The sequence below is a fragment of the Eucalyptus grandis genome, chromosome 10 (assembly GCF_016545825.1).
Source record: "Eucalyptus grandis isolate ANBG69807.140 chromosome 10, ASM1654582v1, whole genome shotgun sequence".
Lineage (NCBI taxonomy): Eukaryota > Viridiplantae > Streptophyta > Magnoliopsida > Myrtales > Myrtaceae > Eucalyptus > Eucalyptus grandis.
In genome coordinates, this window is record NC_052621.1 from 18,018,707 (window position 1) to 18,090,795 (window position 72,089).

General features: G+C 39.4%; 2 protein-coding genes and 1 long non-coding RNA gene across 3 annotated transcripts; 2 read left to right on the forward strand and 1 right to left on the reverse strand.

Annotated features, from left to right (window-relative positions):
• Nucleotides 1-10,145: 10,145 nt before the first annotated feature.
• LOC120288950 lies at nt 10,146-11,975 on the reverse strand. Its single transcript, XR_005546868.1, has 3 exons — nt 11,913-11,975; nt 10,880-10,953; nt 10,146-10,529 (listed from the first exon to the last, which is right to left on the reverse strand). It is a non-coding gene; the product is annotated as an uncharacterized LOC120288950 (long non-coding RNA).
• Nucleotides 11,976-12,879: 904 nt separating this feature from the next.
• LOC104423674 (receptor-like protein kinase FERONIA) lies at nt 12,880-25,127 on the forward strand. Its single transcript, XM_039302859.1, has 2 exons — nt 12,880-13,206; nt 22,836-25,127. The coding sequence occupies exons 1-2, from the start codon at nt 12,880-12,882 to the stop codon at nt 25,125-25,127; spliced, it is 2,619 nt and encodes an 872-aa protein (XP_039158793.1).
• Nucleotides 25,128-43,959: 18,832 nt separating this feature from the next.
• On the forward strand, nt 43,960-50,970 carry LOC104423675 (receptor-like protein kinase FERONIA). Its single transcript, XM_039302860.1, has 3 exons — nt 43,960-44,010; nt 44,116-44,196; nt 48,108-50,970. The coding sequence occupies exons 1-3, from the start codon at nt 43,960-43,962 to the stop codon at nt 50,796-50,798; spliced, it is 2,823 nt and encodes a 940-aa protein (XP_039158794.1). The 3' UTR covers nt 50,799-50,970.
• The last annotated feature ends 21,119 nt before the right edge of the window (nt 50,971-72,089 follow it).

Consider the following 72,089-nt stretch of genomic DNA (forward strand, 5'->3'; position numbering starts at 1 on the left):
TCAAAAGTCACCCGGTATGTGTTTTTTATATTATTATTTTCTTTTAACATGCGGAAGCGTAATCAAACATTTACTAGTATTCCTTTTAACAATTAAAGGTCTTACAAGTATAATCAACAAGTATAATCAACATACTTATACCTCTTTTATTTATATCACATTTGAGTTCACAATTTTATTACTTTACAAGCAAAAAACAAAAGTCTAGGTGGAGGTGAAAATACTTATCTTTGTATTATATTATACTTCTAAAAGTCTATTTATATAAATGTCCAGACTAAAATCACGAGTTGATAACTTCTCTGTTTGCTGCGTTTCCATCATCAAGATCAAAGCCTCTCAACAGATTGATTAACTCACCTTCAAGGTCCTGGTATTAGGAAACGAACTGAAAAAGAACCTACTTTGTGAAACCTCCTACATCAACCCACACAATACAACTATACTTGATATATATTATTCTAGATTCTGGTTTAAGCACATTTCATAAAGACCTTCATAACTCATAGAGACTATAGCATAAAGGTTGAAGGGTGTCCATTCTACATGTTTGAAAAATAAAATGAATGAGCCAAAACTCAATGAATGAAATTTCTAGTTTTAAGTTAAAAGAAATCTCTTACTACTTCATCTGGTATACACAAAGTGAATGCATAATCATCCGATAAGTGTGATAAAAAGGTAAGCATACTCTACATTTCCCATTTTCATTTATCATAGAAATTATTAATCAACAATACGTCCATCCAGACTCATGCATATGCATACCATGTTTCATACAAACAAACAAACAATATAAATAATGTTTGGTTCTACACATAACAATGCATTTTATTTATTAATATTTCCTCTCAAACTTTCCTGAGCATTCCAGTCACTGGGGCATCTCAATTTCGAGGCATCCTGAAAACTTCTACCACAATGTATTACCACCATAGGGGCGTCTCGACTCTCGAGACATCCCGAAACATTCTCCGAAGCATCCCAACCATTGGGACATTCCAACCATTGGGACATCCCATAAACTACTACCATGGGGCATCGTCACGCACCACTATATAAGTGACAGAATCACATTAATATCATTTAAAGTCATAATATATGTATACTTACAAGCATATCACACATATCTCAACTCAATTTAATACATTGGCCAAATAATTGTATATGAAATAACATATAGTCATACTCTAGTCGTTAAAGTCTAGAGATCCAAATGAGTACATTCTGAGTCTAGACATTGAGCAGGATCCGAACGAATAAATATATTCTAGACGTAAAGTTTGAACATGTAAATGGGTACATTCGAAGTTAGAACAACAAGTACATTCTAGTTGTAAAGTCTGAACAATCAAAATGGCAAATTCTAGCTTAATAGAAGCTTCTAGAACAAAAGAACATATCCAATATTAAATAGATTTACAAATTAACAGACTCAACAATGGATAGAATCAACAAATAAACAGATTCAACAAGGAATAGATTTATATTTAGTAAAGTCTATATGAACCGGTAGATAGATTTATTAATAAACAAATTCACAAGTTGGTAGATTCAACAAAAAATAGATTCATGCTCAGTAAAGTCTATCTAAACCAATAAATAAATTTATCAACAATCATATTCACAAGCTAGCAGATTCAACAAAGAATAGATTTATACTCAGTAAAGTCTGTTTGAACCAATAAACAGATTTATGAAAAAACAGATTTACAAGTTGGTAGATTCAACAAGTGAACAAATTCACAAATGAATAGATTCAACCAAATTAGTAGATTCATAAATGGACAGATTCTGTCATAAAACATTCTAGCAGAACAAGTAAAATGAATAGATTTTGACTAGTAAAATTCTAGTAGAACAAAGTAGAGTGAATAAACAATAGATCATCAAGACAAATATGATAAAACGAACCGCTTCTGACTATGCAAAATGAAACAAAACGAAGAAGAATGAACGTGCAATGGGTCATCAAGATAAATATAGCAGAATGACCAAATTCTGACTACCTAGAATGAAGTAGAAAGAAGCAAAATGAACATGCAATGGGTCATCAAGATAAATATGGTAGAACAACGAAATTTTGACTACCTAGAATGAAGCAGGAAGAAGCAAAACGAACTTGCAATGAGTCATCAAGAGGAATATGGTAGAACGATTGGATTCTAATTATCTAAAATGAAGCAGAAAGAGATAGAACGAACATGCAATGAGTCATAAAGATAAATGTGGCAAAACAGCCAAATTCCGACTTCTTAGAACGAAGTAGAAAGAAATAAAATGAACATGTAAGATGTCACCGATGTTATTTAACAACTGCCATACCCATCCATACACATCAAAGTTTCACCATTTCAATCAACTAACCAAGTTATGTTTTAAGGACATTTGGCCAACTTAATATCTAGAAACTTTACTTATATCTAGCGAACGCAAACCACAAGCCATCAATTGCCTTCACCACCTTAGTAGCTCGTAAATATGAAGTTTTTTCTCTATATTCTTGGATTGAAAAGTGATATCTAGCACATGCAAGTTTCTGTTTGGATTTTAGAGAAGTAAAAGGGGGCTCTACGGCAAGATAAAAGGAGCTTTATCAAAATAAACTAAGATAATTTGATGTTTTTCATTGTTAGGTGTAACTATGCATGCTAATCACCAACTTGATGTGGCATAAATGCAAGACGGAGTTCTTGCACGTGGCCTAGGGAAATGTAAGAAGAAGTGAGTCAATTTGAAGTAAGCATCACTTATTCTAGGTGTCAAAATTAGTGTTAAAAAAATATTGTTTTTGAAGAAACAAATGGCCATGTAAGAGTTACCCACCCCGCTATGGGCGCATTGGTTCGGGCATTCCCCCTCTTTCGGTTGGGGGAGGTTCGAGTCACCACGGTTGCATTTGCGTGACAAGTACGACACCATGGGAGGTGGGTCCTTGTGCTAGCGTCGCCCGGGCTTACGTCGCCGATTGCCGGATGTACGACAGTTTTCGGGTCATCAAAAAAAAAAAAAGGCCATGCAAGAGTTCTTATAAAAACATGTGGCACTTATAATTTTAATTAATAAATTTTGTAAGATAAATATAACAAAGAGCAACTCCCTCAATATGCCAAATTGTGGCGAAATCGAGTGGCAATTCGTTCGATTATGATGAATCTTCACGATTTGCCTTGGTTTCTTGCGCCTCAATGCAGATTGGCGCCGGCTGTAGCAAAATGGGCTTGGCCGGGATCACTGGGAATTTATGAGACTGGTTCGCTTGTGGCCAGCTTCGGCACTATTTTACCCGAAATTTCAGCATTATCGAGTTGATTATTGAGACGCGCTTGTTAGCACTGCCAATGGATCTACCGAACTAGGATGCTTTTCCGCAATCCATGGAGGAGCAACCGGGAGCCACGCTACCAGCTCCGCTTTAACTCAAGAAAATCAGCTTTCTTACGATGATTTACCATGTTTCCCAAAGACATTCGGCATTAACAGTAGTACTTCAGCTTGACTTTAGAAAAATCAGCTTTCTTGCAACGATTTACCATGTTTCCTGAGAGGTTCAGGATGAGCAAAAGTGCAAAGAAGAAAGAAAAGAACAAATCAGAAAATTCACAAAAATATTTAAAATCATGTTATTTCAATTCAGTTTGTCAAGTCATATGGCCAGTCATGTTACTTAAGATGGTTAGAGATGACTAGATTGGTATGTCAACATTTTCAGATAAAATTAGCCGAAAAGAATATGTTGGAGTATTAAAAAAATAAATTGAATTGAAAAAGTTTAAGATTATATTGGAATTCATTGATTTAGAACTAAATCGATAATTTTGCCCATCTTATCTAATCTTTCCTTCCCTCGCTTTTTCTTAGCCCTTTCCTAAATCCCAATGATTAAAACAGGTTCATCTTTGAGAGTCTACTATCCATGTGAACTTCTATTCATGGATTCAATTGCGATCGTCTCAGACATTAAACGGTAAGATGAAGAACATGAAACCACCACTTCTCTTATTATTCCTCTTCATCTCCGTCCTGCTCGAAGCACTCATGGTCTCAGTCACCGGTGACAATGTTGGCGCATACTTGCCGGTTAATGATATCGCCGTCAACTGCAGCTCCCTCGTAGACCCGTTAAACGGGTGGGTCGGGTCGGGTTTGGGTCGGGTCATAAATGGTCCGACCCAAATCGACCCATTTAACCCGTTTATGACCCATTTATTACAGTGCAAAATTTTTAACCCATACCCGACCCGATCCGTAACCGACCCATACCCGACCCATTTAACGAAACCTAAAAAAGTTTATATATATATTTTTAAAATGATATTGCTAAAATGGTTTTATACAACACAAATTTAATGGATAATTTTTATAATTTTTAAAATAATTATTTTAAAAATCGAATTTTAATTATTTTTTTAAAAAATTAATTTTTAATTTTTTTATTTTTTAAAAATTATTTTTTAATTATTTTTATTTTTAAGAATATAATATTTAATTTTCTTTTTCTTTTTCTTTTTCTTTTTCTTCTTCTTCTTCGGTCACCCGCCGCCACGACGACAATGGCGGCCGGCCACAAAGCGAGCCTCAAGCTCGCCCGGCTCGCGACGCCCGAGCTTGAGTCTCGCCATTCGGCGAGCTCGAGCTCGCCCGACGCCGGTGAGCCGGAGTCTCGCCGGATCGGCGAGGCTCCCGATCCGGCGAGCTCGAGCTCGCCCCTCGCCGGATCCGCGAAGCTCGAGCCTCGCCGGACGTCGGTGAGGCCTCCGCCTCGCCAGATCCGGGCGAGCTCGAGGCTCGCCGGCGTCGGCGAGCTCGAGCTCGCCCTCGCCCGACGCCGGCGAGTTCGAGTCTCGCCAGATCGGCGAGGCTCGAGCCTCGCCCGACGCCGGCGAGTTCGAGTCTCGCCCAGACGGCGAGGCTCGAGCCTCGCCGGGCGTCGGCGAGGCCTCCGCCGCCGTATCCGGCAAGCTCGAGCTCGCCCGACGCCGCTCGCCGCCCGGCAAGGCGAGGCTCGCTGGCGGTCGCGCCATCGCCGTGCCGGCGACCGGAGGAAGAAGAAAGAAAAAAATAAGAAGAAAAAAAAATAAGAAATAAAAAAATAAAAATAATTATAATTTCGGTTTTTATAAAAAAAAAAAAATTGTAAAGCTAAAGAGAGGAGAGAGATGGTGGGATTTTAAGTGAAAATAAATAGGTTCATTTTTAATGGGTTGATAAATGGGTCATAAATGGGTCAACTCTCAAACCCATTTAAAACCTATATATCTTAGTATTGACCCATTAAAACTCATTATGAATGCTTTATGAAAGAAAGCTTGACCCATTAATGACCCATTTAATCATAAATTGGTCTATAAATGGGTTATGCAACCCATTTAACACCTCTACTCCCTCGGCAACTCCTCTTTGTCCAAGCAGACTTGGATCAGGGACACCGAGGATGGTTCGACCTACTTTCCAATCGATGAAACTCGTTCCTCTATCGTTGCAAGTGCAAACCGTTCATCTCCCCCTGTCCACAACCGCATCCCACACGACACTGCTCGTCTCTCCCGCTCAGAATTCGTCTACACCTTTCGCGTCACCATGGGACCCAAATTCGTTCGCCTCCACTTCCTCCCTTCGGATTACCTCAACTCCGTGACGATTCATTCTTCTCGGTCAAGGCTGCCGGCTACACTCAGCTCCGCAACTTCATCTGCAAAGAGTCCTGCTTAACCATCATAGCTGACCAGATATTGAACGTCACGTTTGCTCTCACTCCTGATAACCCAGACGTGTACGCTTTCGTGAATGGAATCGAAGTTGTTTCCAAAGTGTTACGATTTTGCGACGTCACCAAGTGCAAAACATCTTAAATTAACCAACTTTTATGACCGTTTGTCATGGAAAAGAAGAAATTGTCATAAGTTGAGGATTTCTTTACGGAGAGTAATGACGTTATGACAAGAGCAAAACGTCCAAAATTAGGATTTCAAATACAATTATTTACAAAGGGTTATGTTTGTTTGCCCCAAATAAGGATAAAATGTCATAATCTTGTATTTTTTTCCTTCAACTACAACGCTTTGCGAAAGTAACCATGAATAAAATGTTGCAAATTTTAAAATTTTTTTAATTACAATTATTTAAAAAATCTCAACATTCCATTGTAACCAAAAACTTAACATTGTGAATTAAATCCTTTCAAACTATGATGGCTTATAAAGGATTGCAACAATCAATGTAACTAACAATATAACCTCATAAAACTTTATTAAATTTGATTTTTACTATGCCATGATGTCAATATTCTATGGGTTTGGCACTCATTTGCTAGTGCTTAAAGTATTGTAAATTTTTTGACAAAAAAAAGAAAAAGTATCGTAAATTTCATTTTAGTATGTTGGATGTACATTTTCTAGTATCGGACATCTAACTTTCGACAGTTGGGATCCTTTCATCTTAATCTAATGGTTGACATTTATGGGGTACAGTATAAGATTAAAATCTTAGAAGTCTTTGACTAAGCATCAATGGATTTATCCGGTATACGACACATCAATAAAGCGTTTGATTATATTTCTGTTATATAAATAAATTTTCCTCCTTGAAAGGACAAAAGTTGAAAATGGAAGGACGCGATATAGAAAACACGGTTTGGTGGTGATCCCTTGAGAGAGAGAGAGCATTTGCATGGGACCTGGCAGTCGTACCGCTGACCTGACGTGACCTTCCTAAGGCAATTGAACCTTCCACGAAAAGCGCACCCGGAAGGGCACAAATCCCGTCCGCTGATTTTCTTGTGATCGGCGAGGGCTCTGGGTGCGTTTGTTCTGCATTTGGAAAGCCCATTGGGAAAATGCAAAGCAGTTTAGCCTAAAGGGTTTTGGAGGGAATGCAAAAACTGTTTGGTAAATTCTACTTTGAAAAGCAACTTTGAGATAAATGCTGTTTGGTAAAAAAACACATTTAGAAAGCCCATTTGGTGATTAATGTAATTTTTTTTATTTGTTTAAAATTAAGAAAATAATGTTTGTAACCTTTTTAATTTATATTTGATAACAATTTTAAAGATGTTGTGTAAACAATTTTATTAAAATTAAAATTCATTTTTTTTTTTACTAAAAGACATCAAATAGAAAAATTTACGTGCGCTATTTCTCAATTAAAATAAAAATACTTTAATTACAATAAAAACATGATAACATATGCTTTGAGGAAAGAGTTCATTATCCTTAAAAATTACAAATATCCTTAATTACTTCATAAATACATAGCTATTTGATCACGTAGACATCAAATAGAAAAAAATTTACGTGCGCTATTTCTCAATTGTGATAAAAATATTTTAATTACAATAAAAACATGATAACATATGCTTTGAGGAAAGAGTTCATTATCCTTAAAAATTACAAATATGCTTAATTACTTCATAAATGCATAGCTATTTGATCACGTAGACATCAAATAGAAAAATTTACGTGCGCTCTTTCTCAATTAAAATAAAAATACTTTAATTACAATAAAAACATGATAACATATGATTTGAGGAAAGAGTTCATTATCCTTAAAAATTACAAATATCCTTAATTACTTCATAAATGCATAGCTATTTGATCGCGTAGACATCAAATAGAAAAAAATTTACGTGCGCTCTTTCTCAATTAAAATAAAAATACTTTAATTACAATAAAAACATGATAACATATGCTTTGAGGAAAGAGTTCATTATCCTTAAAAATTACAAATATCCTTAATTACTTCATAAATGCATAGCTATTTGATCACGTAAACATGCCATATCAGATGCTACATCATCATTTGAAGCATTACCCTCCCCATTTATATTATCAGGATCAATTGTATATAAATTGGAATCCAAATCTACTCTAGCAAAATGTGTATCATTCAGGGCATTTCTTCGTATATAATTGTGCAAAGCCATCGTTGCTATCACAATTTTCACTTGCTTTGTATATGGATAACTTGGCATGCCCTTTAAAATTTTTCACTTCTTATTCAATACGCCAAAAGCTCGCTCAATTTCTGATCGTAGTGAGGAGTGAGCACGATTGAACACTTCTTTATAACCTGTCGGTTGAGGACCTTGTTGAAACTCAGGTAAATGATATCTAACTTCTTTATATGGCCCCAAATAAACTGTGGGATTTGGATATCTAGCATCGACCAAATAATATTTACCTACACAAAAAAAAAATTGTAAATTTAATCAACATATAACACATACGTATATTAATGCATAAAAACTATTAATTAACTAACCTTTTGGAGGATGAAGAAATTGTAAATCATGTCTCCTGATGGCTTCATAAAAGATACGAGTGTCATGAGCTGTTCCCTCCCAACCGGCCCACACGTAAGTAAATTCCATGTTAAAATTACACACTGCCATCACATTTTGCGTCGGTGTTCCTTTTCGACCAATAAAACGAAGCTGCTCACTCGTAGGTACCATCGCTGGAATATGAGTACCATCTATAGCTCCAATACAATCCTAAAACAAGAAGAAGAATATTATTTGATTTATATTTAATTCATATTTTGTATTGTATAATCATAACTTACCTTAAATTGTGGAAAAATCTTGTATTATTCCTGATCTTCTTTGGAACTTCCTTAAATTGTAGATCGGATGGTTGGATCAAGTTTGCTCCCATTTCACATACTTTATCCAAAACTAAGCTAAATAGCCTGGATATGGTTTCCCCAGAATGCTGAAAGCGCTCTTTTGCTAATCTATTACCTATATTATGTCCTAAAATATGAAGAAATAATCCTAACATTTCTACAACATCAATATTTCTAGTTCCTTTCAAACCACATCGTGTTACTAAATCATTCATTAAATTATTAAACACAATTCTATCCATTCTAAACATTTGATAAAACCTTTCTGGATTAGCATCTATATCCATCAACTCTCTCAACCATGCATTTCCAGTATATGATGAGGTCATGCACGGTATTTTTTCATCATATATTGACTGATAAACACTAACACCGCAAGTATGTGCAGCTACACAAAGTTGCCAATATTCTTCTTCCTCTTTTTCATGGTTTTCCTTTCAGAAGAGTCATCCATAACTGATCAAAGTAACAAAATAGAATTAGAATAAGATATATAATGAATTATTTAAATCATTCATCAACAAAAACACTTATCATATATATGTATGCAAACTCCATTCGATAAAAACACCAATTAAAAACAAGTCTGATAACGTAGCATAAATATGTCTCACCAACTAATACAAATAAGTAGTGCAAATATATATTAAATTACAATAACATTACACGTGAAAATATAAATAGCAAATATCCTAGTGAGCCCTACGTTGTGCGAACTTATACTTGAGCCACGTGACTTTTCTTGATCATCATCTAAGTTCATAAAGATTTGCCTATTATCTTTCCTTTCTGAAAAATAATCTAGTGCAAAAAAATATAACTCTTGATTTTGCTTTATCTCAGGTATAGCTTTCAACGTCTCCATGAGTTCCTTGTAAAGATCAACCTCTTTGGCATAACTTCTACTTTCAATAGCTGAACAAATCCTCTCCATTTGCGATGCTAGCTTATCAGCCGTACTTTTCTTTTGTTTCTTTCCTTGAGATTGTCTCACCGAACTCTGTGACGTTCTTTTATCACTTCGATGTTGGTCACTGCTCTTTCCACCTATATCGTCCTCTATATTATCATCAGTAAATCCTGCTCCAGCTGAACCACCAATGTCAAATTGTGTGACGACAACATCCTCATCAATATGTAAGCCTTGTGCAGGATTCCATGTGATGCTCCTAGTGGCAACAGTATCTCCAAACATTATATCCAATAAAGCTTGAAGATCTGGATGTATGCCTTTCATCCTAAAAGGTCTAATCTTAGGATTTTCCTATTGTAATAAACATTTTCATGAGTTTTATAGTAAAAAAATGAACTTAAAAAAAATTTAATAAAAGAATGGAAAAAACTTGAATTTTCATCTCCCACCATTCATCACTTGCATCAATGGTATTCTTTCTTGGATCCCATCCTAATCTAGTTTCCTTATGAACCAATGTTCTCCATCTTTTCCAATCTTCCTTCAGATTATCCCACTTACTTTTCATTTGACCTTTATCATACTTTTTGTCCCTTAGGTCCTCAAACTTCTTAATTATAACCGTCCATCCATCCCTTTTGTTGTTTGCAGGACGATTGCCATTGTCAATTTGTTCAACGCATAACTTACAAAATGTTTCAACATCTTCAGGGCTCTAAAATGCCTTTTCTTTTGATGAACTTGCCATCTACTAATAAATGCAATATAAACAAATGCAGGTGAGACATGTGGTGTGGACTTCATACTTAGTTCACCATTTAAGATAGCTTTCAATCACCAAACATCAAGGAACATGAATACACAGCATAGATATGTTTGTTTGAAACCCCAGAAGAAAAAGATAGAATTGGGACTAACCTTTTTGACTCTAGAAGAAGAGATTGCTGGTCAGATCCTGGATGAGCTTATTTCCACCTCTTGAGCAGTGTATCTGTTTTTTTGAAAAGTAAGCAATTGAGTTCAAATTACAAGTATTCAGGCTAGCAATAACTACATAACAGTAATAAAGATGATAAGGATCCATGGGAAGAAGAATATAAATATCCAAAAGAAGAAAAACAACTAAATGTGATAAGGAAAATCAGAAGAGCAGCAAACTCAATTGTGAAAACAGCATCATTAACTTCTAGGAAATCAAACAATTATAAGATACTGACACAACCAATGGGGATCAAATTGCAGAAATGTACAAAGCATGCACAGCAAATGACTAAGAACCAAAAGCAGAATTAAGTTATCTAGGTAAGAAAAGAAAAGGCAGTATTTAGTCAAATTACAAACCTCCCAAGAGCAAGCAGATTGCCAAAAGTGAATGTGATACCAAATTTGATTGGATGGAAGAAAACAAGCATAGACTGCCAAGGCAAAAATGATATTAGAACTAATAAGACATAGAAATACACACCACAGAAACGAAATAAGAACTACTTTTTTATTCTCATGAACATCACATGTTTTAAATATCCAATCAGGAAAACATATATACTTTGTGCCCAAGTGCTTGGTCCAAGTCATGGATAGAAAAATCTATCTTTGTTCTTTTTCCTTGAGAATCCCTAACAATGTACAAAAATCTGGTTTCTCCTTTTCCATGTACTCACTATTTCTTCCATATGGCATTGAAAGTTTGGACCTTTTAAATGACCCAATTAGTCCCACCAGTCATAGCAGTCCCCAAAGCCACCAAAACTTATAAATCACCAACGTAGGACGCCCAAGAGGTTAGCTTGAGGGAACGTGAGATAGGATTTTACAGAGTTAATTGCATAAAGGAATAGCTTCTTGAAGCCAAAAGGACTTTTCAGCATTTTTAAGACTACAGTCATGTCATATGACATGAAAGCAGCGTGACCGTGTATCAAAACACCACAAACAGCCAAGAATCCCGCCATGAGCTAGCAAGATTAATAGAGTGCTAACTAAATGTCTATAAGAAAACATAGAGCTTAGCCACTTAATAAGTCCTTTTCAAAAAGAAAGACATCTGAAAATTTGTAGCCAAAAAGAGCATTCATTTCTAAGGCAGCTTCTCCTTTGCATAGAAAACGCATTACTTCCACAGTGAATCTCTTGCCCTATCCTCAAAAGAGCCATCTAGACACCAAAAAGCTGTTTGCACTCCACAGTCACAAATGCCATCAGAAGTCAACCAAGATTGATCTCAGTTGCATTTGCAATTGCTAAAGCATGTTTACCACCAAAATACCGACTAGGGCCACAATCATGACCACAATCATGACCACAATCACGACTACAATCACCATCTCAGTCTATACCTGAACCTCAAGAAATAGGGCACGGACGAAGGGCTTACCGGTTCGGCCGGCTCGATGGTGCCGATTGGAAGGACTCGTCGGTGGAGCTGGCGCGCGGCGAGGTGTCGACTCAAGCTCGCCGCTCTAGGTCGCCGCTTTCCTTGGACTCTCGTCGCTCGAGCAAGAACCGGTATCACGAGGGAGGAGAGAGCGACGGAAGGGGAGAAGGGGAAGAGAGAGTCGGAAGGAGTCGTCGGTGGAGCCGGCGCGCGGCGACGTGTCGACTCAAGCTCGCCGCTCTAGCTCGCCGCTTTCCCTTGGACTCTTTGTCGCCGAGCAAGAACGGGTATCACGAGGGAGGAGAGAGCGACGGAAGGGGAGAAGGGGAGGAGAGAGTCGGAAGGAGTCGTCGGTGGAGCTGGCGCGCGGGCGAGGTGTCGACTCAAGCTCTGCCGCTCTAGGTCGCCGCTTTCCCTTGGACTCTCTTCTCGTCGCTCGAGCAAGAACCGGTATCACGAGGGAGGAGAGAGCGACGGAAGGGGAGAAGGGGAGGAGAGAGCGAAGTGACGAGGAGAGAGCGAAGCGACGGGAAGGGGAGGAGAGAGGAGTGCGGATGAGCTAGGGTTTTTTTTCTATTTTCAAAATGGACAAAAGTGGGTTTTCAATAAATTTTTGAGGGCAAAATCGACAACTTTAATTTTTTCATTAATTGAAGCCTTCAGCATTCCCAAGGGCCAGCTTTCATTTGAAAGCTCCTTGGGAATTGGTTGCCAAACGCCTCTCTTTGGCTGAAGGGGCTTTGGGGGCTGGATGGGCTTTCTAAATGCCCATCCAAACGCACCCTCTATCCCCTTGCAGATATCTTAGCGACGACTTTGGTCTTCCCCTAATCTCGTCGCTAGTGCCGGCCTTCTCTTCCGCTCTTCTTACTAAATCCCCATTGTCAAAACTGGTTCATCTCCGAGACCCCGCTCTCCTTGTGCTTTTCATCGATTCGTCTGCGACCCTTTGTCGTCGAGTTGCGAGATGAAGAACATGAAACCATCACTTCTACTATTCATCTTCATCTCGGTCTCACTCAAAGCACTCCCGATCTCAATCACTGGCAACAACGTTGACGCTTACCGCCGATCGATGATATTGCCGTCGATCGCGGCTCCTCCACCGCTCCACCGTGGAGAACTGCAATGGATTGGAGACGTCGCCGCCCGTTCGGACTACTCTCCAATTGGGAAAACTCACTCCTCTATCACTACACTGGCAAGTAGTTCATCTCCCGGCGTCCCTGGCACGGCCCCATACCTCACAGCTCGCCTCTCCCGCTCTGAGTTCGCCTACACGTTCCGTGTCACCGTAGGGCCCAAATTCGTTCGCCTGCACTTCGTCCCTTCTGATTACCCTGATATTGCTAGTATGAGTACCTAGAGGGGGGTGAATAGGTGCCTAAACAATTTATCGATATACGGAAGCAATTCTTAACATATGATAGAAAGTAAATTCTCTCTTAATGAAATACGATTGAGGTAGAGAGAGTGAGGAAGAGAAAATTGAACACGGGATTTATAGTGGTTCGGCTTATTCCAAGCCTACGTCCACTCTTCCGCATTGACAGCCCACCGGCTGGATTTCACTATGATCAAAAGAGGAGTTACAGACACGCTTTGCCTTGATTCCACAAGTATAGATGTTTTACCACACTTCCTCAAGGTCTCTCACAAATATAGACTCTCTCTTTTGTATATAAGTATTCACTCAAAAGATTTATCTAAACAAATAGGAGCTTCAGACTTTGGAATTCTTCTATCGCGCACTTCTCTAACAACTAAGAACGTCTTTCTTATATACTCCTTTATGCCATCATACCCGTTGGCACTTACCAAAGGAATTCCTCCAATCTACCCGTTGGACGGAATCAATTAGGAAGATAGTTCGAGCTATTAAAGGAACGTGTTGATAGCCCATCAATCCTGTTCGCCCATACAATCAGGATCTCGGTTTCCATAAGTAGAACCTTCCAATAATATTTAGATAATCATCGAATCTTCAGTCATTGAATCAATCTTGATCAATCAAAGGATTCTTATACGTCTTCTCCAACCACGAGATCTTCTCCGGATGATAAGGTTAAATCCCGAACAAAACATCCAGCCTGGATAACCTTTCTTCAACGGATTAGAGACTCACAATGAGGATAGACTTTGAGTCTTGAGTCTCGGCTGTCCGGAAGTCTTCGAGACTTTAACCAACAGAGTCTCGCCGACCTTCGACTAGACTAATGGAAACGTTTTGTCAACTTCAAAACACTTTACGAAGATTTCTCCAACAATCTCCCCTTTTTGATGGTGACAAAACCTTCCTGCATATTTGGATAACTTTGACTTGCAAAACATTTCTCAAACACATATGCATATCTTATAGAGATGAATGGCTAAAAGATTAACACTAGAATCTGCAACCACAGAAAATAGGTTAGTCTAGTATATAATAAAACCATCCATAAGATATCAATACTTGTTAATAGAAGCAGTCAAATCCAAGTCTAGTTCAGATCTTATCCAGACACAAAACAAAGTCAAAGTCTGTCAAAACAGTTAAACAACAACACAATCCAACAAACAGTTAAAAATGATTGAAAGTTTTTTTTTTGATCAAATCATGCATCTCTCCCCCTTTTTGTCATCATTAAAAAGGATGAGATGAAGTCTTGGGAATGCGGACAAGCTGGAAATCTTCCATAGACGAGCGATGCCTTCCAGCCTTTAAAGTCTTCCTTCAGCTGTACAACCTCCTCACTCTTGGCATTGGCCTGATTCTCGAATAGAGAGGACTTGCATCTTATCATTCAATGAACAGGAAGAAGCTTGACTTTCATTCTTCAAACTTTGAACTTCACTTCCCAAGGCATAAATCTGACCTTTCATCTCCAAGAGAATATCCATGATTCTCGCGAAAATCTGCTCCATTATCGCTCCGAGTACTTGCTTCGCTCGATCTCGCGAAGATGGTAGATCAGCATAATCTTGCAGATTTGGCGATGACACTTCATGACCTTCTTCTGGAAACTGAGATGCATAAACATCTTCTGGGTCTGCAGGCGAGCGACTGACTCCTTCACTTGCATCAGGATATGAAGACGTCATTCCTTTCTCCCCGATCTCCCCGTTTCCATGCCTACAGTGTGGAGAAGAGGTTTCCTCAGGTTGTCCTTCTTCTCTTCTTTCTTCTTCAGATCTTTCTTCCTCTCGCTTCTTGCTCGCTTCTCTTTCTTCTTCTTCCTTCTCCTCTGCTTCTCTTTCTTCTTCTTCCTTCTCCTCTGCTTCTTTCGTCTTTTGTTCCAATTCTTTCCGTGGAACAGGACGACCTAAATTCTTCAAAGCCATTGCAGAGATGGTGATGTCTTCGTCATCATCTTCATCCTCAACGAGGAGAGCTCTTCTTCTCTTTGATGAAGCAGCCATGGGCTCCTTCCCTTTTCTCTTAGCAGCAGAAGAGAGTTGATGAGATTTGGCAGGAGTCTTCTCCTTGAATTTCTCCAATTCCTTGCTTAGTTCCTTCAGACGCATTTTGGTCACCATTTTCAGTCTTACCACCATATGATCGCATGATCGAACACAAAAGATTTGCGGAGGCTGAATATTCAGATGTCTGAATAACTTCGTAACAAGGCTTGGGTAAGGGAGTTGACCTCTGTCCTTCATCACTGCTCTATACATGTGAAACATAACAAGATGAGGAAGAGAAAGCTTCTTACCACGAGAGGATGGCATACATCAACTTTGCCTCGAGCTTGAAACATCGGTTTTGGAAGTTGATTTTGGCCGAAGGCAATTGATCACAATCTTGTGAAGCAAGATGTTGAATGCATTCATCCGTGAGTAGGTGATCTTCTCATCTGTTCTCCCGTCCTTCACCAGTTCAAGTGTGGCCCAAAGAATAGAAACTTTGATTGGTTGATATCTCGCCTCTCTCAACTTCTAACACATCTCGCCAAAGATATTCATATCCACAACATAGTCTTGTTCTTTAACATCAAGGAGAATCTATTCGCATCCAAAAAGCTAAGATTTGAATAGAAATATGCAGTCAATTTAGCATAAGCCTCGGTTGAGTCGAGCAAAACTTTTCAAGTTGAAGATAACTGAACTTTTCCCTCAAGTTCACTTTCACAAAGATCCAGAAAATCAAAGTCCACACTCCTAGGGTTTATTACCCCACGCTTCAGCAATTTCGAGTACGATCCTTTTGTTCCTTTGATCTGAACAAATCTCCCTTTTTCCTTGAATTTCAGCCGCAATACCCATTTTCGGTTGAAATAGACTCGACAGATTGTCATCGTCATTCCCATCTACGGGATTCGGTCCCCGATCCACGAGGATCACTTGGGATATTCGCAAGGGTTTCCTCGCCAACCCTCTACGAGCGATTCCCAAACTTTCCATTTTTCGCAGAAAGATATATTCGTTCCTATATCCTTTGTCTCTAAGAAACTCATCAACATAGTTCAAAGGAGTACGGGTTCCTTTTAAGGCACGATATAGCTTGTAAATAAAAGCGGGCTTTTGAACTCTTACGGGGTCTGCATCCTCGATGATTTCTTCTTGATGCTGATGAACACCGCCTTGAGGACTAGATGGAGAAGACTGACGCTGCTGAGAATGTTGTGGGCTCGGTTGCGATCCGGGAGTAACTTCATCTTCGCAAGATCGAAGTGCGTAGGCCCCTCACTCATTCTCTGTGGTCCCCGCTTGCGATTCTTGAGGACTTTCGTGAAGATGACATCTTTCTCGGTGTTTGGAAGATTCCTTGCTTGACTTTCCTAAAAGATGACAACTTTTTGAAGATTGAGTGAAGAAGACAAACGGGATTTGAGGATCGATGCTTTCTAGGGTTTTTGAGAGAAAAGTGAATAGAAAAGTGAAGAGAAATCGACAAAGTGCTCAATCGGTTAAAACGAAGAGTAAACGAATCACAAAGGAAATAAAAATATGCCTTTTCAAAATAACTGTCTTTATCCGCAAAAATAATTATTTCAAAAATAACTTCCCTTTTGAAAATGAATCGTTGCAATATTTACGTTAATTAAATATAGCAACAATTTAAACACAGTCTGATGATCGTACCTTTTCAAGATAAGATTGGAGAGAGAAAGACTTACAGTCTGACGGTCGAGCCAAGACAAGAGATAAAGTCTTGTAAGCTCGAGTCTGAAAGTCTTTAGACTTTGATATCCTCATACCTCAAAATGTTGAGTCCGGATCGTATAGACTCAAATTGATTTTTCTCCAAAGGCTTTGTGAATATATCCGCCGCTTGATTCTTTGAGTCAACAAATTGAATTGAAACATCTCCATTTTGAACATGGTCTCTAATAAAGTGATGTCGAATCTCTATATGCTTTGCTCTTGAGTGGAGAATTGGATTTTTGGTGTGGTTGATAGCGCTGGTGTTGTCGCAATTAATCTCCGTGCATGAGTCTTCAATTTCAAAGTCTCTTAGCTGTTGTTTTATCCATAAAATTTGCGAACAGCAGCTTCCAAGAGCTATATACTCGCTTCGTTGTTGAAAGAGACACGTGCTTTGTTTCCTTGAAAACCAAGACACTTTGCCCCCCTTCCAAGCAGCCGGCAAGTTCCCGAAGTGCTCTTTCTATCAACTCGCAATCGGCCGATCTGCGTCGAATATCCTTAAGATTAAAGTCTCCCTTCTTAGGATACCAAAGACCGATGCTTGATGATGAAGCGACGTATTTAATGATGCGTTTCGCAGCACTGAGATGAGATTCTCTAGGATCTGATTGAAACCTAGCACAGATGCAAACACTCAACAAAATATCAGGTCTAGAGGCGCTTAGATAAAGAAGTGATCCAATAATGCTCTGTACATGCTTTTGATCAACTTTCTTCCATTCTTCATCTTTGTCTATCTTTAAAGAGCTTGACATTGGTATGTCGGTCTTTTTGCACTTTTCCTGTCCAAACCTTTTGACAAGATCATTAACATATTTTTCTTGATAAATAAAAGTTCCTTCCTCCAATTGATTTACTTGAAGACCAAGGAAGAATGTTAATTCTCCCATCATACTCATTTCAAATTCATCCTGCATAGACTTAGAAAATTTCTTGCAAAGATTCTCATTAGAGGATCCGAAAATAATGTCATCCACATATATTTGAGCAAGTAAGAAACTTTTGTTTTCCTTCTTGATAAATAAGGTCGTATCTACTTTACCTTTGACAAAACCATTTTGTATTAAAAACTTACTCAACTGCCGTACCAAGCTCGGGGTGCTTGCTTTAACCCATACAAAGCCTTTTCAGTCCAAGACCGAGTCCGGCTTCTTTGGGTCTTCAAACCCTGGTGGTTGTTCCACATAAACTTCCTCATGGATAAATCCATTTAGAAAGGCGCTTTTGATGTCCATTTGGAATAACCTGAAATTCTTATAACAGGCAAACGCAAGTAATAGTCGAATAGCTTCTAACCTTGCCACTGGAGCATAAGTCTCATCATAGTCTATTCCTTCTTCTTGCGTATATCCCTTGGCCATGAGTCTTGCTTTATTTCGTACGACTTTTCCTTTCTCGTTCATCTTGTTTCAAAACCCATTTAGCTCCAATAACAGTTTTACCTTTTGGTTTGGATGTCAATTCCTGACATCATTTATGCTGAACTGCTCGAGCTCTTCTTGCATAGCTTCAATCCAGCTTTCATCGATAAAGCTTCTTCTATGCTCTTTGGTTCAATTTCGAAACGAGTGCCACAAAGACTAGACTCTTCTCTCCTTTTGGATCTGTGCGAATTCCTTCATTAATTTCGCCAATTATAAGATCTTTGGGATGACTGGACTTATGCTTCCAGTTACTCGTTGATTTGTCTGGTTGATGATCTCTTTCTTTGTTTGGATCTTCACAACCATCTTGAAGCTGGTTTTCCAGAGTCTGAGATGCTTCTTGAGTTGTAGACTTTGGAGGGTCTGGAGCAAGTTCAGACTCTTCTTGATGAGTCTGACTTGATTCATCCTTTGTTGAGTCTTGAAATTTGACATTCATTGACTCCTCCACAGTCTGGCTCTTCTTGTTATAGACTCTGTAGGCTTTGCTTGAAGTAGAATATCCAAGGAAGATACCTTCATCTGATCTTTCTTCAAACTTACCAACTCGATCTTTTGCATTTTTCAATATAAAACATTTGCAACCGAATACATGAAAGTATGAAACAATAGGCTTCTTTTCTTTGAATAACTCATAAGGGGTTTTCTCAAGAATAGATCTTAAGAAGACTCTATTGATGATATAGCATGCTGTTGAAACAAATTCAGCCCAAAATCGAGAAGAAATTTTACTTTCAATTAAAAGAGTTCTAGCCATTTCTTGAAGAGATCTGTTCTTTCTTTCCACAACTCCATTTTGCTGAGGAGTATATGGAGAGGAAAACACATGCTTACAGCCAGATTCATCACGAATTTTGTAAAATCTTGATTTTCAAATTCACCTCCATGATCTGTTCTTATACTAGATATAACACATCCTTTTTCATTTTGAACCAATTTAGCAAATTTTTCAAAATACGAAAAGGTTTCAGACTTACTTGCAAGGAAATATACCCAAGTAAACGAGTAATCATCAACAATTACTAGGCAATACTTCTTACCCCCAATACTTTGAGTTCTCGTTGGTCCGAAGAGATCCATATGCAGCAACCGTAGTACATGATTAGTAGAGACATACCATTAATTGGCTTAAAAGAATTTCTTACTTGCTTTCCCAGAATACATGGAGTGCATGTATCGGTCTTTTGGTATGGCAATTTGGGTAGTCCTCGAACTAGCTGTTTTGAAGAAATTTTGGCTAATTGCTTCATGTTGACATGACCAAGCTCTTTGTGCCATAAGCTTGCTTCATCTTGAATTGAGATAAGGCATTGCGATTCATTTGGTTTCACATCCAGAAGATAGATATTTCCATATCTTCGACCCATGAAAGACTCGAGTAGAGTCTTTACCGATTCCGAACATGTTCCTTCTTGAAAGAAGATCTTGAAACCAAAAGATCACACAATTGACTAATGCTGAGAAGATTGTAATTGAGTCCTTCCACTAACGAAACATTACTTATTGTGAGGGTTCCAATTTTCACGGTTCCAAATCCCACAATACTTCCTTTGCTGTTTCCTCCAAATGAAACTTTTCCACCATTTACTTGAACAAGCTTTATGAAGCAATTTGAGTCTCCCCGTCATGTGTCTTGAGCATCCACTATCAAGATACCACTTTACCTTTTCTTTGACGGACACCTGCAATTGAAAGAGAGTCTCGAGCTTTCTTTGGTACCCAAATTTTCTTGGGTCCTTTGGTGTTAGTAAGATAAACAGTATTAGCCCATACTTTCTTAACGTGGTTTCCATACCATAGGACACTCTTTTTCAAAGTGATCCTGGACTGTTGCACTTAGAACATCTGAGAGCATTTCTACCTACGTGTTTTACAAAAACTTTCTTGAAGTGATTTTTGTAAACCTCACTCGAGAGTCTTTTCTTAATTCTTTCTTTTACTTTAGGAAAATCAATCAAGGGAATTGATTCTTCATCATACCTAGACCGGACTTATTGAAGTAAGGTCTTTGTCTTTGAAAGAATTTTATCAAGTTTTTCAGACCCTATAGAAAATTTCTTTGATATATTTGATAAGTCTGTTTTAAAAAAACATTTTCTTTTAAAAGATTATTTTCATTTTCTTTAAGATTGGAAACAGACAAGTCTAGACTTTTAACTCTTTCGCTAAAACATTTTCCTTTTGTTTTAGAGCTGAGTTTTCTATTTTCAGTTCGAAAATTCTTTTGAGAGAAGTCTTAAGACTAAAGCATAGTTCATCAATATATTTAGAAACTTTAACAACAGAATTTTGAAATCTCTTGCTTCAAATTCACTGTCTCGAGTTTGATCCCCGAGTCCGATCCAGTCCGAGTCCGATTGTGCCATCGGACATAGATTGGCATATTCATTATCACTTTCTTCACACTCGCATCACCCAGGGTTTCGGCTTTGAGAGCTTTTCGAAATTTTCCAGCTTTTCCTCTCTTCTTCTTCGAAGAGGACAATTGGGTCCGATGTGTCCCTTTTTCTTGCATTCAAAGCGACTACATCTTTATTTGGTTCCTCATCATCAACGAGACTTGGTCTGCTGTCTTTGAAAGTTTTGTTTCTTTGAGTTGAACCTTCTTCCTTTTCTATTCAGTTTTGAATCTTCTTATCATGAGAGCAAGCTCCTCATCGTCCATATCATCTTCGAGAATCTGTAACATCGAATCATCATTTGATTTTAATGCAATGGATTTCTTACCTTTTGAATCTTCATCTTCATTGATCCTTTCCACTTCATAGGACTGAAGAGTTCCAATCAGCTCGTCGACAGATAGTGGCATGATTCTCTGCGTCTCTCTTATCGAAGTCTTTATGTGATTCCAATCCCTTGAGAGTCCACGCAGTAGCTTGTTTACCTTCATGGGATCGAAGTTGGTTGACCTTGATTTTCAAGACCATTCACAATATCTCGTAAAACGACTAAACATGTCGATATTGATTCTCCCGGTTTCATTACAAGGCTTCGTATTGACCGAGAAGAATGTTGATTCTTGTTTCCTTCACTCGACTGTTCCTTCATAGGTGATATGCAATCTGTCCCAAACTTCTTTTGCTGTACCACAAGAAGATATTCTATTATATTCAGTTGGTGATAAAGCACAATATAAGGAGTAAATTGCTTTTGCATCGAGTGTCTGTCTCTTGATTATTTCTTCCCGAGGCATTCCGCTGGTTTCTTCAGTTTCTTTTCCTCTTTCGTAGACCGATGCAAAGTGGTAGGAGTAATTCCTTTTCTACAACGTCCCATTCCGGAGGATCCTTTGATCGTAGGAAAGCTTTCATCTTGTTCTTCCGATGTTGTAATCCTTTCCATCAAAGTAGGGTGGTCTGGTATTGCTTTGCCCTTCCATCGCCCCGGTGCTAGCATACTAGCCATGGATCTTTAACTCAAGTAAAACACTTCAAACAAAGTGAGTACACGGGCTCTGATACCAATTGATATTGCTAGTATGAGTACCTAGAGGGGGGTGAATAGGTGCCTAAACAATTTATCGATATACGGAAGCAATTCTTAACATATGATAGAAAGTAAATTCTCTCTTAATGAAATACGATTGAGGTAGAGAGAGTGAGGAAGAGAAAATTGAACACGAGATTTATAGTGGTTCGGCTTATTCCAAGCCTACGTCCACTCTTCCGCACCGACACCCACCGACCGGATTTCACTATGATCAAAAGAGGAGTTACAAAGACGCTTGCCTTGATTCCACGGTGTAGATGTTTTACCACACTTCCTCAAGGTCTCTCACAAATATAGACTCTCTCTTTTGTATATAAGTATTCGCTCAAAAGATTTATCTAAACAAATAGGAGCTTCAGACTTTGGAATTCTTCTATCGCACACTTCTCTAACAACTAAGAACGTCTTCCTTATATACTCCTTTATGCCATCATACCCGTTGGCACTTACCAAAGGAATTCCTCCAATCTACCCGTTGGACGGAATCAATTAGGAAGATAGTTCGAGCTATTAAAGGAACGTGTTGATAGCCCATCAATCTCGTTCGCCCATACAATCGGGATCTCGGTTTCCATAAGTAGAACCTTCCAATAATATTTAGATAATCATCGAATCTTCAGTCATTGAATCAATCTTGATCAATCAAATGATTCTTATACGTCTTCTCCAACCACGAGATCTTCTCCGGATGATAAGGTTAAATCTGAACAAAACATCCAGTTTGGATAACCTTTCTTCAACAGATTAGAGACTGTCAATGAGGATAGACTTTGAGTCTTGAGTCAGGCTGTCCGGAAGTCTTCAGACTTTAACCAACAGAGTCTGCTGACCTTCAGACTAGACTGATGGAAACGTTTTGTCAACTTCAAAACACTTTACGAAGATTTCTCCAACATACCCCAACTTCCGCCGTGCCGATTCCTTCTTCTCAGTCGAGGCCGCTGGCTACACCCTGCTCCGCAACTTCAGCGCTTCCCTCTTTGCTGATTACACCCGCTCTGCGAGCTTCTTCTCTAAAGAGTTCTGCTTAAGTGTCGGAGAGGACCAGATATTGAACATAACGTTCACTCCCACTCCTGACAATTCAGACACGTATGCTTTCGTGAATGGAATCGAAGTCGTTTCCATGCCCGAACATCTCTACTACAACACTTTCATCGACTCAAACGAGGGAATCGGGGTGGTAGGGCTACCGTCGCCACACACCTTGGGTACTGCTGATGCTCTCGAAACGGTAAAGCGCTTGAACATAGGAAGACGGTTTGTACGTCCAGCTGAAGACACGGGAATGTACAGGACCTGGGAAGCAGATGAAGACTACGTGACTTCCTCAGACATCGGAATTTTGCCAGTTAACACAACTATCCAACTCAATTACAGTGAGCAAGTGCCAAATTACACGGCTCCAGATGTAGTATACACTGTTGCAAGGACCATGGGAACGGACAAAAGAATCAATCTGAGCTACAACCTCACGTGGTCCGTCGAGGTGGAGACGAACTTCTATTACTTCGTCCGGTTACACTTTTGCGAATTCCAGATAGAGATAAATGACCCCTTAGATAGGGTTTTCAGGGTTTTCATAGATTTACAATATGCGGATGTCATTAAGTGTAGCAGGAAGGGCGTGCCTGTCTATAGAGATTTTGCAGTAGCCCTACATCATAGCCAAAAGAAAAGAACCAACCTCTCCGTCGCATTGGGCGCGCTTCCAGATCCTTACACTCTTTACTCTGATGCCATCTTGAATGGCCTCGAGATATTCAAGATCAACAATCCTGACGGGAATCTCGCAGGGCTGAACCCGGATCAGGTCCCGAATAAACTGCCAGGACCTCCATCGGCAAGCAAGGCACCGTCGAGCCTCAGCAAAGCGGTAAAAATTGCCACCATTGCTGGTGGAACTTCGGGCTTCACCATACTCTCTCTCCTGGCTTTCTTCCTTTACCGGCGACGAAACAGAGCGAAGGATTCGACCTCGAGCGACGGCACCTCACGGTGGGGCCCATTGTCCTACGCGACGACCAAGTCAACGAAGACCCAGGGGTCGTCGCGGCCATCGGATCTGTGCCGCCACTTCTCATTAAAGGAGATCAGAGCGGCCACGAACAACTTTGACAAAGGGTTTATTATCGGCGTGGGCGGGTTCGGCAACGTGTACAAGGGCTATGTCCATGGCGACGCCAACCCAGTAGCGATCAAGCGGCTGAACCAGGGATCGCATCAGGGCCTTCATGAGTTCAGGACCGAGATTGAGATGCTCTCGCAGCTTCGGCACCTCCACCTGGTCTCCCTGATTGGGTTCTGCGAGGACGCGGGAGAGATGATCCTCGTGTACGACTACATGGCACGCGGGACCCTCAGCGACCATCTCTACAACACTGATAATCCCCCACTCCCCTGGAAGCAGCGGCTCGAGATCTGCATAGGCGCTGCGTGGGGACTCCACTACCTCCACAGCGGTGCGAAGCACACCATCATACATCGCGACGTGAAGACGGCCAACATCCTGCTCAACGAGAAGTGGGTTGCCAAGGTGTCCGACTTTGGGCTCTCGAAGGTCGGACCCACGAGCGAGTCTAAGACGCACGTTAGCACGGCCGTGAAGGGCACCTTCGGGTACCTGGACCCGGAGTACTACAGGCGCCAGCGGCTGACTGACAAGTCCGACGTCTATTCCTTCGGTGTGGTGCTGTTCGAGGTGCTGTGTGCAAGGCCTGCCGTGAGCCGGATGGCCCCGGTGGAGCAGATTAGCCTGGCTGAGTGGGCCCAGAGTTGTTGTAAGAGCGGGTCCGTCGAGGAAATGGTGGACCCGCACCTGAAGGGGGCTATCGCCCTCGAGTGCCTCAACAAGTTCTGCGAGATCGCTATGAGCTGCTTACAGGACGAGGGGGCCAAGCGGCCATCCATGAACGACGTTGTGTGGGGCCTCAATTTCGCACTGCAGCTACAGGTGAGCACAGAGCTGGAAGTGAAGGATCATGCGGGTGTGTCAGTGCATGATAGCGATGGTAGCGACCATGACGCAGCTTCGATCAGAGGCAGCGGCAGCAACGAGGCGATCAACACTAGTGATAGCGATAGTGGTCGTTGGAAGAGCAGTAGGGAAACTGCGACGTCGACCAGAGCCGGAAGCAACGATGTTTGTGATGAGACTATGACTAGTTATGACTAAGAGAAGTTGCCTTGAGAAAATATTAGGTGCTCAAGTGTGACGCTCAGAACGTTGTTTGATACGTGTTTCTTATATTATTACTCTCTTTTAACATATGAAAACGTAATTAAATATTTACTATTATTTTTTTAACAATTAAAGGCCGTACAAGTATAATCAACATATTGATGCCTCTTTTATTTATACCACATTTGAGTTCATAATCTTATTATATTACGAGCAAAAAACAAAAATTTGGATAGGGGTGACGAGACCTATCTTCGTACTATACTATACTTTCAAAAGTCTGCCTATATAAACGTAATCACGGGTCGATAACTTCTCCGTTTGTTGTGTCTCCATCGTCAAGTCCTGGTACCAGGAAATGAACTGAAAAGGAACTCACTCTAGGAAACCTCCTACATCAACCCACATAATAGAACTACACTTGATATTTATTATTTCATATTCTAATTCAAACACATTTCATAAAGACCTTCATAATTCATAGAGACTTTATAGCGTAAAGGTTGAAAGGTTTTCATTCTACATGTTTGACAAATAAAAGGAATGAGCCAAAATCCAGTAAATGAAATTTCTAGTTTTAAGTTAAAAGAATTATTTTACCACTTCATCTGATATACACAAAGTGAATGCATAATCATCCGATAAGTGTGATAAAAATATAAGTAGACTTTACCTTTTCCATTTTCATTTACCATAGAAATTGTTAACCAACAATATGTCCATTCAGGCTCATGCATAAGCACACTATGTTTCACATAAACAAACAGACAATATAAGTAATATTTGATTCTACACATGATAATGCATTTTATTCATTAATATTTCCTCCTCTTGAACTTTCCTATGCATCCCAACTATTAGGGCATCTCAATTTCAAGGTATTCTACAAACTTCCACCACAGAATGTCCCCACCATAGGGCGTCTCAACTCTCGAGACATCTCGAAACACTCTTCGGGACATCCCAATTGGACATCCCGCAAACTACCATCATGGGGCATCGTCACGCACCACTATATGAGTGACGGAATCCCACTAATGTTATTTAAAGCCATAACACACACACACACACACACACACACACTTACAAGCATATCACACATATCTCAACTCAATTTAATACATTAAACAAATAATCGTATATGAAATACATATGGTCAAACTCTAGTCGTTAAAGTTTGGAGATCCAAATGGGTACATTTTGAATTTGGACATTAGCGGAATCCGAACGAATAAATATATTATGGACATAAAGTTTGAACATGTAAATGGGTACATTTTGAGTTAGAATAACAAGTACATTCTGGTCGTAAAGTCTGAATAATCAAAAAGGTAAATTCTGGCTTAATAGAAGCTTCTAGAACAAAAGAACATATTCAATAATGAATGGATTTACAAATGAATAGAATCAACAAAGAATAGAGTTATATTTAGTAAAGTTTGTTTGAATCAATGGATAGATTTATTAACAAACAAATTCACATGTTGGCAGATTCAACAAAAAATAGATTCATACTTAGTAAAGTCTGTCTAAACCAATAAACAAATTTATCAACGAACATATTCACAAGTTGGCAAATTCAACAAGGAATAGATTCATACTCATTTAAAGTCTGTTTGAACTAATAAACATATTTATGAATGAACAGATTCATAAGTTGGCAGATTCAACAAGTGAACAGATTCACAAATGAATAGATTCGATCAAATAAGTAGATTCACAAAAAGCAGATTCACAAATGGATAGATTCTGTCATAGGAAATTCTAGCAGAAACAAGTATAATGAATAGATTATAACTAGTAAAATTCCAACAGAACAAAATAGAGCGAATATGCAAGAGGTTATCATGACAAATATAACAGAACAAATTGCTTTTGACTATGCAGAACGAAACAAAATGAAGAAGAATGAATGTGTAATGGGTCATCGAGATAAATATGGCAGGACGACCAAATTTTAACCACCTAGAATGTAGTAGAAAGAAGCAGAACAAACATGTAATGACTCATTAAGATAAATATGGTGGAATGACCAAATTCTAACTACCTAGAATGAAGTAGGAAGAAGCAAAATGAATCATCAAGATAAATATGACAGAACGACCAGATTCTGATTATCTAAAATGAAGTAGAAAGAAACATAATGAACATACAATGGGTCATCAAGATAAATGTAGTAGAACAGTCAGATTTTGACTACTTAGAATGAAGTAGAAAGAAACATAACAAACCTTTGGAAATTGAATGATGTACCATGTAGGGCTATGTAGCGATTTTTGGCTAAATAATCATTGTTAAGTCTGCATGATTGTGTTAATATTCAGTAGAAGGTACAAATCCTTCACTATCTTAGATTCAATGGCAATCAAAGAGCTTTAACATAGGGCAGAGATTCAGCTTTCATCTCTTTATGAATCCATCTTGAGGCTATTTGGAAATTGAAAACCTTTGCAAATTGCAGACTTTGGTATATGAGGGCATTAAATGCCCTCTTACAAGCTACTGAAGACGCTTCTGCAGCTTATTCTTAGGCGGACTTGCAGTTTTCAAACAGTAATATTGATCAAAGTTGTGTGAATTTTTGAAAGAAATTGGACTGTAATGACGTGGATGGGATCTGCAAAATGAGTCTAAACATTTGGAGGATTAAGTACAAATTTGGTTCTCTAAGTTTAGGCATTTGTGTGATTTGATCTTCTATTTTTTATGTCGTGCAATTAAGTCCTCTTAACTTTTTTGATTTGTGCAATCAGGTGTATTGTTTACTTGTTGTAAGTAATGCTGTCACACTATGATTTCCTTTTTACTTGTTTTTCCTGTTTGCTTTCTGCTCATTTGGAAGCAAATTAGCATCACCTATTATTTTTGTCACGTAAACAATGTCACGTCATTGAATAATTTGATGGTTTAGTTGAAGTGGTTGACTGAAGGATTTAATTGCACAAATTCAAAAAGTTCAAAGATTTGATTGTACAAAATAGAACTTAAAGGACCCATATTGCACAAATGTAGAAAGTTAGAGGACTCGATTTAACGAAATAAAAATTAGAGGATCAAATCGCATAAATGCAGAAACTTAAGGACCATAATATGCATTTTACCCAACATTTCTACTATGAATTGCCTATGACCGTGCCAGGTCTGTGTTGGGCCGAGGCAAATTATGTCCGGGTCTGGTTTCTATTTTCTATTCTTTTAATAAATCTAATATAGAGGAAACAATCAAGTCCCTTTTTGCTAACGGCTCGGCCCTGCCCGGCAAAGGCCGTGTAGGCCTTGCTGCGACTACGCCGGTGCGCTGGTCATTCCTAATCCGGACATTTGATTAGCACGATACAGGGTGTTATGCCCTCTCCAGTGTGATTTACTGCGGTTCTGAACAAGCTTTTCTGTTCCTAGCAATGTCACAGCCAAAATTCCCTTCCATCTTGTGTAACTGAGAAAACTGGTAATGAGTAACATTTTGAGCATGTTCTCTTTGAAAACTCAGGCACACGATGCATAAATCCGGCTGTCAAAACACAAAAGAATGGTTTGAACTACAATTCAGGCACATGATGCATAAATCCGACCGTCAAACACAAAAGAAAAGGTTTGAACTACATGGAACATGTAATCTAGTGTCGTAGACATCAATGCCAGAACGGAGCATATGCTTCCTCTTTCTATGACCGAGAAGAGACTTGTCAATAGACGGGACATGAAAGCCTCCGGTATGTGCATATTGGCGGCACGAATACACCATTTGAATAATTGTTATGAAAGCCCCAGCTTCAGAGCTACTTTATTCTTCCGGTTTTGAGACGGCATGCTGTAAAGACCTGAAATGTCGGTATGCCCTTTCCACCATGCTTGGCCGATATCATGCAAAAAATCAACCAAAGAACAGTTTAATATATACGCACCGGATTGTCATTCATTTTCTCGGAAGTTAACGAAACCTTGGTAGTGTCCTGCTTGGCACCTTTTGTGTGAAAACATATTTTAATAGACTTGGCTATGCCAGCCACGCCAAGCGGAGAAAGGTCCATTTATGTCATGATCTTTAGGACTGGAGATGGGTTTCACTTAGTTGTATGAAAACCATTTGAAAATTTGTTGATCTTTGGCTCATCCAAGGAATTTGCCGTGCATCATCAGGATTGAGAAAAGATGGGACGTCCCTTGACCGAACTATTTGCTCCTTGCAGTTAGGTCCATCAACACATGCAACCAGAGGAGGTGAGCGATCCTTCGCCTCAGCAACAGTTTCGGCTCTAGCAGAATGTACAAACCAGTCCGATTAATCTGATGCAGGATGTACAATTCCAGCCCCAAAATTAGTAGATGATGCCACTTCACGCGATGCCACGATCTAATCCACAGCTGCTGGTTGGTCCTGGACAAATTCCACAAGCGAACCAAAGTTTTGGGGCTCAGTCGACTTTGTACTCAGGGCAACCGATTCCCGTGAGCTCTCAGATTCCATCCGGTTTCCAGCCATTGCATCCTGTCCCAGGCTTTACTACAGGGCCGATGAATGCTCTGGCTCAACCCTTTCATACTGCTGGTTTAGACTATCCTCAAGTGCCATTTCATCCGCATAATGTGCCTCCGATGCCTTAAGGGCTAATAGTTCAATTGCCACCATCTGCTCCACCATCTCCTTGGACAATTGGGTTGTTTGACTGCATGGATGACCCTTTAATTGATACAGTCGCCTTTTGGCTTTTCCTAGGCAAGTTAATACTAAAATGGACGAGTAACACATGGAGAATCTCCAAGTATTTCTTGCGTGTTTGCAGCGGTTGTGGCCTGTTGCTTCCCCTGCGTAACATTTGGCCAGATAGCGGAGATTGTTGACTGAGGGAGCGGATGTTAGTAAAGATGCTTTTACTGACTTTTAGATCCTTGACTCTACTAGTGTAGCAGATAACGGAGATTGGAAAATTCAATGTCCTTTCAACATTCTGAGGTAGATAGCAATCGGAATGAGATATTTTATGCACTTCAGCATATGAGAAGAAAGGGTCTCATTGAACTAATGCGGTTGAGAATGATGTTTGCTTTGCAGCATGTGGAACGAGCGAGCTACTGTACGGTGGGATCCATTTTCTCATCGATTGCCCGTGCTTGTTGTCCTGCACTATCTACCAAGCTCTGGAACTGATTTGACCTCATCGAGTCTCCTGCTCCTGACTGGATCACTCACTTCTTTTGCGAATGCTGTTCTCTTTTACAGAGAGCTTAAGAACAGAGGACTTGACCCTTCCATAGGCAACACTGATGTCGACTATAGCCATTTGAGCTCCAAACGAGCATTTAATAAGCCAACTTATTGCAAATATGGCACTACAATACTGTTGTTATGGTTTGATTACCGTCACCAACAAAGAAAAATCTGCATTTTCATATTTTTTTTCGGCAAGAAATTGCTGATGTTTATTCTCGTTACTTGCCAAGGTTGGCAGGGGAATGCGGCAAACATGCAGAATGTGCAGTATCAGGTTGTTATGGTGCCTCCGATGCATCAGCAAGCCGTGAGAGCTTGACGAGGAACATCACATCGGATCCATCAGTGACTCAGATTATCCTCTTATGTAGTGACCAATGAGTACAAGAAAGCGAATGCCAATGGAACTATGAAGTTTCAATTTGCAGATATGAATAACAAATTTCTTTCTAAAATTTTCCATTGTTTTGAGGAACAAATTGAAATAAAATTGTCAAAGAGTATCTTACAATAGTCCAATAACTGATTTGCTTCTGTGCTGTATCGTTGTTGCATCTTGAAACATTACTTTCTTTTCCACCAGTTAGTTTCAGACTCGTATCTAGGATCATGCCACTGTTCACAATTCTTTGACATCCATCAAATCCATAACATCTGCTGTTTTCAATGGCATGATTTTTTGGAGGTGCTTGGTTCACTAGTTGTTTCTTTGGATTAAGCTTTCCAAACTATGTGCTTTCTTAATTCAACCAATGGAAATTACACTGAGAAAGAAGGCTCCCATCTAGATGTGAGAGGATGACCACTGTGAGGTGATCGCAGGTACCACAAGAAATACGCGATGCGAGATGGATGGCCTCTCGTCGACTGCAACACGGTGGTCGCCATCTCTCTCTTCCACACACACGCGACTCTCACCTATTTGGCACCATATTAGCTGATAAGAGCCATGTGAGCCAATGAAAATTCATGAAACCCATGTACGCTGATTGTCCAGCTACTGTTCCAACGTGCTCCTCAGCACTATGTATAGAGCTTTTCAACCGGAAGGCCGACTGCAAACACATATTACAAAAAAAATTGTCACCTTGTCTGGTTTCTCAAGAACTCATTTTGGGGTTTGGCCCACGTCTGGAATAGGTCGAGTCGTGATAGATAATATCATAGCATGTCTCCTTCCGATAGATCTATGGTTTGTGGATGAAATAGGCTCATACCCAATCCAATAAGGGCAATAAGTATTGCTCAAGTGAGAGGGATTGGACAAGGTACTTGATGCAAGCCAAGGTTAGGCTTTCTTAAATAGTAGGATCGGGAGAGTGACTCGCACACGGGAAACAGGACAACATAAATTTCAGCACTGCGCAAGCTCAAGAGAACAGTCATATCTTTGTCGATAGAGATCGGATCGACCTGATTCTAAAGCCAAATGAACAAAGATTTCTGGATCTACAATTGTTCTGTTTTGGGTTTTCTGAAATAAGCACCATAGAATGGTCGAATTTGGGTTGGAAATAACGAAAAGAATAGGAAAAGATAGAAACTTCGTTGGTTGCTCTTCTAGGCCACTAAGGAAGTTGAAAGGGCACCGATTTTTCTAAATTGATGACTGCAACTTGAGGATGCAGATTTTGAAAAGCTCCGACTCTTCAAGGACGGAGTGAAAACTCTTCTAGATTTTCAAGGGTATGAATTCTGCAAGGTGCACGATACTTGCTTGAAAGTAAAGTTTTCATTTATCAAAAGTCGTCTCTTTTTTTCTACAAGAAATTGGATGACTTATGTCGTCAAAGAAATAACGATAGAGCATTAAAACTAGGAAAGAACATAGAAACTTGAAAGCATTAAAGAGCTTAGGAACTAGAAACTAGAAACTAGAAAAATAGTGAAGAGCTTAGGAACTAGAAACTAGTAAAAGCGTCTTTATGTTCTCAAGGTGTCTTTCAAGCTTCCGGGATGGACTCAAGATGTCGATATGGTTTCTCGGTTTCATCGAGCTTGAATGCAGGCCAATCTTCTTGGTCAAGAGAGCTAGTCTTCAATGCGGGCTGCATCATCCTCCCCATCTTTAAAAGAATTCGTCCTCGAATTCTCGCCATCATCATCAGAAGAATCTCCCATATAAGGTGTTAAATGTCGAACATTGAAGACATCGTGAATCTTCAAATGAGAAGGAAGATTTAATCGATACACATTAAGATTGATGCGCTCAAGAACTTCGAGAGGTCTAAGCTTTCGATTACTAAGCTTGTTATAACTTCTGACGGGATGCCGTTCCAGTGGCAAATAAGCCCAAACAAAATCTCTAGGTTCAAAGATAACTTCACGCTGCCGCTTGTCGATGTCTGTTTTATAGGATTCAGTTTTGCTCTCTAGTCTTTGGCACACATCTTCATGAATTTTCCTCATTTGAGAAACAATATCGTTGACTTTGCCGCTCGACTTCTCAGCAAAAGGAATTGGTGCAAGATCAAGAGAAGTGTTCGGTTGTTGACCATATACGATCATAAATGGACTATATCCAGTGCTACAGTTCTCAGCACAATTGTATGCAAATTCTCCCAGAGACAACCGCGTCTCCCAAGAACTGGGATTATTATCGATCAAAGTCCTTAATAGATTTCTCAATGTTCGATTGATGACCTCAGTTTGTCCATCCATTTGGGGATGAAACACAATACTATATTGCAGTTTAGTAGCGACATTCTTCCACAGTTGTCGCCAAAAGTGACTAAGAAATTTTGTATCCCGATATGAAGTAATGGTCTTCGGAATGCCATGCAACTTATAGACTTCCTTGAAAAATAAGTTGGCAATACGCGAAGCATCCATAGTTTTTTGACATGGAATAAAATGTTCCATTTTTGAAAATCGATCGACAACAACAAAGATCGAATCCATACCTTTGTTTGTGCATGGTAGTCCAAGGACAAAGTCCATAGAGATATCCTCCCATGGGGCATGTGGAATCGGCAAGGGCAAATAAAGGCCAGCGTTAGTAGCTTGTCCCTTTCCATTTTGGCAATGTCGACACCTCATCACATGTCGATGTACATCACGTTTCAAATGAAGCCAAAAGTATTGGCTGAGACGAGTTGTATAGTTTTGTCACGCCCAAGATGTCCTTCACGGTGAACTTCATCGATCACCCTTTGCCTAAGAGAATAGTCCGGCACACATAAACGATTTCCTTTGAAAAGAAAACCATCACATATAGTAAAATCAGCAAGCTTCTTTTCATGTGCATCGGGAATGATCTTGGAAAAGTTACGACTGTTCTCTTGAGCTTGCGCAGTGTTGAAATTTCTGTTCATCCTATTTCCCATGTGTGAGTCACTGGTAAAAGCAGAGCGTTGAAACTAGGAAAATAGTAAATAGCATAGAAACTAGAAACTAGTAAAAGCGTCTTCATGGCTCCAAGGTGTCTTTCAAACTTCCGGGATGGACTCAAGATATCAATACGGCTTCTCGGTTTCGTTGAGCTTGAATGCGGGCCGATCTTCTTGGTCGAGAAAGCTGGTCTTCAATGCGGGCTGCATTAGTACTACTCTTGGCAGACTCTTAAGATAGTAAATGGTGCAGGGAAATGCCGTGACAATGCAGAATGTGCAGTATCAGGTTGCTAGGAAGCCTCCAATGAATTAGCAACCCAAGAGAGCTTGATGAGGAACATTCCATCGGAATATCAGTGTCTTCATTCATTCTCTAATTTAATTATCAATGAATCAGAAATAATAGACAAAGGGAGTTTCAATTTGCAAATATGATACGGAAGCATTTGATTTGACTCCATCAACAAACTCAGCACCTTCGATTTTCATTCAAGTCAAAGCAGAATTTGTTCATAATGTACTTCAATGGATCAAGAATGATGTTATCGATATCGATTAGGAGACTATCAACTAGGTTACCCATTAGAGAGTCACCGATTCTTCCCTTCAAAGTTATCAACTCACCATATTAGTTGCCGAAGTTAATTAACAACATATCGATGGGAGGCTATTCCGGGAGATTCCTATGGATATTTGTTGTATCCTAAGAGACTGCTAACATGCAAGTCCGATTGGATTTGAATCCATCGAGTCGCCATATTTGCTCCTTGAAAGATGACAAATGGAAAATGGAAGGACATAACCAAGAAAACACAAGGAAAGTGACAAGGGAGAGAATTAGGGTGTGTTTGGTAATGTTTCTATTTTGAGAAACAATTTCTTTTTAGAATATTTTTTTTCTTATTTCTACTATTTGAAACAATTTTTAAGTAAAAGAACACGTTTAGTAATCATACAAAATTTCTATTCTCGAGATAGAAAAAGAATAAGAATGCGTTTAGTACGGCTCACATTTTTTTTTGGTAATGTAGAATTTCTTTTAATTTTTAAATAATTTTTAGATTATCTTTTTTCCTCTCTTCACCAATTGTTGTTGCTCCCTACCTCAGCCGGTCACGGGCAACAAAGGACAAGCAAGAAGAAATATAAAAAAAGAAAAAGACTTATTTCTAAAAATTATTCTCAGGAACAAGAAACTATTTTTTCCTACTTCTTATTTCTTTTTTTTAAATCCATTCCCGAGCTGCTTATCTATTCCAAAGAATAGAAAAATTAGTTAACGTTACTAAACGAATTTTTAATTTTTTTTTGTTATGAGGACAAAAGAAAAAAAGAACAAAAAAATTAGCAAGTTGCCATGTAGGACCTTATTTGCATGGACCTGTTGGTTTTACTATTGACCTGACCTTTCTACGCAATGAAACTTTCCATGAAAACGACCTTTCTACGCAATGAAACTTTCAATGAAAAGCACACCAAAGAGTCCCCGGATATCTTACTTCTAACCTGACCTTTCTATGCAATGAAACTTTCTATGAAAAGCACACCAAAGCGTCCCCGGCGATCTTACTACTGACCTGACCTTTCTATGCAATGAAACTTTCCATGAAAAGCACACCAAAGCGTCCCTGGCGATCTTACTACTGACTTGACCTTACTATGCAATAAAACTTTCCATGAAAAGCACACCAAAAGAGTTCGAGTCCCATTGAGTGCTTTTTTATGATAGGTAAAGGGCTCCACTAATTGCGTATATTTTAGCCACGACTTTAGTCTTTCACTATATTCGAAAAAAATTATCAATTCAATCTTATATTTGTTGTGCAGATTTCAATATAATTCTAAAATTTTCAATTTTACCAATATAATCTCAAACATTTTAGTGGAATTTTAGTATAATCTTTCTAATCAACTTTCCCTAAAAATGCCGACGTGGCGGGCCAATCATCATTGTCTATCATACGTGGCATGGCCAAAGAGTTGACATGGACAAATTTATTCAAAAGGACTTCGTTTTCAGTAACTTTATAGATTTTTTGATTTATTTTCTTTTTTCCTTTCCCTTTTCCGTCCTACCATGTATGTTCTTCTTTGGGTGTTATTCCAATGCCCCCACCCTATGGCTACAGCATTTACAAAAGCCAATTCATTGTGCCATTGTGGGTCGAGTTTTTGCTGTTCTTCATCTTCGTTTTCAGTAAAGACACGGATTGATTTGACAATACTAGTGTATGTTGTAATGGCTGGCTTTTGACTTAGTCAATATTGACAAGTAAAACAAAAAAATAAAATAAAGTGGATTCTATTTATAAAAAAAAAAAAAGGAGTACCCGTTCAAAAAAGGCAAATAAAGAAAAAAAAAAGATAAAAAGGAGGGAAACAAAGGCGAAAAAGTAGAAAGGGAAAGGAAAAGGAAAAGAGTACATGCCACGGCACCTCGTCAAGTTAGATTAACTTTATCTCACAGTGCCCAATTAATCTAATTAGAGATTTTCGAAATAAAGCCCTAATTTTGGATCCTTGTGAATTTTAAGCCGGTAGGTTAAATCTATGAGTTGTTAAAATGAGAAATTATGGGGCATTAATAGTTTAGGGTATTATAAAACTATAGGATTTTACATAACTCGATTCAAGCTTATAGTTTGCTCAAAACTAAATTTTTGAAATTATGCGCGCATGCTGTAACATTAGCGAATTTCCTAGTTTACCAATGATTATGGCCCATCTTCAGCTATCTTTAGAGTCGGCAAAGCTTAGGGAATCTAATTACCTCGAAAGGTCTTTTGTTTGATAGAAGATTTGCTAGAATCATAGTTCAATGAAGAGAGTTATGGTGCAAAAAATTATGACACGCAAGCTAGGCATAGCGGATAGTTTTGAATGACTACTACAACAAGCCTTTCGTTGTTGTGTAGGAGTCAATTGGTCGACGGACAAGCATAGTTTAGAGTCATTAGTTAAAGTAGTGTTTTGCTTTGTCTTGACATCAATTCTTGTTTAATTGATAGAATTACTAAATTGTAGACTCGAATAGCTACATTATTTTGGCTTTGAGCATTCCTAAATGAGTGTTGCTGATCTCTTTTATAGTTTTATAAAACCCATGTCTTAAAGTAATAGTAATTTGATATTTTATATATGTGTGTGTATATGTATTGAACTAAGAAGAACGTATTTGTTGCATAAAACTAGATCAAGTGTTTATTATTGTTTAGTTATTGTAAGATGGTTTGATAAACTTTTCTTGAAAGGTCATGTATATTATTTTGTAAATATACTTTATGAGATAACTTTTGAAAAGATTAGAGAAATACTTTACAAAAAGGGATTCTAATCAATGAATTGAGTTGCAAAAGATTATATATTTTGGTTTGTGATATAAATGTTGGATTGGTTTTGTGGATTTTGGAGGATGATGTTGTGGGTTTTTGTCGATGCTCATTATCTCAGTGGGCCCATTTGAGGGATTTGTAAGTATGTATACTAGTTTTAGGATATCTCTGTGGGTTGGCTACTAGCAATATAAGTAGAGACCTAGCCAATGAGAGAATGTTAGTTGCCTTTATCACAGGGCACTAAAAGCTTGATGGACCATTGACGTATGATTTGCTGGGATTGATTAGTGGACTGAACCATTAATACTCATTTTGATATTGATTGGTACTTTTTGCTATGAATATAGTTATGTTGAAGTAATATAGTTCATTTCATCTTGTAAATTTGTTATATATTGGATTTAGTGTAAATGAGTTACATTTTCGTGTCCTAAACATCTATAGTGGATGCCCGATTTGTTTAGAAGAGATTTGTACTACTGATTGGCCTATTGTTGCTTGTTCCATTCATCTTATTTCTTTTTTAAGGTTCTTTAGGTAGACGTAAATAGGAAGAGAGTGTTTACATTTTCCAGAGGATATTTTGATAGTGGGATTTTTTTTTAGATGAGTTGTTTATGTCTATAGACAACACTTTATCAAATATATGGATGTATACATTCCGATATCAAGTTGAGTTAAAGTTACGTTTGAAGCTACATTATTTGGATGAAATGACGGCCGTATCATCTTTTATACTTGTTGGAGTCGGGTGTGTGACAAATATTATAAGTTGAGTCCGGTATTTTGGATCTTAATTGTGTGAATTATGGAATTTTCCTTTCATTTTTGCCTCTGCCACTGCTTCAATTTTCACTTGAGGCCTCCGTTTATCTCTGCGCCACAACCACTGCTTGAATTGTTACAAAGAGCAACTCCCTCAATATGCCAAATCGTGGCCAAATCAGGTGGGAAGTCGTTCGATTCTGATGAATCTTCACCATTTGCCTTGATTTCTTGCGCCTCCAGGTAGATTGGCGCCGGACGCGGCAAAATGGGCTTGGCCGGGATCACTGGGAATTTATGAGACTGGTTCGCTTGTGGCCAGCTTCGGCACTATTCACCGGAAATTTGAGCATTATCGGGTTGATTATCGAGACGCGCTTTTTAGCACCGCCATTAGATCTACCGAACTGGAATGCTTTTCCGTAATCCATGGAGGAGCACCGCCAGCCATGCCGCCAGCTCAGCTTTAACTCTAGAAAAATCAGCCTTCTTACAATGATTTACCATGTTTCCCGAAGAGATTTAGGATTAACAGTAGTACTTCAGCTTGACTTTAGAAAAATCAGCTTTCTTGCAACGATTTACCATGTTTTCCTAAGAGATTAAGGATGAGCAAAAGTGTGAAAGAAGAAAGAACAGAACAAATCAGAAAATTCACAAAAATAGTTAAAATCACATTATTTCAATTCGGTTTGTCCAAGTCATATGGCCAATCGTGTTACTTAAGATGGTTAGAGATGATTGGATTGGTATGTCAACATTTTCGGATAAAATTAGCCTAAAAGAATATGTTGGAGTATTAAAAAAATGAATTGAAAAAGTCTGAGATTATATTGGAATTTGTTAATTTAGGACTAAACTGGTAATTTTCCCCATCTTGTCTAATCTTTCATTCTCTTGCTTTTTCCTAGCTCTTTCCTAAATCCCAATGATTAAAACAGGTTCATCTTCGAGAGTCTACTATCCATGTGAACTTCTATTCATGGATTCAATTTTGCGATCCTCTCAAACATTAAACAGTAAGATGAAGAACATGAAATCACTACTTCTCTTATTATTCCTCTTCATCTCCTTCCTACTCGAAGCACTCAGAGTCTCAGTCATCGGCGATAATGTTGGCGCATACTTGCCGGTTAATGATATCGCCATCAACTGCGGCTCCCTTGGCAACTCCTCCATGTCCAAGCGGAATTGGATCGGGGACTCCCAGGATCGTTCGACCTACTTTCCAATCGATGAAACTCATTCCTCTATCGTTGCAAGCGCAAACCGTTCATCTCCCTCCATCCACAACCGCATCCCACACGAGCGTCACCATGGGGCCAAGATTCGTTCTTCTCGGTCAAGGCTGCCAGCTACACTCAGCTCCGCAACTTCAGCGCTTTCCTCTTTTTCGATCACACTAGCTTCACGAGCTTTCGCAAAGAGTCCTGCTTAACCATCGTAGCTGACCAGATATATATATATATATATATATATATATATATATATATTTTTGGTCGAAAGAAAACTTATAATATATTACAGATCATTACAAGCAAGTGCCGTAGCATCCGAAGAGATAATATTTAGGAAAATAGAAGGAGGGAAGAGAAGCTAGTTTGTAGGTGGGCCTTGATCCCTGTGGGCTTTAGCGCCCGCCAGCTGCGAGGTTTGCCTCGACGCCGAACATGATGAAGCGAGAGATTAGGGCATTGCTGAAGAAGATCGCTGAGAATCGCGAAGAGATGGCGTTCCGTCCATGGCGGCCGCTATTTCGTCCGAACTATCTCCACCAGCTTTAAGCAATTAGATTCGATCACAAAGTGCTGAAGATGGAGCCCCTGTTGGATCAGCCGTTGAAGAGCGGATATGAGGGCGTAGATCTCGGCTTGGAAAGCCGAATGGGCAGGCACAGATCTGGTAAGCACATCAGTTAAAATACCTTTACTATCTCTGTAAATACAAGCGATTGATCCTTTCTCCGATTCCTTGCGAAAAGCCCCATCAATATTACACTTTATGTATCCCTCCACAGGTGGTTTCCATCCCTGATCTAAACTGACCAATTTGTTATTGATCTTCTGTGGCGAGGGTTGTAAAACCTTGAAGATGTTGCTTTGGGTGAGGGCATCATTGACGACTTGGAGAGGATCCGGTGGGATCTGACGAAAAACGGCATTATTTCGTTGCCGCCATATCTCCCACAGAACATAAGCGATCACTTCAAACTCTGGAGATGCTTGTGGGAGGGAAGCTCTGTTGACAATCCAGGCATCGAAACGGCTAACTGAGGTAGGTGATATGTGTACTCTAATTTCTTCATGATTCCAAATGTCGTTAGTCCAAGGGCAGAAGAAGAACAGATGCTCTATCGATTCTGGAACATTATTATTGCATAGAGAACAGTAGGGATGTGGGATGATATGGCGTTGATAGAGATTTTCTTTTGTAGCAATTGCATTTTTGCAAGCTAACCAGAGAAATACCCGAAGCTTTGGAGCAGTGCGCATATGCCAAATTTTCCTCCATAATAGGGTTGGGTTAGTATAAGAGGATGATGCTTTATGTATTGGTGTCTGATGTGGTAAAGAGAGATAATGATAACAACTTTTCACTGTGTAGGTACCAGAAGGTGTTGCTGTCCAAACGAGTTGATCATGTAGGAGAGAAGGATTGAGAGGAGTATTTAGAATTGCTGCACTGACCTGGACACCGAAGAATGCAGTAACAAGGGACGACTTCCATTCAGAGTGCTGTAAATCAATTAGATCAGCGACTAGTTCAGGTTCTCCCTCCTCTGGTAAGCCTCCTATCGGACCTATTGGTAACCAATTATCTTCTCTAATGTGTATCTGCGATCCATCCCCGACTAACCAAAGTAGTTTAGGAGTAATTGCTTCACGACCTTTCAATAAACTCTGCCACCCCTAAGAAGGGCGATATCCTGAGGGAGCAGTTTGAAAGGAGGAAGATCTAAAATATAAACCCTTAAAGAGCTGACTCCAGATAGCTTGAGGTTGCTGAAAGAGACGCCAAGCTTGCTTTCCAAGCATAGCTTTGTTAAAATTAATTAAATCTCTGAATCCCATCCCCCCTGAAACTTTTGAAAGCTTTAATTCTGACCAATTTTTCCAGTGAATTCCGGATTGACTGTTATGTTTACTCCACCAGAATGCTGATATCTTCCTTTCTATCAATCTGCAGAGAGACAACGGAAGCTTGAAGATAGACATGACATACTGAGGTAAGGCTTGAATTACTGATTTCAGTAAGATTTCCTTGCCACTTTTCGATAAAAAATTTTCCTGCCAACCTGCTAACTTAGCATTTACTTGCCAAGATCCAGAGAACATCTCCCTTTTTGAACAGCCCCAATCCGAGGGAATGCCTGTACTTACCATACTTACTGATAATAGGGACTCTGAGTTCTTGTGCTAGATTATGTTGTAAAGGAATAGGACAGTGTTTGCTAAAGAACACACCCGATTTGTTTCTATTAATGAGCTGGCCTGTAGCGAAACAGTATTAGTTTAGGAGATTGGCAAGGTTATGGCATTCAGAAAGTGTGGCTCTGAGGAAAAATACTGAATCATCAGCAAAAAATAGGTGAGATAACTTAGGACAGTCTCTATTAAATTGAATCCCCTTTATATGACCCATGGCCACAGCTTGAGTGAGAGTAGTGGACAGGGCATTGGCAAGTAAAATGAAGAGATATGGAGAGAGGGGATCACCTTGGCGCAGCCCTCTAGTAGGCTTAAAGTAAGGGAGTTGTTCACCATTAAAACGAATACTGAAAGAGACTGTAGTAACGCAAGCCATTACCCGAGTAACCCAACCGTCGCAAAGCCCAAATGCTTCAAATATGCTTCCAAGAAATCCCATTCAACCCTATCGTAGGCCTTCTGCGTGTCTGTTTTGAGAATAAGGTTGAAGCATTTCTTGCATGCTCGCACTTTAAATTGATGCATGACTTCTTGAACCACCATGATATTGTCCTATATCTGTCTGTCACTAATAAAAGCAGCTTGTTCTTGTGAAATCAAAGTAGACAGCCAAGGTTTAAGTCTGTTGGCCATAATTTTTGAAATAATCTTGTAAGCGAAGTTGCAAAGACTTATGGGTCGGTACTGTTCAATACTTTCTGGATGCTGAACTTTAGGGACTAGGGCAATGATTGTTCTGTTTAGTCTAGGAGGCATACAACCTGTTGTAAAGAACTCTTGAACTGTTTGAATAACGGTTGTTTTGATAACATATCAGTGATGCCGATAGAAGAGGCCATGAAGACCATCAGGTCCAGGAGCCTTCGAAGCTCCCAACTAGAAGGTAGCCTGGTAAATCTCCTCCTCTGTTACCCTACTCATCAATTGGTTATTCATTTCAGGTGTTACCACTGCTGGACATTGCTCTAAGAAAGGACGAAAATCCCGGTAGCCCACAGATTGGTATAGCTGAGAGAAGAATCCCTGTGTTAGATCTTTGAGCTGTTCTGGTTCTCTGATCCATTGCTGGTGAGTATCCGCAAACATAGTAATTCTATTACGTTGTCTTCTTTGCATAGTGTAGGCATGAAAAAATTTTGAATTATGATCTCCCCATTTCAACCATTGAATGCGAGATCGCATAGCCCAGAATTGTTCGTCTTGAGTCCATAGTTTGTGAATTTCACATCTAATAGCATTGGCTTGCTCCTTATCCCCTTCCTGATAATATGTTCTATTTATAATTGTCTGCAGTTGAGATTGCAATTAAGAGATTCGTTGATGACAATTGCTGAAACGTGCTCTGCTCCAGCTTGTTAATCGAGTAGCAACTGCCTGTAATTTGGAAATCAATGAGGTACTACTTGTTTCCCATGCCTGTTTAACCACGTCGTGACACTCCTTATCTTGATTCCAGAAAGCTTCATATTGAAAAGTCTTTGCACGCTTAACAGATGGTGGATGAGCTTGCAGCAATAGAGGACAATGATCCGAACCAACGGGTGGTAGGGCAAATACTTATGCAGAAGGGTAAGACATCAGCCATTCCGATGAACAAAACACACGATCGAGCTTCTCCTTTACCAGAGCATCCCCTTCGCGATTATTTGACCAGGTAAATTCGCATCCTTTACTTTGTAGTTCTAGTAAGGCACAATCATTGATTACACTCTGAAAGGAGGTCATGCGCGAAGTGATTGCAGGTCTCTTGCCCACTTTCTCCCAGGGAGAAAGTAAGTCATTGAAATCACCTATACACAGCCAAGGTAAATGATTTGCAGCATGGATGACTCTTATGGTATCCCAAAATTCCTGACGGAGCTGATATGTTGGAGGTGCGTGCAGGCAAGTGATATGCATCGAGGCTACTGTCCTAGGATCAAGGGCGATGAAATCAACAAACTGAGCATCCGAATGTACAAAAGTAACTTCAAAGTGATCATTCCAAAACAGAGCAAGACCACCCTTAAAGCCAACTGGGTCCTTCACAAAAGAGTGAGTAAAGTTAAATTTATGCTGTAACCTATTCACAAGAGGTTGAGCATTCTTTGTTTCCATTAAAAACACGATATCGGGCTTGTCACAGGCTAGCATCGCCTTTAATGCTTGAATTGTCAGGGGATTGCCCAACTCCTGACAATTCCAACTTAAGAGTTTCATTGGGAACACGGTGGCTGTTGAGGGCCAGCCGCCAAAGCCCAAAGATCAGGGATATCTGCCTCCAAAACTGGAGTATCTAGAAGGAGGGACTCATCAAAAGCTATAGAGGAAGGAAGCTTTATGTCATAGGGTGAATATCTTTTCGTTTTCTTACTGGAACCCCCAAGTGGCATTGGGCGAGGAATCTTAGATCTCTTCTGTTGTTGCTTATCCACTGGAAGGACCTGAGTGCTTTTCATCTTTGCTGCTGCAGGTACTAAATCCGTAGTGATAGCAGTTGGATTGACAGGATTCAGATGCTTGGAAGTCCCTTTAGGTATAACAGGGATGGAAGCAGCATCCTCTGTGGCAGGGATAGGAGGGAGAGCTGGGAGGGCTGGCTGCATTTGAGGTGGAGTTTCAGGTACTGTCTCTTCCATTTGCTCGACTAGTACTTTAGGGTGTAAAAAGCATCCCAATAAGGGCTAAATTGTTTAATCTCTGCTCTGAGCCAAGGTCCATAGACCATCGTATCACGGCCATCAAATTGTGCTTCATCATAAGGGTACTCTGGACATGAAGCTGCATAATGACCAAGCCTTCCACATGAATAACAGTAATGGGATAGTCTCTCGTACCTAAAATCAAGCCATAGGGTTTTGCCTTCAATACTGATAAGTTTTCCAGTTTTTAAAGTGTCTTTCAGATCTAATTCTATCCGAACTCTTGCAGATGTGTCAGTTTTCACTTCCAGAACTGTACCTATCTGGGACACAGCTCTACACAGGATGGGAGGAGAAGTCCACTCCAAAGGTAAGCCGATAACATGCACCCAAAACATACATTTACCAAAATCATAGCGTTGTAAGGGAGTATTAGGTTGCCATGGTCGTAGGTTAACCAATTGACCTGAAAATAACCAAGGGCTACCATCCAAAATGTGACGTTTTTCCACTTCAGTTCTGAATTTAATTATATACAGCCCAGTATCAGCTGGAGTAATCTCTACATGATCCACTCGCCAGGCTTTCTTCATCGCAACTTGAAAGGCTGATAAATTCACAGTAGGATTTGTAAAGATATTACCCACCAGTATAAGGCGACAATCCTTCAGTTTGGCTGACGCAGGGATGTCATCCCAAACCTCCAACTCCTGTTCTGAGCATAAACGACCCAGGCGATGACATAGGGAAGCAATTCTCGAGGTATTGTCACTTTCATCCATTAGTAAAGTAACGGTAGTTCACTAGTATAGACAATTTGAAGAACAGATGACTGAAACTGAGATTTGCAGGGGTTGCATGTGACAGATCGCCAACATGCAGACCAGGAATTGCTAGTTATTGAGGAAGACAGAAGAGAAGCAGAACCGGGGAAAGAGTTAGGAGGAGAAAGAGGAAGGTGATGGTTGGAGGGGATGAAAGAAATTGCGCATGCGGAAGAATCAACGAGGAGGAGGAGCAATTAGGGTGGAATGGGCGAGGAACAACGGTGGTTCAAATGAAACTCAAAGTTCAGAAGAACAGCCGGGTAAAACGAAGACATGGCGAAAAACTCGAGCATCACGCGAGAAGAAAACTCTAACATAAACGAGAGGATTTTGTAGTACAAAGGAGTACATCTTTAGCTGACCAGATATTGAACGTCACGTTTGCTCCCACTCCTGGAAACCTAGACGCGTGTGCTTTTGTGAATAAAATCGAAGTTATTTCCAAAGTGTTACGATTTTACGACGTCACTAAGCGCAAAACGTCTTAAATTTACCCACTTTTATGACCGTTTGTCATGGAAAAGAAGAAATTGTCATAAATTGAGAATTTCTTTACAGAGAGTAATGACGTCATGACAAGAGCAAAACGTCCAAAACTAGGATTTTCTTCAAATACATTTATTTACAAAGGGTTATGTTTGTTTTTCCCAAATAAGGATAAAATGTCATAATCTTGTATTTTTTTTTTCAACTACAACGCTTTGCGAAAGTAACCATGAACAAAATGTTGCAAATTTTAAACTTTTTTTTTTATTACAATGATTTTAAAAAATTTCAACGTTCCATTGTAATAAAAAACTCAACATTGTGAATTTTAAATCATTTCAAACTACAATGGCTTATAAAGGTTTGCAACAATCAATGTAACTAACAATATAACCTCATAAAACTTTATTAAATTTGATTATTACTGTGCCATGACGTCAATATTCTACGGGTCTGGCACCCATTTGCTAGTGCTTAAAGCATCGTAAATTTCACTTCAATATGTCGGACGTGCATTTTCTTGTGTCGGACGTGCATTTTCTAGTATTGGACATCTAACTTTCAACAGTTGAGATCCTTTCATCTTAATCTAATGGCTGACATTTATAGGGTACGGTATAAGATTAAAATCTTAGAAGTCTCTGACTAAGCATCAATGGATTTATCCATAATACGATACATCAATAAAGCGTTTGATTATATTTCTGTTAAATAAATAATTTTCCTCCTTGAAAGGATAAAAGTTGAAAATGGAAGGATGCGATATAGAAAACACGGTTTGGTGGTGGTCGCTTTGTTTTTTTTTTTTTTTTGGTTAGAGGTGGTGGTCCCTTTTTTTTTTTTTTTTTTTTTTTTCGGTTGGTCTTACTCTAATTCTACTCTAACACTCACTCTCAGACTTTTGTCTTGTCTCATTGCAGAGCATGAGAGTCGAAACCCACTCCTAAAATAAAATCGTTCTCACATCAATCCCTCCTGAGAAGATGGAGATTTGAACTCCGACCTTCCCTTCTAAATTGGAAGGATGGCTACTGGGCGAACCTCCAATGGTTAGGTGGTGGTCCCTTGAGAGGGAGCATTCTTGCATGGGACCCGCAAAGAGTTGTACCGCCGACCTGACGTGACCTTCCTAAGGCAATTGAACCTTCCACGAAAACCGCACCCGGAAGTAGGGTGTAAACGGTTCGGTTTGGTTCGGTTTTTTTGAAAACCGAACCGAACCGAACCGCTAGAGAAAATTTTCGAACCGAACGGAACCGAACGGTTCGGTTCGATTCGGTTTTCGGTTTTCAAATTTTGGTTTTCTTTTCGGTTTTTTTTTTTTTTTTGTTTACGGCTTACCTTCTATATAAGCTCCTTGAAGCATTGATTGACGTTCTCTCTAGTTTTTGTGCTATATTCAAGAAACGAACATCTATGTCTTTGAAACGAACATCACATCATGAGAAGTGAGATGACTTCTCTTCGAAGAGAAGAGACCCAAAGTAATTCTCGACAACCTCCGTTTGTATTTTTCAACTAATAGAACCCCGCGACTAGAAAAACTCCAGAAGTCGAGAGCACTTTCTCACTCCATACAATCAAATCGACAATAATTAAACGCCATTTTTTGTTTGGCCAAAATTACCAAAAATCGAATAAACCAGCTGGCCAAATTGAAAGTGCTGTCTTGGTCTAGTAAAAAGCTGGACCGAGAAAGTGAATGCGAATACCATGTCTTTTCGATTAAAAATAGATACAACAACACTTAAACCCTCTAAATAAAAGAAAAAAAGTTGGAGGCTACTCGATTGCGTACATGTAGATCACTCGATATGATGTCCGTCTCCGTGACCATTTCACCGAGTAGATAGTCCACCGCCATTCTAACATGAACTAAATGTTAATTTTAACTACAGAACATAGAGGCATCAACTCATGGATTGATATAACAAGTTAAGAATCATAGCTGATGCCATGAGGAAGAGAAAATGATGAAACCAAAGGCTCGTATATTCTTTCTACCACCTAAGATACATGTACTAAAAAGATACCGGGTCAATTGAATTTAGTTGCTTAAAATCATGTATCCCTTCCTGGTTCTCACTCTGTCTATCCATGTATTGTCCAAGTGTAAGCAGATGTGAGTATGCATGTGCTAAAAGACATTTTTTTGGAAGTCTTAAAGCCTCAAACTAAACTATTAGTTCCCATTGAATCTATGGAGGCATAGTCATTAACTAAAAGACCAGACATTTTTTTGTCCGTCTGTGACCATTTCACTGAGTAGATAGTTTGTAGGGTGTGTAGTTGTGACTAGATGCGAGGTCTTTCAGTCGTGAATCGTGGGTGACTGGCCGATCGAGCTCGAGGGTAAGTGAGAATTGGTGTTGGGGGCTTGCGTAGTGAATTGATGTGTGGTGGAAGACTCGCCTGAGAAGTAGCATGCTCGGAATTTTACTTTTCTTCGTTCGATAGTGCACGGACTTCGGGCTCTAGTCTGCAGGGTTCTATTAGTTGAAAAATACAAACGGAGGTTGTTGAGAATTACTTTGGGTACTTGCCGATTCAGTTGTTGTATGTGGGATTTCTGATGGAAGTTCCGGGCCGATGCAAAGGGGCTGTTTTCTGGTTTGAGTCGGGAGAGAACCGATAAAAAAAATTTCGGTTTTCGGTTTGTGGTTCGGTTTTCGGTTCGGTTAACCGATAAAACCGAACCGATAAAAAAATTTCGAATTTTGATGAAAACCGAATGAACCGAACCGAACCGAAAAACCAAAATTTTCGGTTCGGTTCGCGGTTCGGTTCGGTTTTCGGTTCGGGTCTTGACACCCCTACCCGGAAGGGCACAAATCCCGTCCGCTGATTTTCTTGTGATAGGCGAGGGCTCTATCCCCTTGCAGATATCTTAGCGACGACTTTGGTCTTCCCCTAATCTCGTCACTAGTGCCGGCCTTCTCTTCCGCTCTTCTTCCTAATTCCCTGTTAGTCAAAACTGGTTCATCTCCTCTACTTGTGCTTTTCATCGATTCGTCTGCGACCCTCTGTCGTCGCGCAGCGAGATGACGAACATGAAACCACCAGCTCCGTCTCGCTCGAAGCACTCCCAGTCTCAGTCACTGGCGACAACGTTGACGCTTACCGGCCGACCGATGATATTGCTGTCGACTGCGGTTCCTCCACCAGCTCCACTGTGGAGAACCGGAATTGGATTGGAGACACCGCCGACCGTTCGAACTACTCTCCAACTGGGGAAACTCACTCCTCTATCACTACACAGGCAAACAGTTCATCTCCCAGAGTCCCTGGCACCGCCCCATACCTCACGGCTCGCCTCTCCCGGTCCGAGTTCGTCTACACCTTCCACGTCACCGCAGGGCCCAAATTCGTTCGCCTACACTTCGTCCCTTCGAATTACCCCAACTTCCGCCGTGTTGATTCCTTCTTCTCAGTCGAGGCCGCTGGCTACACCCTGCTCCGCAACTTCGGCGCTTCCCTCTTTGCTGATTACACCCGCTCCGCGAGCTTCTTCTCTAAAGAGTTCTGCTTAAGTGTCGGAGAGGACCAGATATTGAACATAACGTTCACTCCCACTCCTAGTAATTCAGACGCGTATGCTTTCGTGAATGGAATCGAAGTCGTTTCCATGCCCGAAAGTCTCTACTACAACACCGTCGCCGACTCAACCGAGGGAATCAAGTTGGCAGGTCAGCTGGCGCCATACACCTTGGATATCACTAAAGCTCTCGAAGCGGTGAAGCGCTTGAACGTGGGAGGACAGTTTGTCGGTCCAGCTCGTGACACGGGAATGTACAGGACCTGGGAAGCAGATGACGAGTACGTGACTTCCCCGGACAAAGGAGTTTTGCCAGTTAACACAACTATCCAACTCAATTACGGTGAGCAAGTGCCAAATTACACGGCTCCAGATCCCGTATACATTACTGCAAGGACCATGGGAACGGACAAAAGAATCAATCTGAGCTACAACCTCACGTGGTCCGTCAAGGTGGACACGAACTTCTACTACTTGGTCCGGTTACACTTTTGCGAATTCCAGATAGAGATAAAGGAGCCCTTAGACAGGGTTTTCAAGATTTTTATAGATTCACAATTGGTCGAGGACCATGCGGATGTCATTAGTTGGAGCGGGAAGGGCGTGCCCGTCTATAGAGATTTTGCAGTAGCCTTGTATGACAGCCAAAAGAAAAGAACCAACCTTTCCGTCGCGTTGGGCGCGCTTCCAGATGGTTCTACTCTTTACTCTGATGCCATCTTGAATGGCCTCGAGATTTTCAAGATCAGCAATCCAGACAGGAATCTCGCAGGGCTGAACCCCGATCCAACTCCACCGGCAAGCAAAGCAGCAAAAATTGCCATCGTTGCTGGTGGAACTTTGGGCTGCACTGTGTTCTTTTTCCTGGCTTTCTTTCTTCACCGGCGAAAAAACAGAGCGAAGGATTCGACCTCGAGCGACGGCACCTCATGGTGGGGCCCGGTCTCCAGCTCGACGACCAAGTCAATGAAGACCCAGTGGTCGTCCCTGCCGTTGGATCTGTGCCGCTACTTCTCGCTGGCGGAGATCAGAGCGGCCACGAACAACTTCGACAAGGTTTTTATTATCGGCGTGGGTGGGTTCGGCAACGTGTACAAGGGCTACGTCGATGGCGGGGCCACTCTGGTGGCGATCAAGAGGCTGAACCAGGGATCGCAGCAGGGCCTCCATGAGTTCAGAACCGAGATCGAGATGCTCTCGCGGCTCCGGCACCTCCACCTAGTCTCCCTGATTGGGTTCTGCAAGGACGCAAGAGAGATGATACTTGTGTACGACTACATGGCACGCGGGACCCTCAGGGACCATCTCTACAACACCGATAATCCCCCACTCCCCTGGAAGCAGCGGCTCGAGATCTGCATAGGCGCCGCGTGGGGACTCCACTACCTCCACAGCGGTGCCAAGCACACCATCATACATCGCGACGTGAAGACGACCAACATCCTGCTCAACGAGAAGTGGGTTGCCAAGGTGTCCGACTTTGGGCTCTCGAAGGTCGGACCCACGAGTGAGTCTAAGACGCACGTTAGCACGGCCGTGAAGGGCACCTTCGGGTACCTGGACCCGGAGTACTTCAGGCACCAGCGGCTGACTGACAAGTCTGACGTCTATTCCTTTGGCGTGGTGCTGTTCGAGGTGCTGTGTGCAAGGCCTGCTGTGAGCCGGATGGCCCCAATGGAGCAGATCAGCCTGGCTGAGTGGGCGCAGAGTTGCTGCAAGAGCGGGGCCGTCGAGGAGATCGTGGACCCGCACCTGAAGGGGTCTATCACCCCCGAGTGCCTCAACAAGTTCTGCGAGATCGCCATGAGCTGCTTGCAGGACAAGGGGGCCAAGCGGCCATCCATGAACGACGTTGTGTGGGGCCTCAATTTCGCACTGCAGCTACAGGTGAGCACAGAGCTGGAAGTGACGGATCATGTGGGTGTGTCAGTGCATGATAGCAATGACAGCGACCATGACGCAGCTTCGATCAGAGGCAGCGGCAGCGATGAGGCGATCAACACTAGTGACAGCGATAGTGGTGGTTGGAAGAGCAGTAGGGAAACTGCGACGTCGACCAGAGCCACAAGCAATGATGTTTGTGATGAGAGTATGACTAGTTACGACGCAGAGAAGTTGCCATGAGAATATATTAGGTGCTCAAGGTAACGCTCCGGACGTCAGCCGATACGTGATTCTTATATTATTACTCTCTTTTAGTATGCGAAAGCTTAATCAAACATTTACTAATATTCCTTTAACAATTAAAGACTTTACAAGTATAATCAACATACTTATGCCTCTTTTATTTATACCACTTTAGAGTTCACAATTTTATTACTTTTCGAGCAAAAAACAAAAGTCTGGGTAGGGGTGCGGAGACCCATCTTTATACTATACTATACTTCGAAAAATCTGTCCGTATAAATGTCCAGACTAAAATCACGGGTTGATAACTTCTCCGCTTGCTGCGTCTCCATCATCAAGATTGAAGCCTCTCAACGGATCGACTAACTCACCTTCAAGGTCCTGGTACTAGGAAACGAACTGAAAAGGAACCCACTCTGTGAAACCTCCTACATCAACCCACACAATAGAACTATACTTGATATATATTATTCCAGATTCTGGTTTAAGCATATTTCATAAAGACCTTCATAAGTGATAAGGACTCTATAATGCAGATGTTGAAGGGTGTATATTCTACATGTTTGAAAAATCAAAGGAATGAGCCGAAACTTAGTAAAGGAAATCTCTAGTTTTAAGTTAAAAGAATTCTCTTACCACTTAATCTGGGATACACAAAGTGAATGCATAATCATTTGATAAGTGTGATAAAAACATAAGTAGACTCTACGTTTCCCATTTTCACTTATCATAGAAATTGTTAATCAATAATACATCCATCCAGACTCATGCATGTACACATCATGTTTCACACAAACAAACAAATAATATAAATAATGTTTGGTTATACACATGACAATGCATTTTATTCATTAATATTTCCTCTCAAACTTTCCTGGGCATCCCAACCACTGGGGCATCTCAATTTCGAGGCATCCTGAAAACTTTTACCACAAGGTATCCCCACCACAGGGGCGTCTCAACTCCCGAGACATCCCAAAACATTCTCTGGAGCATCCCAACCACTAGGACATCTCGCAAACTACCACCATGGGGCATCGTCACGCACTACTATATGGGTGACTGAATCATATTAATATCATTTAAAGCAATAATATATGTATACTTACAAGCATATCACATATATCTCAACTCAATTTAATACATTAACCATATAGTCATACTCTAGTCGTTAAAGTCTAGAGATCCAAATGAGTACATTTTGAGTCTGGACATTAAGCAGGATCCGAACGAATAAATATATTCTAGATGTAAAGTTTGAACATGTAAATGGGTACATTCTGAGTTAGAATAACAAGTACATTCTGGTCGTAAAGTCTGAACAATCAAAAGGGCAAATTATGGCTTAATACAAGCTTCTAGAACAAAAGAACATATCCAATAATGAATAGATTTACAAATGAACAGATTCAACAAGGAATATATTCATATTTAGTAAAGTCTGTCTAAACCAATGGATAAATTTATTAATAAACAGATTCACAAGTTGGCAGATTTATACTCAGTAAAATCTGTCTAAACCAATAAATAGATTTATCAACGAACATATTCACAAGTTGGCAGATTCAACAATGAATATATTTATACTTAGTAAAGTTTGTCTGAACCAATACACAGATTTATGAAAAAACAGATTTACAAGTTGGTAGATTCAACAAGTGAACAGATTCGACTAAATGAGTAGATTCACAAAAGACAGATTCACAAATGGACAGATTCTGTCATAGGAAATTCTAGTAGAATAAGTAAAACGAACATATTCTGACTAATAAAATTCTAGCATAACAAAGTAAAGCGAATATGCAATAGATTATCAAGACAAATATGACAGAACGAACCGCTTCTGACTATGCAGAATGAAACAAAATGAAGAAGAATGAATGTGCAATGGGTCATCAAGATAAATATGGTAGAACGACCAAATTCTGACTTCCCAAAATGAAGTAAAAAGAAGCAGAACGAATATGTAATGGGTCATCAAGATAAATATGGCAGAATGGCGAAAATTTGACTACCTAGAATAAAGCAGGAAGAAGCAAAACGAACCTGCAATGGGTCATCAAGAGAAATATGGCAGAACGACCAGATTCTCATTATCTAGAATGAAGCAGAAAGAAATAGAACGAACATGCAATGGGTCATTAAGATAAATGTGGCAGAACAATTAGATTCTGACTTCTCAAATGAAGTAGAAAGAAACAGGATGGACATGTAAGATGTCATCAATGTTATTTAACAACTACCATACTCATCCATACACATCAAAGTTTCACCATTTCGATCAACTAACCAAGTTAAGTTTTAAGGATATTTGGCCAACTTAATATCTAGAAACTTTACTTACCTCGAACGAACGTAAACCGCGAGCCATCAATTGCCTTCACCACCTTAGTAGCTCTTAAATATGAAGTTTTATTCTCTAAATTCTTGGATTGAAAAGTGAAATATAGCACATGCATGTTTTTGTTTGGATTTTAGAGAAGTGAAAGGGTGCTCTACGGCAAGATAAAAGGAGCTTTATCAAAATGAACTAAGATAATTTGATGTTTTTCATTGTTAGGTGTAACTATGCATGCTAATCACCAACTTGATGTGGCATAAATGCAAGACAAAGTTCTTGCACGTGGCCGAGGGAAATGTAAGAAGAAGTGACTCAATTTGAAGTAAGCATCACTTATTCTAGGTGTCAAAATTAGTGTTAAAAAAAATATATTGTTTTGAAGAAACACATGGCCATGCAAGAGTTCTTATAAAGACATGTGGCACTTATAATTTTAATTAATAAATTTTGTAAGGTAAATATAACAAGAGGAACGTAATCGTCTTCTTCCAACATTCATTAGCATAAGTTAACCACTATTATTAATAATTAAGTAAAGTCTACACAATTTATAACACCCATAAACTATTAAGACGACAATAATTTAATTAATACCGTTCTACTATTAGAGCACACATAATTCAATTCACACGTTGGACTTAGAATGACTTATGTTTAGGGAAATTATCTGCTGCGTCCCATGAAATTTACGGGTCGACAAAAGATTTCACGTGTTCATCCGAATACTAAGGCAAATAATACTTAGCTTCATAATATAAGTATCATTATCATAATGTGAGTTTCTGAATATTATAGTCTTACAATTACGAAAACTCTGGATGTCACACCAAGTGATGACATGTCAATTTTACACAAATCCATTCAACGATTGGCACGTGTCACATTTGGGCCCACTTGACCCCTGCATCCTCTCTTTCTTCAACTCCTATCTCTTCTGCTTCTTCTAAGAAAAAGAATAGCTGAATCTCTTTTTTTTTTTTTTGTCAAGTACTCTCTTGCTCACAAGGTTCCACCTGTCGCATTTCAAGCTTAGACTCGCCGCCTCCGGCACGTCACCTCCATCTCTGCCTCCATCTTCACCCACTTCCTTTCCGACCTTCAGTGCCACCGCCTCCTGTCCAACTCCCCCAGTGCCTTATATGTCAGGGTCTGCATTGGCTAAGAGGTAAGGCCCTCTGCCGTGTTGATGAACCATGTCTTTGCCTTCGCCTCGTTCATTGCCTAGGCCAACCTTGGTCGACCTTGAATCAGGGTTGATTCGAGGTCGAGCTGACCTCTATATCACAAGTCTAGGGCTTGCTCGAGCTTAGATCCAAAAGTAGAGGCTCAAATTCACTGGTCGAGCTTGATGAAAGAGGACTGAGAAGGTGATGAGGTGGTGGTGGAAGGAGATTCACATGATTAAGTTGAAAGCAATTATGAGTTGATGGGCATCTGCTATCATCCCCTACAATTTGAGAGGAAGAAGAAGGAAAAAAAAAAGAAAAAGAAAACGAAGTAGAAAAAAGTAAAAACATACAATTGAAGAAAGAGGATGCAAGGGTTCTTGACATGTGGGCCCAAATGTGACACATGTCAAGTGTTGAATGGACTTGTGTAAAATTTACATTTGATTGCTTGTGCTCCCAAAGCTCGTGGAGTAAAGGACATTCAAGTTCAACTATTCCTGGTTTTTTCTTGAAGTTGCTTATGGCAAGGTTTCGCTATAAAAAAAAAAAAAATAGAGGATGAAATAGGGTTTTTTCTTTTCTTTGGGACAAGAATTATAACTTGCGAAATGCCCCTACACATATGAGTGGCGCATTGTAAAAGAAATCTGTTCCTCCGGAATGTATGCAAATTCGATCGATGTTAGATCGATGGGTTTGGCATTCTAGGAAGATTGCCGACTTATGCTCCAAAAATCATATATTGGTCAAGACAAATCCATTATTTTGTTTAAAATAAGTGGCTTTAGTATGCAGTCAAATGAATAGATTTGTGTTATATTATTAATGAACTATTTGACTCTTAATCCAAATAAATTTCTGAAAATTCCTTTTCATTTGTTGAAAAACCTTTTAGAGTCATCCCAAATGGATGGTTTTGCTTGATAGGCAAAAATGAGATCCCCATTTCGTCCTAAGCCAAGATAGAATCTATTTTTCAAGATCCATTTTACTAGACGGAAAGGATTGTCCATTGGATGAGGGATCTTCCCACTTCCACGAAAGCCCTTAGCTTCATTTTTTAGCAGAGAACGCAGATATGATATGATAAAGACGGGCAATCAAGTTTTGGATACTGTAGTTAAGTAGGTGTTTCTTGTCTCATCTAACACTCGAGGAAGAGTTATCTAGCTATAGATGACAAAATTTCCTAGAAATCGTGATGGGGCAACTTATGTATGAAACCGCAAGCAAAAGGATGGGACTAATGAGAAACATTGTTATAAAGAATCTACGCAAAGTTGAGCAATAAAATAAATCGAGCTCCACGAGGAAAAGACGGATGAAACAAAATTTAGCAAGACAAGGCCCGATATAGAGAAACCATCTACATTGCTGCCTTTAGGATATACTTACATTGAGAAGCAAATGGGATGGGGGAATGCCACATACAATATCAGTCATTTGTTATTGTCAATGATAACAAGTTGAAGAACGGAAAGAAAAGTAAAGGCTATGCTAAAGAATCTCAGCTGGACATCTAGGCATTCACAAAAAATGTTGGAGTCAACACCTAATATGAAAACAAGAAGCCGGAAGCATGAGGAAGCAACGAGAAGCCATTGAAGATTGTTGACATCCAAAATCAACCCTAGCATCACGTGTTGGTCACCAGGGTAAAAGGTATGGAAAGTTAGGCAAAATCACACTAGATTACCAAGGGGATATTACTGTATGATCGATGAGCCCGTAAAAAAAAATATTCAACAATCGATGGCAAAGACATATTCCACTATGAATTCAAAAGTTAAGGTTTGACAGCGGTTACTTGGTGGTTACTAAAATTAAGCAGGTGGCAAAAGAAGTTCAAGATATCCCCGAAGTCCCAAGAAATGAGAAGCGGTTGATATTTGAAGACTTAGTTACGAAACCGTTATCGATAAACAAGGGGGCACCAAGACACGATTGGATCAGTCACACAAAAAAGTAAACACATTACCCATGAAGAGAATGGAACGTGGATATGACATAGAGCGGTTACTGGAAAGTATCTCTATAAATACTGTAGGTCAACCAACAAAAGACCCTCGGGAAAACAAGAAATAAAAGCTATTTCTCTACGTTATTTTTAGCATGTTCTAGTGTTCTTAGTTGAAGTTACTAGGTTCCCGTCATTGATTAAATTCCGGCATTATACTTTTTATTTCAGCACATTGCTATCTATTAGATTTGCATTGTGTTATTATCATCCTCAAACAAAGCCGTTGATTTGATTCCGGCATAGCTTGGGTTCTGTCAGTGGATTAACAAGACTCCAGTTAGAATTCTACAGTGGTGTTTGAAGTTGAAGTTGAACATTTGCACTGCATTTGATATCCTCTCTCCAAATTTAGCACGGAACCTTCGTCCCTTACAAATAAAGCTAAAGAATAACTCTCAATAAAAGATATTTCGTTGTGAGAATAAAATCAGTGAAACATCTTTTTGGCATGCCTGTCGAATCTTTGTGCTATTTTGAGAGGATACTATGCCACGAACTAGAAGTCAGCCCAACTTCGATTGCTTAACGCTTAACTGACGAATCATCAAAACAAAGGTTTGAACTACAAAAAAAAAAAGTTTGAACTACAATTCCGGCACACGATGCATAAATCCGGCCGTCAAACACATAAAAAAATTAAAAAAAAAAAAAAAAAAAGAGGTTTGAACTACATGGAGCATGTAATCTAGCGTCGTAGACATCAATGCCAGAACAGAGCATATGCTTCCTCTTTCTGTGACCGAGAAGAGACTTCCTTGTCCATAGACGGGACATGAAAGCCTTCAGTATGTGCATATTGGCGGCACGAATACACCATTTGAATGATTGTCATGAAAACCCCCAGCTTCAGAGCTACTTTATTCTTCCAGTTTTGAGACGGCATGCTGTAAAGACCCGAAATGTCGGTATGCCCTTTCCACTATGCTTGGCCGATATCATGCAAAAAATCAACCAAAGAACAGTTTAATATATACGCACTGTGAAGATGAAGAAACAGAATTGAAGAACTAGAGAATGTGAAGATGAAGAGATATGTCGAAGAACTGAAGATCAATCAAGAAGCTTTGAATTCTTCTGTTTCAATGAGATTGTAATACAAAGTCTGTATATCTCAGATCATCAATGAACAAAGAAGATTTACACTTCTAAATTTCTCACTCTCTCTCTCTATCTCTCTACTGTAAAATACAGAGCATTCATTTATAGGAATTCTCTATCTATTTTCCTCAACAACTACAAAGATGATCCTGCTAAGACTTCTTTATATCTTTTCCTATCAAAGAAGATGAAGATACAATAGAAAAACTGATTTTAACAAGACTATTTCTCAATCTGTTTCAATCCTCAACTGAATAACTGCTCACGTGTCTTCATGAGTTGGCAATCCGTGTCAGTCTTCATCACAAACTCTTCAACATTGATGACGATCCATATCAACCTTCATCGCGATCATTTATTTGAATTGGCGTGTCTTCTCCAGTTTGTGTTACTCACTTTGTTGCTTTGCAGCTCTTCCTTCTCTCTAATATTAGCCTATGTTCTTTCTCTTTTAATATCAGTCTTCACCTTCTTTTCTCTATTATCAATATCAGCAGCGTAGATAGTTGGTACAGTTGGTGTTTTTGATTTATACTCCTTAACATCCCCCCTCAAATTGGGAATGGGTTGAGAAAACCAATGCCCAATTTGATTCGTAGTTGAAAATGTGTAAGGCGAGGCAGAGATTTTGTGCAAATATCAGCAAGTTGATGGTTGCTTGGAACATATCCCACATGGACTGACCCTGAGGAGACCTTTTCCCGAACAAAGTGGAAGTCCACTTCAATATGTTTAGTGCGAGCATGTAAAACAGGGTTGGCAATAAGAGCAATGGCTGATTTATTGTCACAAAAGAGATGAGTTGGACGAGGTAGAGAGCATCCTATGTCACGAAGGACAAAGCTGATCCAAGTAAGTTCAGTAGAAGTGGAAGCAAGAGCACGGTACTCATCTTCTGTAGAGGATCGACTGATTGTGGATTGCTTCTTTGCTGCCCAAGAGATGAGATTGGAGCCAAGGTATGTATAGAAACCAGTTGTTGATCTTCTGGTTTCAACATCTGGCCTAGTCTGCATCTGAAAAACCATACAGATGTAGAGAGCTTCAAGAATGAATGAAAATTCAAAGACTTATGGTGCCTTTAACATATCGCAACACCCTCTTGAGTTTATGAAGATCTGCAACAGTAGGTTTCTGTATTTTTTGACATAGTAAATTCGTAGCATAAGCAATGTTAGGATGTGTTAATGTCAGGTATTGAAGACCACCAACTAAGCTTCAATACTCAATAGGATTGGATAGAGGAATAGAATCATTTGTCAAAATGATTGGTCTTAGTGACAGAGGGGTTGAAATTGGTTTACACTCAAGCATATGAACTCGAGTAAGAAGATCAATAGCATATTTAGTTTGGCAAAGAAACAAATGATCAGAAGTATGTTTAACTTCAATGCCAAGAAAGTAGTGCAGTGGGCCAAGGTCTTTCATATGAAACTGGAGACTTAGAGAATGGATGAGATTAGAAAGCAACTGAGAGGAACTTCCAGTTAAGACAATGTCATCAACATATAGTAGTAGAAGAATTGTGTTTGTACCGGTGTGAAATACGAATAAGGATGGGTCAGTTGTGTTGGAGAAATCTTCCTGGAGTATTTTGAAGCTGACAAAACGTTTCCATCAGTCTAGTCTGAAGATTTGTAGTCTCTACTATTTAAAGTCTGAAGACCTCCGGACTGCTAGACTCAAGACTCAAAGTCTATTCTCATTGACAGTTTCTAATCCGTCGAAGAAGGGCTATCAAGGACTGGATGTTTCGTTAAGGATTTGACCTTATCGACTAGGGAAGATCTCTTGGCTGGATATGACATAACGGAATCCTTTATTGATTCAAAGATTGAGGATCCGATGATTGGCGAAGTATACTTGGAAGGTTCTATTTATGGAAACCGAGATCCGATTATATGGGCGGCGGGATTGATGGGCTATCGACATGTTCCTTAAATAGCTCAAATGATCTTCCTAATTGATTCTGTCAAACTAGAAGATTGGAAGAATTCCTTTGGTAAGTACCAATGGGTATGATGGCATAAAAGAGTATATAAGGAAGACGTTCCAGTTGTTCGAGTAGGTGCGCGATAGAATAATTCCAAAGTCTGAAGCTCTTTGTTCTTAGTCAATTCATTTTCTGAGCGAAATCTTGTACACAAAAGAGAGTTCATATTCTTGAGAAACCTTGAGGAAGTGTGGTAGAGTATCTACACTGTAGAATCAAGGGAGAGCCTTGCTGTAAAAACTCTTTTGTTTATAGTGAAATCCAGCCGGTGGGCTGTCAGTGCGGAAGAGTGGACGTAGGCTTGGAATAAGCCGAACCACTATAATTTATGTGTTCATTTTCTCTTCCCTTCTCTCCGCTTTACTTTGATCATAATTCGCTTTGTTAACGAAAGGAGAACTTCATTTCTATTGTCTGCTTAGTATTGCTCTCTTATCTCGAGAAAATATTTTTATACCTATTCACCCCCCTCTAGGTGCTTATACTAGCTATCTCAATTGGTATCAAAGCCTGTGTACTCACTTTGTTTGAAGTGTTTTACTTCAGAGTTAAAGATCCATGGCTAGTATGTTAGCTCCAGGGCTAGTAGAAAGGCAAAGCAATACCAGACCGCCTTACTTTGATGGAAATGAATACAACATATGGAAAAACAAGATGAAGGCGTTCCTAAAATCAAAGGATCCTCTAGAATGGGACATTGTAGACAAAGGAATCATTCCTAAAGCTACATCTGTCTCAGAGAGAGGAAAAGAAACTGTTGAGTCTAGTGAAATGACTCAGGAAGAGATAACCAAGAGACAAGCTCTTGATGCAAAAGCAATTTATTCTTTATATTGTGCTTTGTCACCTATTGAATATAACATAATATCTTCTTATGTTACAGCGAAAGAAGTTTGGGATAGATTACATATTACCTATGAAGGAACCGTCAAGTGAAAGAAACCAGAGTCAATATTCTCCTCAGTCAATACGAAGCTTTCAAAATGAAATCATGAGAATCTATAACTGACATGTTTAGTCGTTTTTATAGAAATCGTGAATGGTCTTGAAAATCAAGGTTAACCAATTTCTGATCCCATGAAAGTAAACAAGCTACTGCGTGGACTCTCCAATGATTGGAATCACATAAAGACCTCAATAAGGGAGACACAAAGAATTATGCCACTATCTGTCGATGAGTTGGTTGGGACTCTTCAATCTTATAAAGTGGAACAAATCAATCAAGACGAAGATCCTAAATGTAAGAAATTCATTGCATTAAAATCCAATGATGATTCTGATGTTACAGATTCTGAAGACGATATGGATGATGAGGAGCTTGCTCTCATGATAAGAAGATTCAAAAAGCTTAACAGAAAAGGAAGAAGATTCAATCCAAAGAAACAAAGTTTTCAAAAGCAACTATTGAGGATGATGAATCAAATAGAGATGTAGTCTGCTTTGAATGTAAGGAAAAGGGACACATCAGACCCAACTGTCCTCTTCTGAGGAAGAAGAAAGGAAAAGCTGAAAAGTATCGAAATGATCTTAAAGCAGAAACCTGGAGTGATACAGAGTGTGAAGAAAGTGATGATGATTATGTCAATATATGTCCGATGGCACAATCGGATTCGATTCAAACTCCGAGACAGGACTCGATCGGACAAAGTGAATTTGAGGTGAGTAACTCTAAAATCCCTATTAAAGTCTCTAAATACATTGATGAGTTGTGTTTTAGTCTTAAGACTTCTCTTAAAAAGATTTCCGAACTTAAAAAGGAAAATTCTGCACTGAAACAACAGGAAAATGCTTTGAAATAAAATGTGAAATGTTTAGACATGAATGTTTCTACTCTTAAAGAAAGAGAATACAACCTTTCGAAAGAAAATATATTTTTAAAAAATGACATATCAAATATTTCCAAAAGATTTTCAATAGAATCTGAGAAACTTGAGAAAATTCTTTCAGCACAAAGACCTTATTTCAATAAATCTGGTTTGGGAATGACTGTGGAAACCATTCCTTTAATTGATTTTCCTAAAATAAAGGAAAGAATTAAGCAAAGACCCACAAGAGATGCTTACAAAAATCATTTTAAAAAGGTCTTTGTAAAACTAGTAGGTCGCAATGCTCTCAGATGTTCAAAGTGCAATAGTTCATATCATTTTGAGAAAGAATGTCCTATGGTTTGGAAACCTGTTAAGAAAGTATGGGCAAAAACCGCATATCATACTAACACCAATGGACCCAAGAAAATATGGGTACCAAAGAAAGTTTGAGTCTCTTTTTTTTTTTTTTTTTAATGCAGGGCACTATCAAAAGAAGGTAAAATTGTATCTGGATAGTGGATGCTCAAGACATATGACAGAAGATTCAAATTGCTTCATAAAGCTCATTCAAGTAAATGATGGAAAAGTCTCTTTTTGAGGAAACAACAAAGGAAGAATTGTAGGATTCGGAACTATAAAGATTGGAAACCTCACAATCAGCAATCTTTCCTTAGTGAAATGACTCAATTACAATCTGCTCAGTATCAATCAGTTGTGCGATACCGATTTCAAAATCAACTTTCAAGAAGGAATATATTCAGGAACCAGTAAAGATTCTACTCAATCATTCATGGGTTGAAGACATGGAAATATCTACCTCTTGGACGTGAAACCAGATGAATCGTAATGTCTAATCTCAATTCAAGACGAAGCGAACTTATGGCATAGAAAACTTGGGCACATCAATAAGAAGCAAATAGCCAAAATTTCAGAAAAGAAGCTAGTTCGTGGTCTACCCAATCTGTCATACCAAAAGTCTGATCTATGTACACCATGTGTATTGGGAAAGGAGTAAGAAGTTCCTTTAAACCAATAAATCAAGTTTCCACTAATCGTGTACTTGCAGCTTCGCATATGGATCTCTTTGGACTAACCGTAACTCGTAGCATCGGAGGTAAGAAATATTGCCTAGTAATTGTGGATGACTACTCACGATTTACTTGGGTATATTTCCTAACAAGTAAGTCCGAAACCTTTTCTTACTTTGAAAAGTTTGCTAAAAAGATTCAAAATGAAAAAGGGTATGTTATTTCAAGTATAAGAACAGACCATGGAGGTAAATTTGAAAATCAATATTTTACAAAATTCTGTGATGAATCGGCTTTCAAAGCATGTGTTCTCTCCATATACTCCCGAGCAAAACGGAGTTGTGGAAAGAAAGAATAGGTCACTTCAAGAAATGGCTAGAACTCTTTTAATTGAAAGCAACATCTCTTCATGTTTTTGGGCTGAAGCAGCTTTCTGACAAAGATGTTATATTATTAATAGAGTTTTTCTAAGACCAATTCTTGAAAAATTCCCCTATGAGTTATTCAAAGAAAAGAAGCCTATTGTTTCATATTTTCATGTGTTTGGATGTAAATGCTTTATATTGAAAAATGCAAATGATTGAGTTGGCAAGTTTGAAGAAAAATCAAACAAATGCATCTTCCTTGGATATTCTATCTCAAGCAAAGCCTACAGAGTCTACAACAAGAAGTCTCAATCTGTGGAGGAATCAATGAATGTCAAATTCCAAGATTCTATGCAAAATGAATCTATTCAGACTCATCTTGAAGAATCTGAACCTGCTCCAGACTCTACAAAGTCTAAATCTCAAGAAGCAGCTCAGACTTCGAAAGACCAGCATCAAATGATTATTGAAGATTCAAATGAAGAAAGTGTTCATCTACTTGACAAATCAATCAGTAACTAGAAGCATAAGTCCAGTCATCCCAAAGATCTCATTATAGGCGACATTAATGAAGGAATTCGCGAAGATCCAAAAGGCGCGAAGAGTCTAGTGTTTGTGGCTCTTATTTCCGAAATAGAACCCAAAAGCATAGAAGAAGTTTTATCGATGAAAGCTGGATTGAAGCCATGCAAGAAGAACTCGTGCAATTCAGTATTAGTGATGTCTAGGAATTGACTCATAAACCGAAAGGTAAATCTATCATTGGAGCTAAATGGGTTTTCAGGAACAAGATGGACGAGAAAGGAAAGGTCGTAAGAAACAAAGCAAGACTCGTGGCCAAGGGATATACGCAAGAAGAAGAGATAGACTATAATGAGACTTACGCACCAGTAGTGAGGTTAGAAGCAATTAGATTATTACTTGCTTTTGCTTGTTATAAAAATTTCAGGTTATTCCAAATGGACGTTAAAAGTGCTTTCCTGAATGGATTTATCCATGAGGAAGTCTATGTGGAACAACCACCTGGGTTTGAAGACCCAAGGAAACCAGACTTAGTATTCGAACTGAAAAAGGCCTTATATGGTTTAAAGCAAGCACCTCGAGCTTGGTACGACAGGCTGAGTAATTTTTTAATTCAAAACGGCTTTGTCAAAGTTAAAGTAGACACTACTCTGTTTATCAAGAGAGAAAACAAAAGTTTTCTGCTTGTTCAAATATATGTTGATGATATTATTTTTGGATTCTCTAATGAAAGTATGTGCAAGAAATTCTCTAAGTCTATGCAGGATGAATTTGAAATGAGCATGATGGGTGAACTAACCTTTTTTCTTGGACTTCAAGTGAAACAATTGAATGAAGGAACCTTTGTTCATCAAGAAAAATATGCTAATGATCTTGTAAAAAAGTTTGGACTGGAAAATTGCAAAAAGACTGATATACCAATGTCAAGCTCTTTGAAGATAGACAAAGATGAAGGAGGAAAGAAAGTTGACCAGAAGCTATACAGGAGTATCATTGGTTCACTTCTTTATCTTACTGCTTCTAGACCTGACATTTTGTTTAGTGTTTGCATTTGTGCCAGATTTCAAGCAGACCCTAAAGAATCTCATCTAAGTGCTGCAAAGCGTATTATCAAATACATTGCATCAACTTCAAGCCTTGGTCTTTGGTATCCTAAAAGGGAGACTTTACTCTTCTTGGATACTCGACGCAAATCTAGCCGAATGCGAGTTGATAGAAAGAGCACATCGGGTACCTGTCAACTACTTGGAAGCAGGACAGTGTCTTAGTTTTCAAGGAAGCAAAATACAGTGGCTCTTTCTACAGCAAAAGTAGAGTATGTAGCTCTTGGAAGTTGTTTACAAATTCTGTGGATAAAACAACAGCTAATAGACTTTAGAATTGAAGATTCATGCACGGAGATTAACTGTGATAACACCAGCGCAATCAATCTCACCAAGAATCCAATTCTTCACTCAAGAGCAAAACATATAGAGATTCGACATCACTTCATTAGAGATCATGTTCAGAATGGAGAAGTTTCGATTCATTTTGTTGACTCAAAGAACCAACTGGCGGATATATTTACAAAGCCTTTAGAGAAAAATCAATTTGAAACTATTCGTTCCAGACTCAACATCTTGAGGTTTGAAGAAGTAAAAGTCTAGAGTCTCTCAAACTCAGACAATCAAGATCTTTGATTGTAAGTTATTTTATTCTCTCTCAGATTAAATCTTGAAAATGTACGATCATCTGTTCATAATTGATTTTTGCTACTTTCAATTTCCGTGATTAATGCAATCTTTTTTTTCGAAAATTGAGTTAATTTTTAAATGGCAGTTATCTAATTTTTTTTTTTTTTAAAATGCAGTTATTTTTTAAAGGGCATCTTTTTACTTTCCATTACGACGTTTGAATGCCTCTCTCGATCGACCTATATACCGTCGGTTCCTCTTCGTTTAACTCCAAAAACCCTAAAAAGCATCGATCTTCCACTTCCGTCTTCTTCTCTTGTTTGATCTTCCAAAAGTTGTCATCTTTCTTGGGAAAGTCAAGTTTGGAATCTTTCAAAGACTGTGAAAGATGTCGTCTCAAAGGAAGTCTTCGAGGATCACGAACAGGGGACCACAGCAAATACGTGAGGGGCTTACGCACTTTGATCTCACCGAGGAAGAAGAGTTTCCTAATCAGCAGCAGAGCCCACAACATTCTCAGCAGCGTCCATCTTCTCCATCTAGACCTCAGAATGTTGCTCGTCAAGAAGAGGAAGAAATAATCGAAGATGCAGAACCCGTAAGAACTCTTAAGCCCTCTTTTACCTACAAGCTTTATCGTGCTTTAAAAAAGAGTGGAACTCCTTTGAACTATATTGACGAATTTCTGAAAGACAAAGGGTTCAAAAATGAAACCTTCTTTTTACGCACAATGGAACGGTTGGAAATTGCCCCTGCTGAGTCGGCAGAAGAGGCAATGGCAAACATTCCAATCGATCCACGTGTTGGAGGGCTGAATCAGCCAAATGGGAATGATGATGACAAGTTGTACAGTCGGTTTCAACCGAGAATGGGTGTTGCGTCAAAAATTCAGGGAAAAAAGGACAGACTTGTTTCGATCGGAGGAACACAAGCATCTATACTCTAAGTTGTTGAAGCGTGGGGTCATAAACCCTAAAAGTGTGGATTTTGATTTCCTTGACGCTGTGAACGTTAATTTAAGGGAAAAGTTCAGTCTTCTTCAACTTGAACAGCTTACGTTCTGAATCTACGTGCCTATGCTGAACTCATCGCATATTTCTATTCGAATCTTAGTTTCTTAGATGCGAATAGATTCTCTTTTAGTGTCCGAGATCAGGACTATGTGGTGGATGTAAATATGTTGGCTGATGTGATTGGGGTTGAGAGGGAGAGATATCAACCTTTCAATGTCTCTATTGCTCGTACTACGTTGGAACTTGTTAAGGATAGAAGGACTAGGGGAAAGGTTTCCTACTCGAGGATGAGTGCATTCAACATTATGCTTCACAGGATTATGATTAATTGCCTCAGACCAAAATCTACTTCAAAGACTGATGTTTCAAACTCAGAGGCAAAGTTGATGTATGCCATCAATGCTGGGAAAAAGTTCTCTCTTCCTCACACTATTATATTCCACATATATAGAGCAGTGGTGAAGGACAAGGGTCAACTTCCGTATCCAGCTCTTGTGACAAAATTATTCAGACATTTGAATGTTCAGCCTCCCCAGATTCTCTGTGTTTGAACTTGTGATCAAATGGTAGTGGGATTGAAAATGGTGTTTGAAATGCGTCTGAAGGAACTCAACAAGGCGTTGGAGAAATTCAAGGAGAAAACCCGTGTCAAATCTCATCAAATTTCTTCAGCAGCAAAAAGAAAAGGGAAGGAGCCCATGATTGCTCCATCCAAGAAAAGAATAGCTCTCATTGTTGAGGATGAAGAAGATGAGGAAGACATCACCATTACTGCAATGGCATTGAAGAACCTGAGTCGTTCTGTTCCAGAATCAACGGAACGACAAGAGAAAGACACAGAACAGAGGACTGGAGAAAGAAAAGATTTGAAAGCAGAAGAGAAAGAAATAGAGGAGAGAGAAGCTGAAGAAAGAGATGCAAAGGAGGAAAGAATTGAAGAAGAAGAAGAAGAAGAGGAAAGAGGAGATCAAGAGGAAGGAGAGCATAAGGAACACTATTCTCCACCTGAAGGCATGGAAACAGGGGGAGATCGTGAGAAAATAGGAATGTCTTCATATTCTGCTACCAGTGAAGGAGTCAGCCGCTCTCCAGTAGATCTAGAGGACATCTATGCCTCTCAATTTCCTGAGGAGGGACATGATGTTTCATCGCCCAATCTGCGTGGCTATGCTGATTTGACATCGTCTGCCTTTACTCCATCTGATCGTGCAGAAGCCAGTACGTGGACTGATAATTCAACAGATTTTCGCAAAATTCTTAATGTTCTCTTAGAAATGCGGGGTTGGATATATGCTCTGGGATGCGAAGTACAGAATTTGCAGAATGCAAGTCAAGCTTCTTCAGTTTCTTTGAATGATTAAATCCAAGCCCTAGCTCTTCAGATTCAAGCAAATGCTAAGGGAGAAGAGGTGGCTCAACTGAAGGAAGAGTTAACAAAGCTGGAAGGCATTGTCCAATCAATGGGAGATTTCCAGCTTGTTCGTATTCCCAAGCATTCTTGATTCCATCCCAACATTTTTTATGATGACAAAAAGGGGGAGAGATGTGATTTGAACTTTGAACCTTGAACTTTCTTGAACTTGAATTTTTTATTTGTTTTGATGTTTGACTTGACTTTTGTGTCTGGCTGTGGACTGGATTTGGGATTTTGATTGACTGCTTATATTAAGTACTATTGATATCTTATAGATGGCTTCTCATATGCAAGACTAACCTATTTTCTGTGATTGCAGATTCTAGTGTTATCAATAAGCCATTTTATCTTTATGAGAGATCCATATTTGCTTGAGTAATGTTTTGCAGGTCAAAGTTATCCAAATTTGTAGGAAAGTTTTGTCACCATAAAAAATGGGGAGATTGTTGGAGAAATCTTCATGGAGTATTTTGAATCTGACAAAACGTTTCCATCAGTTTAGTCTGAAGATTTGCGTCTCTACTATTTAAAGTCTAAAGACCTCCTGACCGCGACTCAAGACTCAAAGTCTATTCTCATTGACAGTTTCTAATCCGTCGAAGAAGGGCTATCCAGGACTGGATGTTTTGTTAAGGATTTGACCTTATCGATTAGAAAAGATCTCTTGGCTGGATGTGACATAACGGAATCCTTTATTGATTCAAAGATTGAGGATCCGATGATTGGTGAAGTATACTTGGAAGGTTCTACTTATGGAAACCGAGATCCTGATTGTATGGGCGAGCAGGATTGATGAGCTATCGACATGTTCCTTAAATAGCTCGAATGATCTTCCTAATTGATTCTGTCCAACGGGAAGATTGGAAGAATTCATTTGGTAAGTGCCAACGGGTATGATGGCATAAAGGAGTATATAAGGAAAACGTTCCAGTTGTTTGAGTGGGTGCACGATAGAAGAATTCCAAAGTCTGAAGCTCTTTGTTCTTAGTCAATTCATTTTCTAAGCGAAATCTTGTATGCTAAAGAGAGTTCATATTCTTGAGAAACCTTGAGGAAGTGTGGTAGAGTATCTACACTGTGGAATCAAGGGAGAGCCTTGCTATAAAAACTTTTTTGTTCATAGTGAAATCCAGCCGGTGGGCTGTCAATACGAAAGAGTGGACGTAGGCTTGGAATAAGCCGAACCACTATAATTTCTGTGTTCATTTTCTCTTTCCTTTTCTCCGCTTTACTTTGATCATAATTCGCTTTGTTAAAGAAAGGAGAACTTCCTTTCTATTGTTTGCTTAGTATTGCTCTCTTATCTCGAGAAAATATTTTTACACCTATTCACCCCCCTCTAGGTGCTTATACTAGCTATCTCAAGTTGAGCTGCAAAAGAACCCATATTCAAGTGGAAAATTGCTGAACTTGTCAAACTAGGCTTGGGGAGCTTGTCGAAGTCCATAGAGAGACTTCTTGAGGAGACATACATGATGAGGTTTCTTGGGATCTTGAAAGCCAGGAGGCTGCTCCATGTAAACTGTCTCATTTATGATACCATGTAAAAATGCATTTTTAACATCGAGTTGATGAATTGGCCAGTCTTTCATCATTGCTACAGAGAGAACTATTCGAATTGTAGCATGATTGACAACAGGACTAAAAGTCTTTGTAAAGTCAATGCCTTCTTCTTGATGAAAACCTTTAGCAACTAGTCGAGCTTTCAGTCTATCAAGACTACCATCAGATGCAAGTTTTGTTTTAAATACACACTTGCAGCCAATCACATTCATTTGATCAGTTCTAGGAGTTAACTCCCAAGTTTTATTTTGATACAGTGCATCCATTTCTTCTGTCATGGCTTTATACTAGCTTTTATGTGCTAAAGCTGATTTAATTGATATTGGTTCAGTGGGTACTTCATATACAGCAAGACATGCATACCTAGGGTTAGGTTTTATAATGCTAGACTTTGATCGAGTCTGTATAGAATAACTTGAAGTTGTTCCTTGTGAGACATAAGAAGGGATGGCGTGTTCAAATCCAACACTTATATCATTGGATGTTGTTGTTTCAGTAGAAGGCATCTCTTGGTTCTGTACTGGTGAAGAGATTTAATCTTGTGTTATTGTAATAGAGGTACCATGTTCTTGTGTTACATTTGGCATAAATGGTGAATGATTAGTATATGGTATTGTAACTTGCTGTGAAGGTTGAGAATCATTTGCAGTGATATCTCCATCAGTCTGCAAATGTTCTGCATATGTCTGTAAAAAGATAGGAGCTGTTTCCTTGCTTACTGATTCCATAAGTTGAGTTTCTTTAGCCCATAATCGATAAAGTGTTATGAGTGGTGCATACTTTGTTAGACATGTCTTAGTAAAAGGGAAAGAGTTTTCATCAAATAGGACATGTCGACTAATATACACACGACCTGTTGTAGGCACAAGACATATGTAACCTTTATGACGTTCACTGTATCCAATGAACACACATGTGAGTGATCTTGGATTAAACTTGTGCTGGGCATAGGGTCGTAAACATGGATAACATGCACATCCAAACACCCTGAGATGATCATAACTTGGTTCTTGTTGGTATAATCTTCTGTGAGGTGATTGCATCTGCAATTTTGGTGTTGGAAGTATATTGATAACATAGTTAGCTATTATGAATGCATCTACCCAATATTTCAGTGGAACTCTGCCATGATAAAGCATGGCAAGACCTAGTTCAACAATGTGACAATGCTTCCTCTTAGAAATGTCATTCTGTTCAGGTGTGTAAGGACAAGAGATGTGATGTTTGATACCACAGTTCTGCAAATGAGTCTGAAACATGTGGCTAATGAATTCTCCCCCACCATCACACTGAAATATCTTGATTTTTGACTCAAATTGATTCTCTACTTGCTTTTGAAATAGAACAAAGACGTTATAGAAGTTTGACTTCAACTTCAGTGGATAAATCCAGCTAAACTGAGAGAAATTGTCTACAAAAAGAACATAGTATTTGAAATTCTGAAATGAAGTAACAGGTGAAGGGCCCCATATATCACAATGGACTTTCTGTAAGGGCATAGTAGCTATAGATTCTAATAATGGAAATGGCAAAGCTGTGGTCTTAGCAATTTGACAACTGCTACACATGTTCTGCATTCTAGTATTACACTGAATCAGTTGTTGGTTCTGCAAGTACTTCAAGATATTCAAATTGGTGTGTGTTAATCGTTGATGCCATGTATCCTCTCCTACTACTTTGTGTCTCTGAGTTAGAAATGCTTTTGTTGTTTGTGAATTTACTCGATACAGCCCTTTAATTTTCCTCCCGAGCAGCAGAGTTGTGTTGGTGCAATTGTCCTTTACATAGACACCAAATTTATCAAAAACAAATGAGCATGGATAGTCATCTGTTAATCTGGATACTGACAGAAGATTCTTCTTTATATCAGGAACAATTAGCACATCATTTAGAGGCAATGAATTTATTTCAGTATGTAGTAATGTATTACCAGTATAGGTGATAGGCAAACATGATCCATCACCAATCATAATAATGTCATAACCAGTATATCTAGAAGGATTATGAAGTATACCAAGATTAGCAGTGATATGTGCAGTTGCACCAGTGTCTGGATACCACTCACTTCCTTTGGAGTCTTCGAGATGCATTGCTGCTAGAGCTGTTGGAATTTCCTCAACTTGATAGGAATTATCAAAACGATACCAGCAATGTAAAGCATCATGTCCTAGTCTCATGCAAATTTGACACTCTAATCTCATGCTGTCAGCTGATTTCTCATCCTGCAAATCCTTAGAAAAGGTTAGATTTGAAGTGAGATAGGATCTTGTTTCTTGATATCTCTGTGAGGATCCAGCATAAGGGCGAAATCCTGGATTAGAAACAGAACCAAAGGAGTTGTGGAATTGCTTAACTTTTGGACTCTCTTGTATGTAATTGATGTTATTTGGTCTGTAACTTGAATTTCTTCTAGGATATCTAAAGCCTTGACCTCTGTTATTAAGAAATCTTCCTCTTCCATAGCTACGGCCTCCACGACTGTTCACCCTTAAAGTTCCAAAACTAGAATTGTGCTGCATAGGTTCTCTGTCAAGTTCTTCTCTTTGTTGAACTTTTGTTCTTCTTTGACTATAATACGCTAGATTGGGATTGTATGAACTCAATGAGTACCTTTGTAAACTCACTTCAAACCTTTCTAGCTGAGATATCACCTCATCATAGTTTGGTTGAGGTTTTAAACAATAGATGGTGGTTTTAAAATTTTCATACTCAAATCCTAAACCCTCAAAAACTCCAAACAGCTTTGTTATTTCATCTATAGGCTTCCCTATAGCATTGAGTTGATCACAGATTGATTTATATTCTCTAAGATACACAGCCAGAGATCGATCTCGTTTATGACATGTTTACAGCTTTCCTCTTATCTCAAATTCCCTAGCCACAGACTTTTGTGTAAATCTATTGAGCAAGGTTTGCCATGCCTCATAAGATGTTTCTAAGCCAATGATTAGGCTCATAATGTTTTCAGAGACATCTCCGCTATCCAAGATGATATCAACTGATCGGTCTTTGTCCAATCGGTGTAATGGGTTTACAACCTCGCTTTCACACCCTTCTATTTCAATTTACAGCATTCGAGGAGGTGATGGAATTTCACCATTAATGAAGCCAAAGAGTTCTTGGCTTCTCAAAAATCTGTGGATTTGTGCTTGCCATAATAGAAAGTTATCTTCGGCAAGTTTGATTGTGACAAAATTAGAGATATTCACATGTATTGGGAAAGGATACTTTTGTGTTCTTGCTACCATTATTCTATTCTCTCAGCTTTGAAGAAGATGATA

Excerpts from the sequence above, each read along its gene's own strand:
- LOC104423675 (XM_039302860.1), top strand. The coding sequence starts at position 43,960 with ATGAAGCTGCATAATGACCAAGCCTTCCACATGAATAACAGTAATGGG. Across the intron at positions 44,011-44,115 it reads TGAATAACAGTAATGGGATA|ATGTGTCAGTTTTCACTTCC; the intron begins GTCTCTCGTACC and ends GAACTCTTGCAG. Across the intron at positions 44,197-48,107 it reads AGGAGAAGTCCACTCCAAAG|TCAAAACTGGTTCATCTCCT; the intron begins GTAAGCCGATAA and ends ATTCCCTGTTAG.
- LOC104423674 (XM_039302859.1), top strand. The coding sequence starts at position 12,880 with ATGAAGAACATGAAACCATCACTTCTACTATTCATCTTCATCTCGGTC. Across the intron at positions 13,207-22,835 it reads CCTACACGTTCCGTGTCACC|ATTTCTCCAACATACCCCAA; the intron begins GTAGGGCCCAAA and ends CACTTTACGAAG.